We start from the raw sequence: 72,089 nt of genomic DNA, 5'->3' as shown, positions 1-72,089 counted from the left end.
TCACTCAAATGAGTGCAGTGACATCATATTCTGAATTCAGGCACTCTTACTGTGTACAAAGAGAGCATCTGGGAAAGAAAAAAAAATAAGCTTGTTTCCTGCCTTTCCTGTAAGTGGTCTAGACATTTTGTAGGCTTCTGAGCCCCCAAGCCTTTCTGTGTTGGAGGGAAGCCTTCTAGCTTAATTTTGTTTCTTAGAACTAGCCAGTTTTCTAGTTTCAGCACTCAAATCTGTTTCTTTGAACTCAGCACTTGTTCAGAACTCGGTGTAAGCACTAAATAAGCTGCAAATTACTACAGCACTCAACTTTCCTCACTTGTCTAGAGGAAAGCAATTTTTAGTACTTAATAAATAAGCACCTATTCAGGCATGTCTAAGGGTCAGCTTCTGGTGATTTCTTCTGTCTACCTGATGAATCTGAGCATCTTGGGGCAATGCAGCAATTGCCTCATGTACACAGACAACCCTCTCCTCCTACCACCCAACACAACAACCTGTGAGAGATGCACTTATATAGCCAAACTGGAAGCGAAGCTCTCTTCACCCAAGACTGGACTAGACAGTCAAGAGGAGAAGGTAAACACTTGCACTACACCACACTCATCACATAGTCCCTCAAAACCTATACCACCAAAACACACACATAGAAACACAAAACACACACCTACATCCACAGAGGCTCTCAATAAAAACCTGCCCAAGCATCAGGGACCTCCAAAGCAGAAACGCAAACAAACTCCACCCCCCAACACAACCCAAATGACACATAGCCCACAGACTCAGTGTGCCACTCAACCACAGCCCATAAAGCTTAACAACGTACCCAACAGTCTAGTCATAGGTGACTCTATAGGCAGGCACACTGATGTTCCACTCACCAGGCTAAACAAGTAGAAAGTTACTGTCAGCTGCCTGTCAGGTGCCAGGATCCACCACATAATGCATGCACTCAGGTCAGTCCACAACAAGTACAAATATGACACTGTCATTGTCCATGTTGGTGTGAATGACCTGAGATGTACCTCCCTGGACTACATGAAAAGAGACATGGAGGAGATCTCCGATCGTGTAGCCCAGACAGGTATGACCCTAGCCCTGAGTAGCATCCTACCATCACCTAAAATGATACCACAGTACAAGGACAAAATGATTGACTTCAACAATTGGCTAAGCTTCTCGTGTCATTCTAAGGGGATCCAGTATTTGTCTGCCTGGGAAGACATGATTGACAGACCATGATGCTTTGCCAGAGATGGTCTGCACCTGTCGCCATTGGGATTCCGGATACTGGCTAAGGCTCTTGCTCCCCTATAGTGCCTTTTTTAGGCAAGGTTCAAATGACAAATTCACCACCGTAACAGGTACAAGCAAGCAAAATCTGAGGGTAATGCTACTCAATGCTAGAAGTCTAAACCTCAAAATGCACTCACTCAAGGCACTCCTTAAAATGGAGAACATCACCATCTGTGCAATGACAGAGACCTGGTTCAAAGCTACAGAGAGCACCCCTGCATTACCAGGCTATAATTCATACCACACCTTTTGGCCACCTAACCCAGAACGAAGCACTACAGGTGGAGGCGTGTCCATATTCATTAAGGATATCCACACCTCCAGGCTAGTTGCACAGCATAATGCATCCGAGATTATCCAAGTGCAACTAACTCTGGGCAAGACCGCAATACAAATTGTAGCTTGCTACAGACCCCCCACCATGCCCTAGGATTCCCACTCCTCATTTCTTGATACACTGGAAAGTATTACACTAATATTGGGTGATTTCAACTACCCCACCATTAACTGGGAAAACTACTCATGTACCAACTCTTTTGCTCAACGTTTTCTAGAATTCTTAAATTTCAATGCCTTGGATCAACTTATTCACACCTCCACCAGGGGCAGCAATATCCTAGACCTGATCATTACCAACATGGGCAACCGGTGTTCCACACCAGAGGTCAATTCCTCGCTGGTCAGATCTGACCCCAAGCTAATCACACTAGACATCCACATCCCACCCCCACCCCTAATCAGGGAAACCCCCGTAAAAAAACTTCTCTAAAGCCAACTTTACACTTCTTAGGACAGAAGTGGCAAACTTCATGACACCCATGCAGATGGGCAATAGAAGTATGACTGCTGAATCCTACACAAATGCACTTTATAAGCACTTACACGAGTGCATGGATCATACTATCCCTAACAGAACCAAGATGCTATCCTCCTAAAAAAAAGAAATAAACTGTTGCAAAAAAGAGGAAAATCCCATGACTGGAGGAACTCCCTGGTCAACCTCAGTAAGAAGCTGAGATCCCTCATAAAATCCTCCAAAACTAGTTACGAAAACAAAATTGCCACTGACTCTAATAACAACCACAAAGCATTCTATAGCTATGTCAAGAATCTCAATGGCAGCACTCAGATCTGCTCTGAGTTACAGCACAATGGCACTAAATATACAGAACCAACTGATATTGCCAACATCCTGGCAGATAGGTACAGTGCTAACTTTACCTCCCTCTCACCCCGTAGAGGGCCCATCTCTATACCGGAAGAATGCAAAGTTCCTGTAATCACAGCTGCACAGATAAAAAACACACTCTCCAAACCCAAGAACACAGCATCCATGGGACCTGACAATATCCCAGGTTGTGTTCTACAAGAACAACATAATGAACTGGCACCCTACCTAAGTACCATGTTCAATCATAGCCTCTCCTCAGGCTTTGTGCCCACTAAATGGCACACTGCGATGGTTATCCCACTCCACAAATGGAGAGCCATGACGGACCCCGTGAACTAACCCCCCATTAGCCTGATGAGCCTGGTCTGCAAGGCCATGGAATGTATCATCATAGAACTCATAAACAAAGACATTGGTAATCTCCAAACTCTGGACCCTACCCAGTTCGGATTTGTAAAAGGCAGATCATGTCTCCTAAACCTGACTGACATCTTTGAAGCAGTCACAAAAGCCATAGATGAGAGTAAGGTGGTACACACAGCTTGTCTAGATCTTGCCAAGGCTTTCAACACCATCCCCCACTCTGGAATTATAGATAAGCTCACTAAACTAGTTAGAAATCCCTATGTCACAAGATGGGTTGCCAACTGGCTCATGGACAGAACCCACACTTTGAAAGTAGCAGACTCTAAATCCGACTTCAAACCAGTGACAAGTGGAGTACCACAAGGTTCAGTCCTTGGTCCTCTCCTGTTTGGTATCTACTTCTCTGAATTACAGGCTAACACAGAAGGTCTTTGGCTAACAAAGTTTGCAAATGACTGCAAACTAGGAGCCATAATCGAAACTCCTAACAATGTGGACATACTACAAAAGGGCCTCTCTGAGACATATGCCTGGTGTCAAAGCCATGGCCTTAAGCTCAATGCCAAAAAAGTGTATTGTCATCCCCTTTGGTAAAAACTCTGTACCCATGAACTACCACATAGCTGGTAGTCTACTTAACACTGAAAATGTGATAAGAGACCTTGGGACACAGGTAGAAAGTAGTCTCTCCTTTGATAATCACATCACCACAGTGGTCAGGAAATCCTTCTACGTGGCTCAGCTCATCACAAAAGGCTTCTCATCCAGAAAGAAAGAGGTCATTGTTTCCCTCTACTCATCACTCATTAGACCCATTATAGAGTACAACGCCCCTTTTGGTATGTACCTTACAAGACATTTACAACAACTGGAAATGCCACAGAAATACCTCACAAAGAGGATTACTGGCCTCAAACAGATGCCCTATGCAGACCGTCTCAAAAAACTCAAGCTTTACTCCATCGCATATTGCCTACTCAGAGGCGATCTCTGCCTAACATGCAAAGCTATGTCAAACCCAGAGCTGTTGGACATGCTCCACGTAAAGAAATCCCAATCCCTCTGAGCTACACGCTCTAGGGACCTACACCTTGTCACCACAATAAACAGAACATGCTGGAGGGATATATTCCTGTCCCAGAGACTTCCCATACTCTGGAACAGCCTACCTATCTATGTCAAACAGAGCTCCTCATTAGCACTCTTCAAGAAAAATCTTAATGATTGGATGGGAAATAGGAAATTTACCCCAGGGATCACTTCTGTGGCTCTGCTCGACAGGGGCACAGGAAAATCATTTTCTTGGGTGGTGAAAGCCAGGGTACATTTTTGGCTAGGCTTATATAGGCCCTAGGGCCAATAACCTAGTACCTACCTATGAAACTATGAACCTAAAAAAAGAAAAAAATAATTTTAACAGTGCTTTCCTATGTAAAAATTAAATACCTGTCTTAGTATTCAAACTGTGAATGCCTGCATATAAAAGCAGGACTCTAACCACCACACTATACTGGCATTGGGGGTTTAGTTGTATATTTTTATTTATCTCCTCTGGGGTGTTTAAGCAATGCTGGGCAGAGGGTCATAACATACACACCAACTCAGCTACACTTAAATATACCTTAGTAAGGGAAACAAATATTTTTAATTATTCATGGCCTTGTACAGCTTTGTTACTCTAGGAGGTTAACAGGTATGTGATGCAGGCATCTCGGCATTCTGCAGACACCTGTACAGCTGAGGGCTTTGGCCATACGAGACTTACGGATGGCAGACATTTGTGTTTCAGTCTTCATACCCTTTAGGAGGTCTGTGCTAATATATACCTTTTAATCTATCAGCTTTCTGGGTTTAACAGTGCAATATTTCAAGTGCATCCCTATTTGAGTGCCTTTGTCCCCCCATTATTTATGGCTTTGTACAGCTTTCTTGCTGTATGAGAAGTATATGAGTCAGGCATCTGGGCATTCTACAGTTAATGGCTATGACTGTGTGCCACTTTCATATGGCAGACATTTGTGTTTTAGTCTTCATACCCTTCAGGAAGTCCATCCTTCTGCATACCTTTTATTCTATCAGCTTTCTGGGTTTCTAAGTGCAATATTTAGGGAATGTCCCTATTTGTGTGCCTTTGTCCCCCCATTATTTATGACTTTGTGCAGCTTTATTGTTCTAGAGGGTTGAGAAGTATGTGAGGCAGGCATCTGGGCATTATGCAGACATCTATACAGTTAACAGCTATGACCATATGGCAATTTCATATGGCAGACATTTGTGTTTCAGTCTTCATATCCTTCAGGAAGTATGTGCTACTTCATAACTTTTATTCTATCAGCTTTCTGGTTTGTTAGTGCAATATTTTGGGAATTCCCCTATTTGTGTGCCTTTGCCCCATCCATTATTTATGGCTTTGTATAGCTTTATTGCTCTAGGGGGTTGGGAAGGCATCTGGGCATTCTGCAAAAACTTGTTCAGTTGATGGCTATGGCCGTACGGCACTTTTACAATGTGGGGTGTGTGTGTGACAGAACCTGTTGCACACTCCCTGCATTTTTTCATGCTCCCCTAGCTATTTCATTGTCCATGGACACTGAAATGCTGATTTTATTTCATTTCAGTATCCACAGATACTGAAATACTTTTAAAAAGTTCTGTACGGCACTTTCTGAGTACAGGGGGCATGTTAGATGTGTGCGCACTGCTTAGACATGCCCCCTGCACTATGTGCTCTTTATTTCTGTTTAGCCTTAGCAGTAGAGCGCCTTCATGAATATGTAAGGCATGCTGCTGCTGCTAATGCTAATGCTAAATGGACATGGTTCACTCTGTGCAGGAATAGCACTATTCCTGCACAGAGTTTATTGAATCGCAAACGTTTGCTGACATATATATTGTAATATATGCTCTGTTGTAAAGTTAATTAATTTGTAAAATATTTTCTTATAATTATTACTATTAGTAGTATTGTATGAATTACTTATGTTATTTTTTGGAATATACATTATTTAAGTCAACACTTAAGCACTTCTGACTATTCATTTACTTACCTGATGCAGTTGATTGATTAGTTTTAACTAATGAGATTATTAAAGATATGGGGCTGGATTTACGAAGGCTTGCACAGAGTCTAAGTGTAGTGTAAGACGGCAGACAGCCAATATGTCTGACGAGCGATCCAGCAACAGCGGGCAGGAGCGTGCATGAGAGCTTATAAAGCTACTCTTGCATGGACAGTGTTATGTTATGCAAATTACCTCATTTGCTGCTGAAAGCTATGCAAATGAGGCAAATATGTGATCCAGGAAAGACTAACCTGTCCGTGGAAGAGTAGTGTTATTTGCAGAAATGTACTCCATTGGTAACGGAGTACCGTTCTGCAAATAGCAAAACGGAGCTAAGACAGCTCCAAATAAAGGATGCATCCAGTTAAGGAAGCATGCCAATGGCCAAATATAAGGCCATTGGCATTTTTCTAGGTTGAAAATTAATAAAAATTAATTTTTATGTTTTTTCCCCGATCTCCGATGTTTAAGCATAGTGCAGTGCCGTGCAAACGTGTGGTGCTTTAAAAAACAGAAAATAATTTAAAAATAGCCAAAAATAGGCATGTTTAATAAAAAGATTATTCTGTCATGCAGGTGAATGGTAGGCTGAAGACAACATGGCTACTGAGTAGTGGTTGCTAAGGGGGGAAGCTCAGTTTGAGAGATGTAACCAAGCATTATTAGGCAATCCTATGCAAATGAGGATAAGGATAGTGAATCCCAATTTTCCCTGGTATGTGAGCCATGTCCCTAGAGTATAAGTGTAGGAGTAGGGGAGTAGTAGAGTAGAAGATAGGTGACATCATGAGGGGGTATGTCTGAAAGACTGTAAGCTTATTGGAGCAGAGTGGCTTGTGTTTGCCATGAGTTGCTCAGGATTGCAAGAGGCATGTCTACAGTTGTCCTAGCTGAAACCCAGAAACCAAAGGTGTACGCCGTGGATATATCTGAAATTTCTTGCAAATGTGCTTACACCGTGTGCACGCATGTGCACACCTGTAAGCCTGTGTAAGCCTGTGTGCATGCGTGTGCGCTCATGTGTGTGTATTTGCGCTTGTTTGCACAGCGCTGCCACTTGTGGAAACAGAAAGGGAAAAGGAAGGAAAATAAGTAGTAGGGAGTTAACCAAAGAGAACTAGCAGAGCTGCCAGGTGAAATATATCAGAATCAGCCAATTACACAGGCAGTAGACTAGCCCAGCCCAGCCCAGCCCAGCACTTTAACATCTGCAAACACCATTCCCCCATGTTTTTTTCTCAAGAACTCTGCAACGCTGCAGTATACAAAGAGTGAAAACTTAAAAAGCTTAAGTCAGAAAAAATGTTATGGGCTGCTATTGCTATCATAAGCCAACATGTGCAAGACGCTGAGGGTGGTGATATTGTGAATGCTGCTGAGAAAACCACAGTGAGGAGATGGAGAAGAGTGTACAGACCCAGGGTAACCTACCAGGGGCTACATGAGCTGGAGATAGTGGAGCACTTTAGAGTGGACAGAGACCTCCTGCAGCAAATTGTTGAGCTATGCCGGCCACGCCTCACACACAGAACCAACAGAGGGGAACCCATCCCAGTGGATATCAAGGTATGTGTTGGCCTATGAATACTAGCTACAGGTACCTTCTAGAGACCAACTGGTGATATGATGGGAGTTTCACAGGCATCAGCATCCAGGGTACTGCACCAGTTCCTGGATGCCATGTCAGCACATGTCAGTGAGCATGTATACTTCCTCAATTCCAGTGAGGCATTGGCCAGCAATATGCTTCTTTTCCACCAAATAGTGGAATACCCTGAGGTAGTGGGTGCAATAGACTGCACGCACATACACATCAAAGCACCACCCGGTGAGCGGGGTAGGGTTTACATAAACCACAAGGGCTTCCCCTCCATCAACTGCCAGGTTGTGTGGGATGCCCAAGGCATAATAATGAATGTGTGTGCTGGCTGCCCTGGAAGCTATCATGATTCCCACATCTGGCATCTGACGCAGGCTGTACCAGAGATTTGCCAATGGGGACATCCCTGACGGTCACCTAGTGGGGGATGCTGGTTATGCACTGGAGCTGTGGCTGATGACACCCATCAGAAATGCACACACACCTGAACAAGAACTCCATAATAAGGCACAAGCACAAACAAGAAACATAATCGAGTGTGTGTTTGGGATGCTGAAGTCACGGTTCCGGTGCCTGGACACATCTGGTGGAGCCTTGCAGTACTCACCAACTACATGTACCCAAATTGTCATGGTATGTGCCATGCTACACAATACGATCCTGCAAAAACAGCTGCAGCAGGAACAGCATGGGGCAGGGCCAAACAGCCCCCCACCATTGCCAAGGCCTGCACAGACACAGCATGACTCAGAGGAGGAACAACCTGAGCCTGCCCCAGTAGGCAGAAGGAGGCGTGCCCAGTATGCCTTGGCCTTGGCAAAGAGGAAACGCATAGCACATACACTAACTAAGTAGGAACCCTGGAAATGACACCTCTCTCTGACTCACACATACAATAAAAGGGATGCCTAACTTGACACTACCTGTTTTCAAACATGTATAGGAAGTGTACTATGTGCATCCGACATAGGCGGTCCTGCAGCACCACCTGAGGCATGATTGCCCTATTTTAAGCCATATAAAGCAGTGCTAAGCAGATTTTACCACTGTTTAGCATATTTAAGCACAATTGCGTGGAGCTGCACACTGTGCAAACTAGCGCAACATTGGGCAACGTTGGGCAATGTTGGGCAACGTTGGGCAATATTGGGCAAAGTCAGGCAAAGTCGAGCAAAGTCAGGTAAACACACTCACACCTGCTTTACTGTTCCTTAAGCAGTCAGGTATGCCCAGCAGGAAAATAAAAAGCAGTGACAGGGCTCAAACTCAGGATACTGTGCACTATAGTCACAGTACTGAACCACTAAGCCATGACAGCATTTCACTGGCACAGACACAGCAGGACAATTGTAGACTAATGCAAACACAAACAAATGCTGTATCATGCCCTCTGAACTTCCCCCCCAGGCCTATGCAGACAGATAACAGCAGGCCAGGCAGTGTGATGTGGGTTGGGTAGGCTTTGAAGTCACAAACTAATATACGTGGAATTGGAAGCTAAGATCTGTAGTACAGTAGTATGCCTCAAGCCAGTATGATAGGCAACAGTACAGACTGAAATGGAGTACCTGACATAGCAGTGCAGGCCTAGCAAATGTGTATAAGTGTCAGGTGAACCTATGTACACCCACAGTAACAATCAGGTGTGCCCCCGGGTAGAAATGTACAAATAATAGCTGTCCCCCCTGTATGTAGAAATGTTGATAAGTCTATACAAAGTGGCTCATGGAAGCTCTGCAGGCACAGCGTGCTTCTTGTCGATGTACAACACAAAGGTGAGCCCTGAAGTAAAAACCAACTTGATTTTTCACACACATATAGTATAGATGTCCATACTGGGCATGCTCACTCACTTAAATTTAGCAAATTTCAGTCAGCAACATACTGAAAGGTCATACTGGGCGTACTCACACACTTCAACAAATTTAGAAAATTTCAGTCAGCAACATACTGAAAGGTCATACCGGGCATACTCACACACTTAAATAAACAAAGCAAATGTCAGTCAACAACATACTGAAAGGTCATACTGGGCGTGCTCACACACTTAAGCCATGTCTGAGTACAGCAGAGGGCCACACATATCTGGCAGTTGCAGTTCTTACCCCAGAAACTTGTCACTATTCACCAATCCTGCCTTGCGCACACAGTTAAATGAAAACAGACCCATATAATATATTGGACTCCTGTCATAATCAAACTATGTACTACAAGTACTTAAGTTGTTCAAAGAAAGTGAAAATTCAAAGAAAATCAATAAATCTTCGATCAGTATCATCAATAAACAATGAGCACTCCTAACATTATCCAGTCCATGTTCTGGCAAAAATATTGTCAAAGAGTCCATAGAGAACCATGAAGCTTTCTATCACTATGTCATAAATATCAATGCAAACTCATATATGTTCTGAGTCAGTGCAAACTGTAAATGAATATATGTACATGACTGACATTGCCAACATCTTCTCAGACAGGTTCATACATATTTACCCCCTTTCACTGACAAAAGGGCCCATTATCATACCTGGAGATTGTGAAAACCCAGAAACCACATATACAATGGTTAAACAGCACTTTCCAAACCTAAAAACACGGCGTCTATGGGATGACATGGTTTCCCTAGCCATGTCATATGTGAACTCCAAAACAAACGGACCCTGCACCTGAACAGTCTGTTGAGACTCACCCTCTGTACAGGATATGAAACTGTTGAATGCGTTACAGCAACATTTGGCATACTCCACAAGTGTTGGAGCACAACAGACCATGGGAACTATTGTCTTATAAACCTATTAAGCCTGATCTGCAAGGCCATGGAATCTGTCATGATGGAACTCATAAACAGAGCTATTGGGAACCTACAAACACCCAACCCTACCAATTTTGGTTTGGTCAGGGGCAGATCATGGTTCCCAAACCTGCTAGACTGTTTTCAAGGCAGTCACCCAGGACATACATCAATGAAATCAGCTACACACATCCCACATAGACCTTAAAAATCCCTTTTCCAACATCACAGACACATGTTGTATCCACAAAATCAACAACCTGTGCATAAATATGTATGTCATCTGATGGATTGCCAACTGGGGCACAGATAGATCCCACAAGGTAAGAATTGTGGTCTCCTGTTCAAGCTGGTAACAACTGCTGTCCCCCATGGCTCAGTCCTGGGACCCCTCCTGTCTGGTGTATACTTTTCAGAAATACAGTCAAGCACATGAGGGCTATGTTTAGCAAAGTTTGTGGATGACTGCAAAAAAGTTGTCATAATCGATGTTTGGGACAACAGAGACATCCTTAAAAAGGGTCTCAGTCAGACAGATGTGGTGTCAAAATTATGGCTTCGAGCTACAGTCATACAAATACCACATAGGTGCCAACACCCTAAATATGGAGGGGATAATAAGGGATCTATGGACACATGTGGATAGTCATCTCTACTTCCAGAAACACATTCACAAAGTGGTCAGAAAATCATGCTATGTGTTCCCACAAACTGCCAAGGTCTTTGCATGTAGGTCAAAGGAGGTTCCCTCTACTCATCAGTCATCAGACCCATCAGAGAATACCACAACACACTTGCGATGAATCTGACTAGGCACCTTCAGCAGCTGGAAAGACCACTGAAGTACCTCAACAAGAGGATTACTGGCCTCAAACAGTTGCCCCATGCAACAAGACTGAATTTAACTCAATCTGTACTCTGTTGCATGCTGTCTACTCAGGAGATCTCTGCCCAACAGATAGGTCCATGTCCAATGCGGAACTGATGTACATGCGCTATCTGAAGTAAACCCAAGCTCACTGTACCACATGCTCTAGGGATATCATCATCACAACATTAAATAGAACATGTTGGAGGGATACATTACTAATTCACAAACTTCCCTTGCTTTGGAACCGGCTCCCAACCGACAATAAGCCGAGTCCCTCACTGACACTCTTCCAGAGGAGCCTTGATCAGTGTATGTGAAACTGAACTGTCACACCATGGATCTCTTCATCAGCTCTACTACACAGAGACCTAGGGAACTAACTCCATGGGTGGTGATAGCTGCACACTCTGGCCATACTAATATATGCCTTCAGGCAGATAGCCTATTACCTACCTATGTACCTATATATATATATATATATATATATATATATATATATATATATATATATATATATATATATATATATCTATAGATAGATATATATATATATATATATATATATATATATATATATATATATATATAAAAGCCAAAGATGGATGATCAGAGATGTGTGTAAGAGGGTGACCATGACAGGGAGCTATCCAGGACTCTCCCACCCAGCACACATCCCAATGGCACAAAAGACATGAGGTGCACATCTCTCCCACTGTACATAACAGCCACCAGTATCTGCAAACATTACAATGTATGTGGTCCATGTGCCTGCTGTACAACATGACTGTAGAATGAAGTACACATCTACTATCTGTGAACATGTACCTGTCACATAGGTTCATAGGTATTTAGTAGACTATCTCCACAAAGGCATATATCAGCCTACACAAGTTGTGCAGCTTTCACCACACCACTGGGTCATCTCCCAAGGCCTAGTTCTAATACTTAGTACCCTAAGCTCCTTTCTAGTGGGGCTGCTGATGTGATGCCTGGCATGAATTGTCTGTTTCTCATCCACTCATCAAGGTTCCAATTGAAGAGTGTCAGTGAGGGGTTCTGTCTCATGTACATTGGAACTCTGTTCCACAGTAAGGTAAGTGTCTGGGATGGTACTCTATCCCACTAGCATGTTGTATTCATCGTTCTGATGATGTTCATATCCCTGGAATGTGTAGGACGACTCAATGTTGTTATCTGTAGATGGAGCATGTTCAACAGTTATGTGTTGGACATGGCTCTGTATGTTAGACAGAGTGTGCCTCTGAGTAGGCGGCACACAACGAAGAACAGATTTAGTTTTACCAGTTGTGTTGCATAACACAACTGTTTGAGGCCAGTAAACCTCTTGGTGAGGTACCTATGTGGTCTCTACAGCTGCTGGATATGCTAAGTCGAGTACATCCAAAATGGTGCATTGTACTCAATGATGAGTCTGATGACGTAAGAGTAGAGTGCCAACACTGCCTCCTTGGATCCTGATGCAAATCCTTTGTTGATTAGGTGGGCCAAATAGGATCTCCCAATCACTTTGGCAACATGGTTGTCAAAGGAAAGATGACTATCTACTTGTGTCCCCAGATCAGTTATCAACTTGTCATTTTTAAGGGGGTAACACCTATGTGGTAGTTTGTGGGTATTTTGTTTTCAACAAAGAGGATCACTATGCATTCCTCCACAGTGAGCTTGAGGCCATGATTCTGATACCACCCATCTGTCTCATAGAGTCTCTTCTGGAGAATATGTCTGTCTTCCGGGGAATCTGTTATGGCAAACACTTTACAGTTACCAGCAAACTTAGTCAACCACAACCCTCCTGTGTTAGCATGTACATTTGAGAAGTTTATACCAAACAGGGGGGATCCCAGGACTGAACCCTGGGGGACACCAGTCATTACTGGTGTAGAGTCTGACATGTAGCCAGCAACTCTTAATGTATGGGATCTATCTGTGAGCCAGTTTGCAATCCATCTTGTGATGTATGGATACATGGCCAGGTTGGTGAGTTCATCTATGATACCTGACTGGGGAATGGTGTCAAAGGCCTTAGCGAGGTATAGGTAGGCTGTGCTGAGCTCATTTCAATCATCTGTAGCCTGGGTAACTGTCAATGAAATCCTCCCAGTTCAGGAGGTGTGGTCTGCATTTCACGAAGCCAAACTGCGTGTGCTCAACTGTGCGAAGGTTCCCAATCTCTGTATTGTTGACTTCCATTATGATTGGCTCCATTGCCTTGCAGAACACACTTGTCAGGCTCATAGAGAATTAATTCCAAGGGGCTTTTGTGGCCCTACCCCTGTGGAGTGTGAAGAACATTGCTGTGCAACATTCTGTGGGTACATATCCTGTAGAGAGCATGTAGAGAGAGGTGTAGGTATCCTTGATGAATATGGATACATCCTCACCATATGTGCTATGATCCAGGTTCTGATGCTGGAAGGTATGGAATGAGTAGTATCCTGGTAGTGCTGGTGTGCTGTCTGGGGCCTTGAACTAGGTTTCTGTTACTACACAGATATCAATATTCTCCATAATGAGAAGTGTCTCAAGTGTGTGCATCTGGAGGCTGAGACTTCTGGCAATGATTAGCATTTAGCTCACTTTGTGGTTATTTGTGTTGGTTATGGGGTTTGGTTTGTCCTGCGTGACCGGTGTTCCACACCTGAAGTCAGCGCCTCATTGGTCCCATCTGACCATAAGCTAATTACCCTACATATTCACATTCTGGACCCACACCCCCATTAAGGAAACCATGTTAAAAAATGTCTCCAAAGCCAACTTCATGCTTCTTAAGACAGAAGTGCTGAACTGCAGGACACCCATGCAGATGGACAATACAGTTACGACTACTGAATCCTTCCCAATTGCACTTTATAAGCAGTTACATGACTGCATGCATCATGCTATCCCAAACAGAACCAAGACGCTATCTTCCAAGAAAAGGAAGCCAATCTGGTGTTCCCCTGCCATAAACAAACTGCACAACAGAAGGAAGAAACTGTTGCAAAGGAGGGTAAAATCCCATGAGTGGAGGAGCTCCATGGTCAACATCAGTAAGAAGCTGTGATCCCGAATAAAATCCTACAAAGCTAGTTATGAAAACAAAATCGACACAGATTCTAAAGACGATCACAAAGCATTCTATAGCTATGTCAAGAATCTCAATGGCAATACTCAGTTCTGCTCTGAGTTACAGCTCAATGGAACTAAATATACAGACCCAACTGATATTGCCAACATCCTGGCAGATAGGATCAGTGCTAACTTTACCCCCCTCTCACCCATGAAAGTGCACATCTCTATAATGGAAGACTGCGAAGTTGCTGTCATCACTGCTGCACAGGTAAAAAACACTCTCCAAAGCCAGGAACACAGCATTCATGGGACCAGATAACTTCCCAGGCTGTGTTCTACACAAACTACAGAATGAACAGGCACCACACCGATGTACCATGTTCAGTCATAGCCTCACCTCAGGCTTTGTGCCTGCTGAATGGCGCACATCGATGGTTATCCCACTACACAAGGGTGGAGACACCACGGACCTCAGGAACTAGTGTCCCATTAGCCTGATGAGCCTGCTCTGCATGGCCATGGAATGTATCATCATACAACTTATAAAAAAAGACATTTGTAATCTTCAAACTCTGGACCACAACCAGGTTGGCTTTGTAAAATGCAGATCATGTCTCCTAAACCTGATAGATGTCATTGAAGCAGTCACCAGAACCGTAGACAAGAACCGTAGACAAGGGTAAGGTGGTTCACACAGCCTGTGTAGATCTTGCCACGGCTTTCAACACCATCCCCCACTCTGGAATTATAGATAAACCCACTAAACTAGGTATAAATTGCTATGTCACAAGATGGGTTGCCAACTGGATCACTGACAGAACACACACTGTGAAAGTAGCAGACTCCAGGTATGACTTTGGACCAGTTGTGAGTGCAGTACCACAGGGTTCAGTCCTGTGTCCTGTCCTGTTTTGTATCTACTTCCCTGAAGTAAACTTTAACATGAAAGGTCTGTGGCTAATGAAATTTCCAGATGACTGCAAACTAGGAGCCATAACTATAACTACTAAAGATGTGGACATCCTACAAAAGGGCCTCACTGAGACAGATGCCTGGAGTCAAAGCCATGACCTCAAGCTCAATGCCAAAAAGTGCATTGTCATCCCCTTTGGTAAAAACTCTGTAGCCATGAACTACAACATAGGCGGTAGTATACTTAACACTGAAAGTGTGATAAGAGACCTTGGGTCACAGGTGGACAATGGACACACCTGTGATAATCACATCCCCACAGCAGTCAGGAAATCCTTCTACATGGCACACCTCATCACAAAAGGTGTCTCACGCAGAATAGAAGAGGACATTGTTCCCCTCTACTCATCACTCACTAGATCCATAATAGAGTACAATGCACCTTTTGCTATGTACCTCACAAGACATCTACAACAAATGGAAAGCTTACAGAAATACCTCACAAAGAACATTAGTGGCCTGAAATACATGCCATACACAGACCGTCTCAAAATGCTCCAGCTGTACTCTCTCGCATATCGCCTACTCAGAGGTGATCTCTGCCTAACATACAAAGCTATGTCAAGCACAGAGCTGTTGGACATGCTCCACGTATAACACTCACAATCCCTCTGATCTTTGGCCCCAAAACCAAGAGTGAAATACAAAAGGAAGGGGTGTATCTATTTACCTTATGGATACCCACACCTTCAGGTTAGTGGCACAGCATGAGGCCTGGGAGACCATGCAAGTGCAACTAACATCGGGCAAAGCTGCCTATCAGATTGTAGCCTGCTACAGATCACCTACCTTGTCTCAGGAACCTCACTCAGTATTCCTGAAAACAGTGGAAAATATAAAGGTCCTACCAAACACCATTATATGAGGAGATTACAACTACCAAGACATTGAGTGAGAGAATTACTTGTGTACAACGTCCTTTGCCCAATGTTTCCTAGAGTTTTAAAACAAACGCCCTGGAACAGCTGGTCACCATGCCCACTATAGGTGACGACATACTGGACCTGATCATCACCAACATGGGGTACCAGTGTTCCACAACAGAGATAAACCCCTCGCTGGTAATATCAGATCATAAAGTAATCACACTGGACATCCACATCCCGCCCCCCCCCCCAAGTCAAGGAGACCACTGTGAAGACATTTTCAAAAGCAAACTGCACACTTCCCAAGACCAAAGTGGAAAGTTCCAAAGCCCCCTTGCTATAGGATAATGGTATACAATCTGCCAAATCATTTACAAGTGCATTCTATGAGCATCTACAGGGATGCATGGATCGAGACATCCCAAATAAAACCAAGACGCACTCCTCCAAAAATAAGAAACCAATCTGGTGGTCATTGCCCATAAATAAGCTATACAACAGAAGGAAGAAACGAACACATGATTACGAAAACTTCACAAAAGGAAAGGCATCACTGATCATTATTAGGAAGAAACAATGATCACTCATAAAATAATCCAAGGCCAGTTTCTAAAGACAAATTGCCAAGGAATGTAAGAATAACAACCACAAAGCCTCCGTTAGCTATACCAAACATTTAGGTGGCAACTCTCAAATATGCTGTCAGCTACTGCAAAATGGCAAAAAAATACACTGAACCAACTGACATTGCCCACATCCTGGTGGACAAGTTCAGTGCAAACCCCCCCATCACCCCCAAAAGGGCCTGTGTCCATCCCAGAAGAATGCAGAGCCCCAGTCTTCATGGACATGCAGGTAAAAATAGCCCTCTCCAAAGCTAAGAACACAGCATTAATGGAACTGGATGGGGTCCCAGGCTGCATCTTACACCAGCCCCAAAAGGAACTACACCCTCACCTACATTCACTGTCCAGACTCAGCCTTACCACAGGCTTTGTACCCAATGAATGGCATACAGCAACAGTCATCCAGCACCACAAAGGGGTGCCACAACAGAACCTGGAAACTATTGCCCTATAGGCCTACTCAGCCTGGTCTGCAAAACTATGGAGCAAATTATCATGGAACCCATAAACAGAGACATTGGGAACGTCCAGACACTGGACTCTACCCAACTTGGCTTTGTAAAAGGCAGATCCTGCCTCCTAAACCTGGTTGACTTCTTTGAAACAGTTACCAAGGACATATATGGAGGTGAAAGTAGTCGACACAGCCCACCTGGACCTCACTAAGGCCTTTTGACACCATTCCCCACTCTGGCATCAATGACAAGATTACCAGCTTGAACATTAACAGCTATGTCACAGGATGGGTGGCCAACTGTATCACAGATCAAACATACATGTTCAGAGTTGAGGGTGCCATGTCCAACTCTAAACCAGTCACAAATGGCATCCCACAGGTCTTGGTCCTGGGACCCCACCTGTTCAGTAGATACTGCTCAGAGGTACAGGCAAGCACGGGAGGAGTATGGCTGAACAAGTTTGCAGATGACTGCTAACTGTGGTCCATAATCGACTGTACGGCTGACACAGACATCCTCCAGAAGGGTCTTACAGAGACAGATACCTGGTGTCAAAACAATGCACTCAAGCAGAATGCCAAATAATGCATATCATCCCCTTTGGTTAAAACAAAGTGCACACAAATTACCACATAGGTGGCAATCCAGTATGTACAGAGAATGTAATTATGGCCCTGGGGACCCAGGTAGATAGTAAACTCTCCTTTGATGATCACATTGCCAAAGTGTTTAGAAATTCCTTCTATGTAGCCCACCTAATGTCACCTAATGTAACCCACTTTGTCTAGTCTGATGATGTCACCATCCTACAAATATACCTGTGGAAAAGAGAATGCCCAGTAATGTGTATGGCGTGTCATGTTAATGCTTACTTCTTTAGTATCATAAAGTAGTTATGTAGGGGTTTGAATCCTGCACATGAGAATGTGTGTGTATCTCCTTGGAGAAGAGCAACCTTTTTGGTGACTGCTAAAACACTTTAAAAGTGGTATACTTATCTTTGTCAAGTCTGATGATGTCACCATCCTACAAATATACCTGTGGAAAAAAAAGTGCTCCTAGTGATGTGTATAGTGTGTTGTGTTAATGTGCATGCCTCTTGTATCATAAATTAGTTAGGTAGGGGTTTGAATCCTGCACTTGCCAACTGTAGGAGAGTGTGTGCCTCCTTGGAGAGGAGCAACCTTTTCGAAGACTACTGAAACACCTTAAAAGTGGTATACTCATCTTTGTCAAGTCTGATGGTGTCACCATCCTACAAATATACCTGTGGAAAAGAGAACTAGCAGTAATGTGTATAGCACGTCATGTTAATGTGTACTGCTCTGGTATCATAAAGTAGTTAGGTAGGGGCTTGAATCTTGCACTTGGTGACTGTCTGCTCTATGTGTGTGATACTGTTGGTTAATGTGTTGTGGGTTTTGCTTTTACTACTGTATGACATATCACAATGACAACAGTATGTGCATTGCACATGTCAGGTAACTGTATGGCAAATACATATACGTACATGTGACCTCAATTATTTCATAGGTGGGAACCCTGCTTTCTCCATGAACACATCTGTTATCTTTGCCAGAGTGTGCTGCCACTTTCCAGACCTTAGGTCACATCTCTATGCTTGTGACAAGCCCAGCCACTGCAGTGATCCCTGGCCTAGGTAGTCCGTGTCACACACACTCATTACGGTTTCTATTGAATAGTGTGAGTGAGGGTTTATGCCTGAGGTATATTTCAGACCTGTTCAAGTGCATCAAAGTCTGTCAATGATGGCTATTCATTATAGGTGTACAACAACCTTTGTGGATATGCATGCAGAACCCTTATTGCTTATGTGATCCACCGAGGGATTTCAAAATACCTTTGGAAATGTGATTACCAAAGGAGAGATGATGTAACACTTGGCTGTATGTACACATTGGTACCTGTTCAACATGTTGGGGGCTACTACCTATGTGATACTGTGGGGATATTATGTTTTGTAAAAGTGGATGACTATGCTTTAGTTGGCTTATAGCTTTACAGCATGGGTTTGACAACAGGTATCTGTCTGTATGATACCCTTGTGGAGGATGTGTGTGTCATCTGGAGAATGCATTATAGCCCACAGTATGCATTTCCAGACGTGGACTGACAAATAACTACTGTGTTTGCTTGTACCTAAGAGAGCTATATGCCAAACAGGAGTGGTCGCAGTAATGGGTGCAGGTGAATACCACTGGTTACTGGCATAGTATAGTACCTGAACGATCCAAATGTTACTGTGTGTCTTACATCTGTGTGTCAGTTGTCAAGACATCATCTAACGATTGTTTATGGTCAGGCTGTTGAGGTTATATATACTACCAGAATGCAAACCAATGACAGATAGTAACAGTATCACCCACAGCACAGTGTCAAACCATGTCATACACACATGTGTACTCAAGTTCCAAAATATGTGTAGTACAATGCATACTGGCCACCAATAGAAACTATGGAGAATTAACACTGTGTAATACAGGGCATGTCACCCTACCCATGTGTCCACTTTGCACGTATATGCAGACAGTGTACCTCCACCATGTTCACAAATGTACACCTGCAAATTTGTGCTGCACACATCCCACACGTACTGCCCACTCTCTAACACATGCTGCCAATACTACACACATCAGCCAAGTGGCACGTGGGTGGACAATACACTATTGAAATTAACACTGGTGTAAACAATACTACATTGACAATCATAGCTTTAATGCATCATGCCTGCTCAGCTACACCTTCAAGGATATCATTACACTTTACTGCTGACAACATGCTAACATTGCTATACTGCTATAAAGTCACCCTGTGCATCAGTACTATGTTAGCCTGTTCCTGCATCAATGTTACAGATTACAGGAGGTGGCACAGGTTTCATCATATGCACAAGGTATGTTGTTGGTTTGTCAGAGGCCTACATTGAGCAATACAATCAACATGTATGTGTGTGTGTGTGTGTGTGTGTGTGTGTGTGTGTGTGTGTGTGTGTGTGTGTGTGTGTGTGTGTGTGTGTGTGTGTGTGAGGGCCAAGAGTACTGGTATGGGCCAATGTGGATGTAATGTGTGTGGGTATGTGTTAGCCCTAGGTGTCTGGTTTATGTGTGTGTGTCTGCATGCACACAGTTCCACCATGTGGCTGCCATATACAGGGATTTGTGGGACAGCCACAGACTGTACCTGCCAGGCTTTACAGATCACCATCTCTGGCCACGGATATGGTACCTGGGCCTGGCAGGGGTGCTACAGACAGTATCAAGTACTAAGCCAGACTGGGTACTATCCTCAGAGGTAGACATATGTACACTGGATCCAGGTCCCTGCTGGGACTGGCCAGAGCCACATCCATGTGATCTTCTAGGACGGTCTATGGACAGCCCACACCCAACATTGCTGGGATTGGTACTGGCACTATGGGAGTGGCTGTGACTTGATGGACATCCACGGCCACTGCCAGCTGCTGATGTTGCTAGCATATGCCCACATCGATGTCTCAACCATCTCGCACTGTCCTGACACATGGACATGACATTGTGGAGGACATCTAATGTCTCACCCCAATGTCTATCAGTGACCTCAGTGTAATTACGGATGGCACCTACTAGGTCACGGATACTGTCAATTACATTGGTGTTATGTGCCCTCTGTGCCCTTAGTCCCTGTCTGGTGTACTGTTCCATACATGGTTGTGCCTCCATGACAGCCTGGAACATGCGTGAGGTTGTAAGACCTGTGGCATGTCTGCCAGGGGCATGATGTCCAGCAGTGCTCTGATGAGAACCCCTGGGCATCTGCCTATGTGGTACGGTTCCAGACATCTGGCTATGGCTGCTGTGTCCGGATGCATGTACCATAGATACTACACTGTCCTGGCCATTGCCGACTGTACACTGTCTCTCAGCTAAGGGCATTGGTGATGATGGATGTATTGGCAGTATGACTGTGTGCATGGATGGGGTGGACACTTGTGTACTGTCAATTGGTGGCCCAACAACAGACCCTGGCAAACATGCCTGTGCCTCAACACACTTATCCTCATTATCACTATTTTTGTCAGTGACATCAGGCTCCCTGCTGCAGTGAAACAGCCCAACCTAAGCACCTGTGAGAGGAAGACACAAAACACACTTTACAACCTGTACATGATGTCAGAACACATGCACACATGTACACATGAACACAAGCGCACATGCACACATGAACACATGCACACATGCACAAATGCACACGTACACATGCACACATGCACACATGAACACATGAACACATGCACACATGCACACTTGCACAGAAATACACTCCTCACTAAAGCAGACACACACACACACACACACACACACACACACACACACACACACACACACACACACACACACCACCAGCAATACAGAACATACTCAATAGCAGTTGATGGTGGGGTACAGTATCACAAGCCAAACAGTCATATCACACATGCCAGCATGCAGGACGTGTGTTGCTCAACAGCATGCAGTGCGAGTGTAGACAGTCCTTGCTACTAACAGTATACATGGCTTTGATGCATGTGTGCTGTTGTTTGGTGATTGGGCTCATCCTGGACCGCAATGTATATTTGGACACAACATTGCTGTGCAAGTATTAAAAGCTCTTTACTGTCCTGTGCACCATCACTCACAGGTATACATACCATGGCTGGATGTGTATCTGTGTGTCACATAGATATCCATTTCTGATTAGAGCATCTGTGTCTTTAGCAGATAATTGTGGACACAGGTTTAGCCCATGCATGCTAAGTATACACACATGATCAGTGGTGCATGTATACCTGCTGGAATACCATTGGTCCACATAGCCAATGTACAGTAGTTATGGTGAGTGTAGAACATATTGTGGACATGACAGTGCCAGCCATGACATGGCGTGCTACAACACAACTGCAACATTTAACATCACACATTCCCAATGTGTGTCATGTGACCTAGACACTCAATAGCATTACAAAACATATATGTGTCAGTTTGCGAAAATGGTGATTGCTATGCATATTGTGTATAGGTGCATATGTTTTGCACACACACAACATTGAGGTATAGAGCAATGGAAGCTATGTGTAGTACTGTGGTTACTATAACTGGATGGGGTGTAGTACCATAAGCCATCATCATGTAGCATCATGTGGTCACTCAAGGCTACTAATGTGTGCTAGACCAGCACCTATCATGCTGTACCTGGACTGCAGTACCATAGCTATAGCCACCATTTCACAGCCAGTTGTTACATGGGTTTGTAAGGTGCCCAATAAGTAGCATTGCCAAACATGAATGTGTTGTGTGTGGAAGAGTGTCTCACCGCCCCATTATAGGCCTCTACCCCTCAGGTATATTATGTGTGCTGTGTGGATGACATTTGGGATACTGGAATGTGACTTTACAGATGGTGTGTGAATACATCATGTGTAGCATATTAACATGTTCTGTGTATGACATAGTTGTGTATGTTGTCTGCATGTGTATCGAATCTGCCTATCCAATGGCCACTACAATGTAGCCACATTTGTTTGGATGCTCTGTGTATTGCATGTGTTTGAGGCAGCTAATCACATTACTGAGATGTGCATAGTCTCACAACAAACATGCACAGCATGCAATATGCGTAGGTGTGTTACATGTGTACATGGCCTACACCTTACCTATGATATGCACATTTTATTTGCAACAATAAATGTAGAACACACTCACCAGCATGGGTCTGCTGCCTTGCTGTCACACCAGAGGGATCTACAAGGATATGAGACAGTTTGTCAGTGGCAAGAACTGTGGCATTGCTACTGTGGGTTTGCAATCTTTCAGTCGTACAACTGTTTACATTCACAGGCCTACAGATTATGTTCCAAATGATCAGTACTGCACAACACCAGGCTCCACATTTTCTAACTACACAGTACACATCTCACATATGCATGATCTACCAGTAGAGGTAGCAGTAGTCTACAGATATGCCATGTTACCTGCACGCTCTGTGTGAACTTGCTGGGTGGCTCTAACTTCCATGATGATACATGTCTGCTGCTGTTGGTGTTGGCCAGGAGCCACCAGGCTCAGGAGCAGCTCCTCCACTCTGGTAAGGGGGGGATGGATGGTAACCCCACCACCTGTAGCAAGCTGTTGTCTACAGACATCAGATGCACACTGCCGGACATGTCTAAGTAAATCACTGCAGTGATGGCATACCTGCTCATATATACGGTTATGCATGCCTATGTCATTTACCCTACGGACAGCATCTTGCCATAGTGCAGTCTGCTCATGCTGGTCCTGGCTGGTTCTAGAGAATAGCACTCTGTAGTGCTGGATCAGACTGCTTGTAATGATGTCATCCTCAGCACTACTATAGCTTGGGTTGCGACAGTGGGCCATGATCCCTGGAAGACAATGAAACAATATGTCTGAGCAAGTCATATGGCACACTTAACATTATACAGTAGAGATATCACGGAACTGCCATATATAGCAACCTATTAGCTGTCAGAGGATACACACTTTCAATACCACATATCAGTACTCACCCCACAACTGCCTGACAGTGCCTGGCACACTCTGTATATTACACCATGTCCTGCACAGCAACAAAGTGAAATCACTATGTAAGACTATACAACAGTACATGGCACACTGTATGCGACACAATGCACCACCTAGCCACAGAAGGTATAAATCAAGCTAATGCATAACGTAATATGTCCTCCATTGCAATGAGTGTATAGTCCAGTTACAGTATTACCATTATACCACACTACTTGTTGATGGCAAACCCCTGCCTAATATATGTGCACATTTGTGAATATGGGTGGCATACTGCTGTACTAGACTATACATGTTGCTAAATACGCACTTATATCCTGTAACACACATATGACAAAGGGCATGTTACAGGCATACCCACACACACATCAGACATACTTACAAGACACAAAGGTATGGTAACCCAGATGAGCTTTATGTGTGTACCATACAGTATTGTGTGTCAGTACTTACGAAACCTTAAGCCTGAGGTATATAATCTGTGAGGACTACAGGGAACACACAGAACAGTGGTTCCAAGCAATGTGGACATACACTGTACTATGCTGTTTAGGCCTACAGCTTCAGGTAGTACTACTTTTCATACAGGAATTGGATTCACCAGCAGTACCAATCAATAGACATACATGTACTGCTTTAGCCTCCAATGACATACCCCAGTAAACACCAAGGGACTACGTCAGACCGTATGCCATACTGCTTTTCCTGCCTAGCAATAGCATACACATCTTTTGCTGGGATCAAAGCTAGGACACAAAATACCATGTCAGAAACAGTTTCCCACTAGGCTATCCCACATATACACAACTTTGACACATTCACCAACACATTGACCATCACACTCAGTCAACCTCACATAGCATGTATTGCAACAAGTACATGTGGGTGTGTATAGGTTCATAGGTAGGTACTAGGCTATTGGCCCTAGGGCCTATATTAGCTTAGCCAAATATTACCCTGGCCTTTGCCACCCAAGGAAATTAATTTCCTGTGCCCCTGTCAAGCAGAGCCACAGAGGTGATCCCCGGGGTGTATTACCTATCTCCCATCCAATCATCAAGATTATCCATGAAGAGTGCTACTGAGGAGCTTTGCTTGCTATGGATAGGTAGTTTGTTCCAGAGTATGGAAAGTCTCTGAGATAGGAATATATCCCTCCAACATGTTCTGTTTATAGTGGTGACAAGGTTTAGGTCCCTAGAGCATGTAGCTCGGAAGGATTGGAATTTCTTTACGTAGAGCATGTCCAGCAGCTCTGGGTTTGACATAGCTTTGTATGTTAGGCAGAGATCACCTCTGGGTAGGTGATATGCGACAGAGTAAAGCTGGCATTTTGTGAGACGGTCTGCATAGGGCATCTGTTTGAGACTGGTAATCCTCTTTGTGAGGTATGTCTGTGGCCTTTCCAGTTGTTGTAGATGTCTTATGAGGTACATACCAAAATGGGCGTTGTACTCTATAATGGGTCTTATGAGTGATGAGTAGAGGGGAACAATGACCTCTTTTTCCCTGGATGAGAAGCCTTTTCTGATGAGGTGTGCCACATAGAAGGGTTTCTTGACTAGTGTGGCACAGTGATCATCAAAGGGGAGACTACTGTCCACCTGTGTCCCAAGGTCTCTTATCACACTTTTGGTGTTAAGTAGACTACCCCCTATGTGGTAGTTCATGGATACCGAGTTTTTACCAAAAGGGATGACAATGCAATTATCAGCATTGAGCCTGAGGCATGGCTTTGACACCAGGCATCTGTCTCACTATATATGACTCTCTCTCTCTCTCTATATATATATATATATATATATATATATATATATATATATAGATATAGATATACATATACACATCCATTGGTGTACATATACATATACATATACATATAGGCACATATACAGTCCACCTTTCATGGTGGGAATATCAATTATGCAAAGGATGTGAGGTATACAGTAATGTAATGATATCGCACAGTCTTGTGAGAAATGTATTGAAGGTGTTTTCAGCACATGTAGCTTTAGCAGGCCTCACTGGCTGCAACATTGCAAACTTAACAAATCACACCCACAGTGTTTAACCACCACATGTCATATACCAGCACTGTATGCTGTCTTGTTTGCCACACACTACAACCTACATACAAATATGCACATGGCAACCTTCACCAACATATATATGTCCACCCTTCACATACAGTTGAAGTATGTCCCTTGCTCTATGCACATGTACAGATGTTAATATATCTGACACACACACACACACACACACACACATATATATATATATATATATATATATATATATATATATATATCTCAGTATGTGTGTACCATACACACACACGGTCCACACTGTTGACCTCACAGCTGACCTGTTGGGCCTTGCTGCAACATGAACAGGTGTCACATGTGAACACACAGTAATATTAGAGGGTGTGTATATAGCTACAAATGCTAGATTAGCATACTAGCCTGGTACAGCAGTTGCCAGTGCTAAGCTACATGTTAATATGACTATCATGCATGCGTTACTCTGTCACATCCATGTTTATATAGTTGTTTGCGCTACTCCCCCAAACAGCCATTGTCCACACTACTGTACAGAACACAGATAACGTAGATCAGATGTTTGACATTTAATGCTGAGCTACATATGTCACAGTTATGCCCCCCTGCACACAGCTACACATGGATTTGTCCATGGCAGTAGTTATGCTGGACATCTGTGCATAGATACGTATGCTGCCACATATGGATGTTTCAAAGTATGTAGAGTACTCTTCAAAAACATCTACTACATGCCAGTAAATACATATCTGTTACATACCTTTTCTTTGTATGTGTTGGTATTATTAATTTCCGTGTTCCTTTTGCTTTTGAGTTTGCTTTTGCTATTAATGTCTCTCTCTCTCTGTCTCTCTCTCTCTGTCTCTCTCTCTCTTTAAATGTTGTACTCAGACCTGAATGTTGCCACTTCCAGTACACACTTGTCAGTGTAGAATTGTACTCACCCCTGCAAATGCTAACACAAGATACATGGAAGTATGTCGTTTCTTTTCTACTTATACAATTAACTGCCATACAAAAGTAGTTATTGAGATGTATTCTTTTGGCACATGAACTGTTTGTGAACTGCTATACTGTGAATATTAATGTACTCACTTCTGAACAGTTTGTGCTTTTTTAGTGTTGATGTTAGCACAGGCTGCTCATGAAAACTGGACAATTCCAGTACTTGATATGCCTACCTACATCCTTGGTAGACCCTGAACACACAGGTATATTGTATATTTGGGTAGGGATGCAGATGTACAGAGAGCATTATGTATTATTGTGTGAATGTTATCTTGCTGGACTTAAAGGGTTGCTGTGTACCTGTTAGTTTATCAAGGCAAGTAGTCTGTCTGCATAGCTCCCGACTGTGGACCTATCCGGATGATAGCCAGATGTTAGCCTGTTATTCTTTGTCTGTGCAATGCACAAGTCTTTTCAGCACTGGTACAATGACATTGTTACAGTCAGTTGCTATCAGTACATGGCTACATCATTTGGTATTTCAGTGTTGTACTCCTACATAAGGGTATGCTTGTGGAACTCCTTCCAAAGCTATTTGCGCAGTGTGTAACAGCAGAAAAGCTGATATGCCTGTGTGTTTCTGCCTCTGCCAGGCCTCTGAAACACTCAGGTACATATTTGAACAGAGTCAGGGAAAGGTAGGTAAAAGTGAAGTACACCTTCAAAATAATAGAGACAGTAAGTGGAGACTTCGAGAGAACCACTGCATATGGATTACTACACCTTTTCTGAAGTACAAGCGGTGTCTAACTCAAAAATATGTCTTATGCTGCCCGACTGAAAGAACTCCAGCTCTATTCAGTCTCATACCGCTTGCTCAGAGGTGACCTGTGCCTGACATATAAGGCCATGTCAAACCCAGATTTGATGAATTTGCTTCACCTCAAAAAATCTAGATCCCTCAGAACCACAAGGGCGGGAGACTTAAACCTTGATACGGTTATAAATAGAACTTGCTGGAGGGACAGATTCATCACCCAGAGACTCCCTATGCTGTGGAACAAAATCCCAGTACATGTGAGGCAGAGCACCTCGCTGGCCTTGTTCAAGAGGAATCTTGACCAATGGATGGGAGATCGCAGATATACCCTAGGGATTACTTCAGTGTCACTGCTTGACAGAGGCACAGCAAAATGATAGGCATAGTTTTTATTCAAACTAAAGGGGTGGCGAAAGCCACATAACTATGGGCTAGGCTTATAAATGCCCTTGGGCAGATAGCCTAGTATGAACCTATGAACCTATGAACCTATTATTGTCATTATTCATTAAGTGTAATACCCCACCTTTCTGCCTAACGTCAGTACTTTTCAGAGGGATTCAGAGGGACACAGCTAACATATGTTTCAAAATCAGGGACATCCCTGAAAAGTAGTCATGGTTGGGATGTATGTCCTCTGCCCTAATCAGATATGCCACTGTTTGTCCTGCTATGATACTGTGTGTGGGTTGTAAAGTGCTGCTGTAACATGATTTCCTGCTAGAATGGCTGGTTCTCTTATCACAGTCATGTAATGCAATTCCACAACAACTGCTGGTAAAGTTCCACAGAACAAGTTTTGTGTTATGGCATTCCTATTTTTCCTTTATATCCACTCATTCTGATGCATGATATATTTATTTCAGCACCAGCTTGTTGTATGTCTACTGTGGCTTAGTGGTACTTCATGCAGTCTAGTGTGTCCGAGGTCTGGGGTTCGAGACTAGCAAAGGTGTTTCATTTTGCTACTGAGCAGAACAAGGGCCCTGACATACAGAGTGACTAAGGCACTTTTAAACAGTTGTGAGCGGGTTTGCATGGGTTTGCGTGATGCTTAGCTAAGTGCAAACAAGCGCACACTTGCGCAAACCCACTAACTACTGCTTAATAGTGCTTACTCCTGCTAACCCCTGCACTCATTTCTTTGAAAGAAAAGAAAATGGGGAGATAGGAAAGTGGTGAAAAAGGGGCACAAAGAGGGAAAGACAGCAGGGAAAACAGCTCGGGATGTGCAGGACAGGTGTAGGGAAGGTCTATAGCTGCCCATTTCTTTAACAGCAACAGCTGTGTATATGCAGTACATCTGGAGGGAAATATGAAACCTTCCACCCCTGAGAGAGGGGTGAGGACAACAAAGTATGTTGTACTGCCAATTAAATATCAGTTAATGTGTCAGTGGACATGTGTGCAAAATGGGCAGCTATGTATGGGGTGTAATTATTTTTTGGGAGCAGATTGCCCTTTTTTTTCAGGTGAGAGTGGAATGTGGGGTAGGGGAAGTAGGTATATTTGGAGAGGTAGGTTGGAGAGGTAAACAGACAAGACAGACAATATGCATACAGGGACAGAATATGACATGTGGTGGGTGAGCACCATTGACGGGGAAGGATGTTTGGAAATCGCAAGCCCATGAGCCCACAGATGGCAACAGTGGAACTGAGATCCCCACCCATGGGCAGTCACCACTGCACCTTTACAGCCCAGAGGGTGGCTGGGCTGGGGGCTGCATAGGAGGGGCAGGCTCACCCATGAGTCGCGCCACTCGTGCCTCAAGCTGGCGTAGATGATCAGCAACAGAATGCTCAATCTCCCTACGCACCACAGCCTGGACCATTCGGAGGGTGATAGGTGGCCCTCCACCACCCACCCTTGCATGGGGGGTGAGCCCTATCCTCTGCAGCACTTCCAACCAAAGATGGCACAGGGCCAACAGAGGAGGAGGCCCCAGGCTGGGCATCAGACATGCTGTTGCCAGGTGCCATCACCATCTGTGGTGGGACAGGTGGGTCCGCTGGGACCGACCTTCCCATACGTTCTATGTTTAGGAGGATTTAATGAAAATATGGGTTAGTAACAGTCAACAGCATTCCCAATTAGTTATAACAGCATGCAGAAGTATTCCCATTAACCCAACACACCAGAGTTCCAACAATTGAACAGCAAGCATGACACATGCATATATAGAACAACAGTGGACATTACAACAGTATGCAGGTTTAATTGATGGCAACAGGCCACCAATATTGTGGTATTTGAACAGGGCACATACATCAAAATAAATGCAGATATTTATAAACCAATAGGACATATGTCCCAACAAATGTTTTGAGATTAGACATACCCATTGAGGTGTGGTATTGCATTTTTATGCACATACAGTAGGCTGGAAAATGATAGCTCCATTAACAACTTATATATCCTTCTAGTTTACACTACATTCCTATTACCTGCAGTTATATGTCCCCTACATGTATTATTACACTACCCAATTGTCCTTAAATTGGGGAATGGGTTTTGCTAGATCTTTACATACATGGGCTGCATCTGACATACAAACTGTCTGGGATGCAGATGTTACTGCTACATATTTTGTGAGTTGCTCAGACACACTACTGCTGAGATGCTACACTGACAGCTCTACTTTCCTATACTTATCTAGATATGTTTAGGTGAAATTATCAGTTATATGTTAACAGCTCCCTACATTTCTGCCAGCACAATGACATTTCTGGGGAACACAATACCAAGCTACTCATGTGCCAGATTAACCTGTACATGCTGAGCATGAACCAACAGTTGAGGACTGTAAATATGCTTAAAAGCTACTGGCACTCCCTTCATCCACTTTATATGGGCCTACCCAACTGTGTGTTAGCGCTTAATACAACAGTACTATTTCTATAATTCAAGAGTACAGCAACATATCAAAGAAAATGACACAGACACACTCCAGGAATTATACATTTATTAAAGACTTATAACACTTTTCTAGAGGCTCTTTCATTTATTTTATATAACAATACATGCAGAATAATTATTAGAGCATTATTATACCTTTATTTATTATGTTGAAACACTTTTTTCAGGCTCTCCCATTTATTTTACATAACAGTACAAGCTGGATAATTACTAACCTGCCTGGTGGTGCAGCCTTAGCAGCCTATCTGCATAGGCTTGCTGATTCGCAGCACGGACACCTGCAGCTGTGAAGTCAATGAAGTGATATTAAGACATACCTATCCATAGTATAGACTAGAATAGCAATTCTTACATACTTAATTCCATGGCTACTTACTCAGTAGTGGGGCAATTTCCATCACACGGGCCTCCTGAATCCACTGGTCCAGTTTACCCACCTTGCATCTCTTCAGGTCTGCATGGTGGTGTCTGACCTGCTCACCAGTTCGAGGGACACCTGTGGCACTGATGAGTTCATGAGCTAGACATTCCCAGGCTTCTGCTTTGTATTGGGTGCCCTGGTACTGGCCCCGCAGGAGTCTATCCTCATGATTATGGACAAGGAGCCAAACCATTACTTTTGACTCCTCAATGCCCCAACGTTGTGCTTGAAAATGAGAGCCCTCTCCAGCACCGGCCATTACTGCCTGCAGATGGGAGCTACAACCAGTTATGGCAAGTATTCCCACCTATGGAGCTTAAATATGCATCATTTCCCACACTTATATGTGATTGGCCAGTTTTGAAAAAGCTCAGCTGAAGGCACACCTACTTAGCAATGGGTAAACTTCCATTGATATGTATGTGTGTTTTGAAAGTGCATACTTATGAAAAGCTGTCATGGCTTAGTGGTTCAGTACTGTAATTATGGTGCACAGTATCCTGGGTTTGAAGCCTGTCATTGCTTTGTATTTTACTATAATTCAAGAGACAGCTAGGAGGTGTGGCTGTGTTTAGCCGACTTTGCTCTACTTTGCCCAACGTTGCTCTACGGTGCTCTATGTTGCCCGATGTTGTGCTAGTCAACGCGTTGTGCAGCTAAGCGCAAACATGTTCTGTTTATGCTAGTTTGCATGATGCGCAGCTCCATGCAAAGCTATTGCGCTAGTTAAAGCAGTGCTAAGCTATGAGCAATTATACTTAAATATGCTTAATATTGGTAAACTTTGCTTAGCAATGCTTCACATTGCTTAAGATACGTTACTTATGCATTCATCAGTATGCATAACCATTTCACCTTCTTTTACACACACACACACACACACACACACATATATATATATATATAGATATATATAGATATATATGTATATATATATATATATATATATATAGAGAGAGAGAGAGAGATATAATTCGTTCACTACTACATAGGCCATTTCAATGCTTTTTACTAAAATTTAAATGATAAATGTCAGGAATTATTTTTATATACATATTTACAACAGAAAAGGTTGTGGAGGGACTCAAACTGGGAATGTCTCCTCTTTGTGCGAAGGCTCTACCACTACACTATTGCTATTTTGCTTTATTCGCATATAAGTTTCTTATTATCCTCTTCGATGTCTAAACTGCTAACTGTAGCTAAGCAATGGGCAAACCCACACAAACATGTGCAAATACGGGCAGCTATATCAGGAATAATAAAAAAATAAATAAAAGTTTTACATTTTATAATTGTACAGGGGTTTAGAATGTGGGGGAGTGTAATGTTGGGTATGTACACATTTGAGCAGACTCGCTCATGTCAGTTGACATTTCCCAATTGAGAGACTTGCAGGGGCATGGATTTTTGGACTGCTCGACAGTCTGACACACCCCCTGTAATTGTGCACGCTCCATGTTAGCCTTAGAGTTGAGGCAGCGTGCCCTCATTAATATGCATGGCATGCTGCTGTCTTACTCTTAGACTGGCATTTCCGTGTAAGACTAATTTAGTCTTACACGGAGGATTCGTGAATCCTGGGGATGGCATAATTGAACAGGGCTTCAAACCTAGAAGGCTTAATCTGAGGCACTAGCTTGTTTTATTGTGGTAAATAAAGATGTATTTTTAAGCCTTGTTTGAATGGCCAATGGTCTTTAGTTCATTAATTAAGGAAATGACATTTCCAAGGATTTCAAACTGGGCAGTGCAAACAGATCTGTAAATAAACCTATAATTACCACTAGTTATTGCTATGGTAATTAGATATACATTTACAAGCACTGAATACAAATATTTCTACTCTCATTTTTTTCTTTGAAATAAAGGCATTTGTATGAAGTACTTATGAATCATTTTCTTGTCCCTCTCTTTTTTTTTCTCATTTGACAGATCCAAGTGAACATGGGGCACCTATTCTATAGTCACCCAAGTTGTGGGAATGATCAACACCTCCCCCTGCTTATCTGTGGACTGCTTCACAGGGTGCAGTTACCACTCCCTGCTTGTCTGCAGACTGCTTCACAGGGTGCAGTCGCCACCCCTGCTTGTCTTGGGACTGCTTCATAGGGTACAGTCGCCATTCCCTGCTAGTCTGAGGACTGCTTCACAGGGTGCAGGTACCACCCCCTGCTTGTCAGGGGACTGCTTCACAGGTTGCAATTGCCACTCCCTATTTGTCTGGGAACTGCTTCACAGGATACAGTTGCCACCCCCCCTGCTTGTCTGAGGACTGCTTTACAAGATGCAGTTGTCCCCCCCTGCTTGTCTGTGGACTGCCTCACAGGGTTCAGTTGCCACTCCCTGCTTGTCTGGGGACTGCTTCACAGGGTGCTGCCACCACCCCCTGCTTGTTGGGGGACTGCTTCACAGGGTGCAATTGCCACTCCCTGCTTGCATGGGGGCTGCTTCACAAGGTGCAGTAATCACTCTCTGTTGTCTGAGGACTGCTTCACAGGGTGCAGTTAAAAATTCCTTGCCACTTCTCTCCCCCTTTTCCAACTGCTTATCTTCCCTCTTTCCTAACTTATAAAAGCTAAAATGGGATATCCATTCAAGGACACCTTCAAAGTGAATATATAGCCTTAAAAGTTTTATAAGCTGCTTGCTAGTGGAGCAGAGCCTTTATCAATACAAGCTCTTGTTGGTAAGTTCTCAAGAAACTAACACATCTTAACTCTCACTGCTGATTGCCACAAATATACAAATGCATTTGTGAACTTATAGATAAGTACAGCAGGTGCACAGAGTTGAGTCAGTTTCACACATACTAACATTCTTCTTAACACAGTTTACACAAATTCAAATAGGTGTCCCTTTATAGATTTGAGAACTTCCAAAATGAGCATCTATTGTCCACACTTTAAATATTTGCATACTGGTTTAGTGCTACTATTCACACATTTGCCTTATACTGTACATGTGTACATCACAGGAATATGAATACCTGCCATAATGACCTCCATAATGTACGTAAGCTGTTTCTTTCAGGCAGATATATTGCTCCAAACGCGTCCTATCAATAGCTAGCCTGCGGTACATACATCATTCTCTTACACTGAAATAGCAGGAGCTCTGCCACAAGGCACACTCTGCAAAAGTTTTTGTTGAGAATATTGACATTGTGCAATTGCCTGTGGTCACTACATCTATTATGACCCTGAAATAGAAGATGCTCTGCCACAAGGCACACATCTATGAAAGTTTTCACTGAGAATATTGTCATTGTACAATGTAAGTAAGTTTAATGTGAAGAGACTTGCTGTGATTTAACTTAAACTAATCAAATATTTGCATGCCCTGTGCTGGAAAGTGGTTGTGGCATTCCCCCAAAAGAAGTAGACCTTGAACTCAGAGGACCACCTACTATGTTGGCCACTGTCCTTTCTCATGAATAATAGATTACATTGCATGTGCAGTTACTTCATCTTCATAGTCTCTTGGCATCTGCATTCAGTACATAAAAGAAAATCTGTTCTGCTTTGTGCCTCCTTATTAATTGCTCTGCTCCAGTTATAAACTGATTGTTCTCCATAATAATTAGCCTGAAGGTGGGAAGCCCACTACACTCCCCTATCCAACCCTGAATTCCAGCATACCCCACTTTATTGCACCAATATACGTTCGATGTTTACCTATTACTTGTGACACCCACTTTCCATACCTTCCCAAACAACTTTATTACTATCATAAAACACTGCTGTCTCTATTCTCCTCTTTCCATACTTTCATCAAATATTAAACATTTCCAACTGCTGTTCTCCTCACACAGTTCTTTGCACTTTATCTTTTGCTCATACCCCTCTCCAACTTTACCTCTAGGTCATTCCTGAGAAAAACATCCTCTTTCTTTCATCCCTATAATTTTCTGTCATATACTACAATCAAATAAGTATTAATTTCTCATCTCTTCCTCTTTAACATCTTTCACCCTTCCCCTTATCTCTCTATTCTGCTTAAACCCATTGTGATGATGTGAGGTATTGCCAGCTATGTCAAGAGAAGTAGGGCAGTGGATGTATAACATTCCAAAAAAACTAACTGGAATTTTGTAAAGAATTTTATGTCATTTGTATATCAAACTAATTTGTACAGATGCTTGTGTTGAAAAATGTTTTTGTAAAGCTGCTTGTGTTAAAAATGTACCAAATGTGTACCCTGCTTTACAGAAAAATAATTGTACATGCATTATTGTAACTGTTTAAATGTATATGGTTTAACAGTGGGTAATGGAATTGAAGCAGTTAAAATTTAAAAATAGTAAGAAATTAAATTATTGGCCCTAGGCCATAAGATTTTATCTCATGGTTTTGAATGAAGCCAGAAATGCAGTGCCTGTAAGAAGCATGGTTTATTAACTCATGTAGGAAGAGGGGAAGTGTTTTATGGTTTTATTACTTCAAGGAGCTGCAGTAGATCTTAGCAAGGCTGTGTGTGTGTGTGTGTGTGTGTGTGTGTGTGTGTGTGTGTGTGTGTGTGTGTGTGTGTGTGTGTGTGTGTGTGTGTGTGTGTGTGTGTGTCTCTGTGTGCGCATTATTGACACACAGGTTCTAAATCCTGGCAGTTTCTAGCAATTAAGGGTTGCATGGGAACCAGAAATCAGATGACCACATGTATGTGATGTCATTCTGGAATCCATCACTAAATGTTTAATACTAGGTGAGATTAAAGTCTCATGGTACTCTGTTTTGGAAACTTGACATAGAAGGATTACTCATCTACTTCATCTTGCCTTGCACTAGTAAGTGACCAAGGGATAATAAATCTTTAGATCATTCAGGAAAATATAGTAAGATTAATTAAGTGTTGCTTTTCTGTAACTGTGTGAACCAGTCTACCTGTGTTATTTTTAATATTTCCTGTGATTGAAACTCTGTTTTTTATTGTAAATATATATTTAGTATTTTCATGCTCTTTTTATTAAATAAATTTAAACTTTTCTTTGTGGCTGGTCCTTTAGAAAGTATCCATATCTGTTTGGTGACTGTGGCCACTTCTAAAAGCGTTACTGCATTAGTCAAACTACCATTCATACTAATATTAATTTCACTCAGTATAATTGGGTACTCTTGTAGGAGGCTTGGGAGTATCTGGTGACAGTAACTACATTATAGTCTGGGCAGAAGGGGGCATACCTACTAAACCTGTGCCAGCCTTTTCCAGCTGTGTGTGTGTGTGTGTGTGTGTGTGTGTGTGTGTGTGTGTGTGTGTGTGTGTGTGTGTGTGTGTCAGCTACTTGGAACAGGGACACAAAGCACTAGTTTCACAGAGAGAGAGAGAGTGGTGGAGGACTTGGCTTGGACACTTGGTTGAGGACTTAATTCTATAGCTTTGCCAGTGGGGGGCCTTTCTGGGGACCTGGATATATAGAAAGAGACAGAAACCCAGACCCTGGGCTGAGTGTGTTCCCAGTGTGTTGTTAAGGGAAATTGTGCTTAATATAGAGAGCTGCATCTGGAACTACTGAGTGTATCAATCTTTGTACAGTGTCAGTGGTGCAGATTTAGGCTTCTTGATTACTAGCCCAGAGAGGGAACATCATGCCCCTCCACTCTCAAACTGTCTACATCCATACAGAACTAAATAAGTAACTTTTTCTTACTCCCTTTCCTTATCATACCTATTCTATACAGTTAACAGACTTCTCACCATATAAACTCATCCTCATTCATATCCATGTTTCCTATTGCTACCTATCAATCCCACCTGTCAATTTCATATCTACCTATTGAGCCTACCTATCATCTTAGTTTACTTTACTCATCCCATTAATCTCTACTACCTGTAACTCATCCCCGTCCTCTTTCAACCACATACTATCACCTATCCATACATACTCCCAAATCCCAAACATGCCATTACTTTATCATCTATCACTAGCATTTTCCACTATACTCACCCTCTCAACCAGGTGTCACAAGTCTTACTCTTTCATAATTACTTACCAACATCTACCACACAGTACTTAAACTGGAATACTGCAACACATTTCTCTGATATCTCCCCCAGCCAACATGACATCTATTATATTAGCACCCTGAAATACAAGTAAGCAACATATCCATAATTGTGTATAAACTAATGCCCAACTATGAGTGCTTTTCAATAGTCACATTGCTAACTCAAAAATGATACTTGAAAAGGAACACATGCCAATCTTGGACCCACTCATATAACCTCAGACCCCAGTGACTCAGCCCCAAAACATCTCAAAGCAACAACAGACTACCCCTTGGACCACCTGGAACTTAAAATACTACCTGGTAGCCTAACAAACCTCTATAACAAAATCACAAAAGTTCATGCTAGTTTAGCCCACTGCTTCATCGATCTCTTCATAGCCACAGAAACCTGGTTAAAGTCTATTACCAAACATACAAACATGCTCTCACCAAGTTATAATATACTCAGAATAGACAGCACCAACAAAAAAGCAGAGTTTTTTTTCTACAGAAATGTTTTAGATCTCTGCACTTACCATGATGTTATAAGCACTTTAAACAATGCTGAACTTTTCATCTTACTCCTTAAAATTGAATACTCACAAATCTCTGACCATCATAGGTCTATACATATCATCTAGAAACAACATTTCCATCCTAGAAGATATCCTGTCTTGGATATCGATCAATATAAGACTGGAAACCATCTTGCTAAAAGATGTTAACATAGACTGGCAAAAGATAGCTCCAGAAATAACCCACAAATCCAATTCAGCTATATAGCTTCTCTGAATTAATCGTACTCCCACTAGAATTAACAAAACCATGTCTGAAGAATCCATCCTAGACTAGATTCTATCATCTGCTCCAAACAATGTTGCCACAAGTGGCACCTTACCCAGTAGCCAAAGTGACCACCAGCTTTGCTAGATAATCAGACACCCCAAACAGCTTCACATGGTATATTACTATAACACAGTCAGAAACCTCAAAAACTTCAATAATGAAACTTTAATTTCCATCCAGGTCCAGATCAACTGGGGTCCACTTAAAACTCTTCCCACTTGATGAAGCAGTAGGCACATTTAATACAGTATTTCTAAGCATACTGGCAGAGCAAGCACCATTAAGAAACAAAAGAGTAAAAACAAACCAACCCCTTGGTTAACTAAAAATAAAAATCTCACGCAACTTAGAGATAAAGCCTTGAAGTCATGGCTACAAACCAAAAGTCTCAACATCCCTGCAGCAATATAGGCAGTTTAGTAACCATGGTGAAAAATGAAAAAAACAGGATGTGATGAAAGGAGATGCTGTCAGCACAGCTAGCTGGAATTTTATAAATAATTATATGTTACTGGTGAATATCGAAATGATTTTTATAAGATGCTTTTGTTACAAATGTATTAGAACTGCATGTCATGTGTATATCAAACTGCTCTGTACAGATGTTTGTGTTGAAAAGGTATTTTGTAAAGTGCTTGTGCTTAAAATGTATCCACAGTTTGCCTAACTGGAAGAGAACAGAAATGTACATGCACTATGGTAACTGTTTAAATGTATATGTCAACAGAGGAAACTGGATGGTTAACTTCAGTCCTGTAAACTTTAGAAAACTAGCTAAAATTAAATTACTTTATAGGCTATGCAATAAAAGATGATATCTCTCAGATTTTTAATGCAGCTAGAGACATAGAGTCTGTACTAGGTAGCTTTCTGCATTATCCTTGGAGTGAACTAATTGTTACTTTTGAAGCATGAAGGAATGCAATTGTATTATTTCCTCCAGCATCTGCCAAAAATCTGAGGAAAAGCCCCTGTCTGTATATTTTTACAGGTAGATGTGAAATGCTGAGAGCTTCTAGCAATGGGGGGTTTGGCCTAGGAACTTGAAACCAGATGACCAGAAATGATGTAATTCTGCAAGCTATCCCAGCAGTAATATTTTAGATATTAATTTGAGAAGTCTCTTAGTGAGACAGAGCATTCTGCATTCTATCTTGGACCTGACAACAATAAGAACCATTCATCACATCTGCCTTGCTCTAAGTTTCTAGGAAACAATATAATTCTCTTAGACACAGTCTGGAATATAGTGAAGCTTAGTTTAGATTTTGTTTTTCTTTATTTATGTGAGCATGTACTGCAATGTTATTTTAAATATTTCCTGTTGTATTGTGACCAAAAGGCTACCAGTTGGACATTTTACTGAAAAATGAACATGGACACCTATAGATCTATTTAAAGGATTACCTTATCTGTGCCTGAGTTTTCTTTTAAACTTTGGTGGATGTAAAAGCAGAACTGTAAAACTTTGCTTTTGCTTAAGAGACTTTTCCTTCTATAGATCTAAGCCAGTTTTCATTTCTTTATACTTTGTCATAAATAACATTTCTATCTACATTGAATGCATTACATATGTAGTACATATATGTATATAGGTATCTATTTAAAGTCATCTAACACTACTTTTATGCATGATGTTGACCCAGAGTGATTAACAGTATGCATGCCAATATATAATTCCTGGAATATGCAAAACCTAAAAAAAAAAAAAATATAGAAACATTTTTTTTGCAGGGGGTTCAAGCATCCCTGCACCCCCACACCCCCTGCTATTTATATATTCTAACTGTGAGATCACATAGTCCCTATGGAAAAGGGCACATTCCCCTACCTATTGATTATCAATCTTGTAAGCCTGACGACCATCTGTTTAGTCAACCAAATTGAGTTGATTAACCAGATGTTGAACAAAGTAACATTCAACAAAGTTACTGGGACATAGATTGATAGATGGATATACTTGCATACAGATAGATAAATAGATGGATAGAAAGAAAGATGATAAAGATGTAAATATATTTACCTAGATAGATATAGATGTGTGTGTGTATGTGTGTGTGTGTGTGTGTGTGTGTGTGTGTGTGTGTGTGTGTGTGTGTGTGTGTGTGTGTCTGTGTGTGCATATAATATTCTTGTGCTTTTAGGACAAGATGCATGTCTACAAGCTCTAACTTAATTATTTAAAAAAATGATGCATTCCTTTACTGCTTACATATACATCAATACACACTGCAGCTTAAATGCTGTGATGTACTTCTCCCAGCCTTGCATTGTATGTGAGACAGTTCTTAATAAAAGTCCTAATAAATGATACAGGCACATCAATCTACTTTATCTCGCAGTGACATTACCATAGGTTTAGGATGAAAATGTTTCTACTGACCTTAAGGGATGCGCCCTTGCCCATTCATTAAAATCTATGGCTGCATCCTGCCATTAGCAGTAATTTCAACTTTCATTGACATATGAAAAAATATGATTTTATGAAGGATTTTATTAAGAATGGGCCAATTATATTTTTTATGATGGAAAAATGTATTGTGGTGTTACAGACACCACATTATTCTGCAAAAGGTAAGTGACCAAAGACAGACAGTTTAACATACAACATACCAAACAAAATTAAATTCCTTGCAATTAATTTACAAATATTCTGTTCTGTCATGGGATTTATTTCATCTTTTGCACTCATGTTTTCTGTTGCAGTGTTTCTCAAAACTGCTACTTTTTTCTTTCTTCAAGAGGAAAGTAAAGAATGCTTTGCACTAGCTTGTTGGAACATATGTGAGAAAGAGGAATATTTGAGGCTCTTCTTTGGTCACAGTATTAGCTCCTGGCAAAGAAACTGAGTACTTAAATTTAAAACCCAAAAGAAGAGTGTACCACTGATGTGACAAGATTATTGAGGCTTTCAGTGGTAACATAGCCCCAGTCTATCATTTTGCATCTTTGATATTATTCACAAAATTATTTCATAATATTGCATAATGTAAGCATTTTGTTTGTAATTACTTTACTTTCTGGAAAATGTTAAACTTGATTTGTAAAATACCATTTTTATGTTTACCCACTGAAAGTTTCATAAGGGTCTGAATGATTCCTAACTGTTTGAAGTAAATATTTTAAACAAATGCTAAAGATGTGTTCTTGCTTTCTTATTTTGAACAATGTAGTTTAACCCAAAGAAACGAGTTTTCATATCTAGTTATCTGTTGCTTATTAAACATACTTATATTAAACTATCTACTACTAAATTGAGAAAGAGAGAGGTTACTCAAAGTAGTGAGAAATTATATAAACTACATATAAAATGTACTATGCAGGCAGGAATAAATAACTGAATAGACATTGTATTATTAAACAAACATTAAATTCAAACGTAAACTAAAAAATAAGTGCAATGAAAAATGTGTCAGACTGATGATCTAAATTAAATAATTCTTTCTTCTGCTGGGGGATTGCAACCTATAAAAATATTTTTCTGTCTGGGCAATAAATAGACTGACACTTTCAGGTACCACTGGGCTTGCAAGTTTGCCTCTTACACACAGTAGCAAAACTTATTGGTTTGCCTGTCATTCCACATAAAGTTATTTTTCTTCTGCTAGAACGGTTTGCAGCCTACAAAAAAATATTTTTCTCTGTACACACAATAAATAGAAGGACACCTTTGCATGCCACTAGGTAAGATGTTAAAAAAAAAAAACATCTGTATTGATGAGTTTGCAAACACTTCATGTGATAATGTACTGCTGGCTTGTTAAAACCATTATGTATTGATAGGTATGGCTTTCTTACCCATGCTCAGCATCTCCTCCTTTGAACAATTAAGCATTTAAATGTTCTACTACTGTTCCCTTTAGTGATCAATGACCCATACTGTCAATTCAAGCTGTGATCTAGAAAACATTATCCTATCTCCCATCAGGCATGCATCCAAATTTTTTCCTTCCCACATGGAACTCTGACAAAAGCATACTGAAGTCATTTATATCAAACTGGTCTTTTATTTTTCTCTATAATTACATTAACACTTACCTAGCAGATGTTTGTTGCAATTGTTTCTGATATTCAGAATCATGTTTGGCTGAGGTTTAGCCAGTTTCATTTGTCCTTGCTCCAGTTGAGCTTACTCTGCTCCCCTAACCTACCCTCAGTTTCCACCTACCCCACCTCCTCTACATTTATCTTATCCATCTCTACCCACTTAATTATACTAAGCCAATCAACTTCAGTCCTGTGCAGCAGTCTTCATTTCAGTTGTTTAACAATCACACTATCCAATCAGCTTCTCTAATTAACACTAACCTTTCTCCTCCCTACTACACCCTCCATAATCTCATTATGCAAATCTCTACTGGAGTGCATTCTAGAACTTCCTGTGTTAGGATTGTCATTCCCAAAATGATCATGTTTGCATTACCTTAATTTCTCTTCCTGTCACCTTACATCCTATCTCACCTATCCAACCAGTTTTATTTCTTCCACAAGCAACCACAATCCAGAACAAAACTGCTATCCCTATCATCATATCATATCACATACCTCTATCACTACACAAACACCAACCTTTTTAAAATTAGATACCTGAATGACAAACCCATTTACCAAAAACTTAGTATAATAAATAAGCATACAATCAAAAGAATATACTTCAATTATCACTTCCTAAAACCACTGGACCTTAATTGTGACATCAATCCTAATCTAGGCCCCAAGAAAGAAAACCACAAAACTTAATTAGCTCACTGTAACTATTCAATTTGTCTCCCTTCACCTTCCTTAATAGGCTATTTTAGTGTAATTTCTGATTCTCTCCCTCCCATAGCCAAAGGTCCATCAAAAACATAAATCCCATTACTTTTAACATAAATACTTAAGCATATGCAGTAAACTCAATGAACTGTATGCCTGGATCTCTCTCCACACCTCAGCCATCTGAGCAATAACTGAAACTTGGATTAAACCTCACATTAAAGATACAGAACTCCTTCCACATCAATATAATATAATCAGTACTGATTGAACCAAAAAAAAAAATCAGGAAGGCTATGTCTGCTTTATCCCAGCATCTACTCTAGTGCTCGGTATTTTGAACCTATCCCAGACTTACAAAATGCAGGAATCCTTATCACCTTCCTAATTTTGAATAAGAGAAAAATTAAATACATTGCTATATTTTGTATACCAATAGGTAATATTACCATGCTGGAAGATACTCTCCTGTGGATATCTAATACCATTTCAAATTAAATAATCCATCTAGGTAACATCAATATAGACTGGCATAGCTTAATAATCTCCAGTATAAACTTACGTGGACTCACCCAGGTCATTCAGAGCCCTACTATATACAAAAAACATATGATAAAGGCACCATTCCAGACTGGATATTGTTTTCTGACCCTGATAAATTCTTGACTGCTGGTACATTTTCAGATGCTGTTTGTGACCATTTCTCATACATATAACCATAAAGCCATCAACTGGACTATACTAAAAACCCTGCCATTAAATTATGCCACCATACATTTCAAAATCATATTCCTAAACAATCTAAATAGGAATGTTTTGATAGAAATAGAAAAGTACTGATTAATACATGTTTTATACAACTTTTTAATAGAAGAGCCATTCCCTGCCGTTACAATACATCAGTGTGTGTCATTGTGTGACCCTTGTTCCAGGCTGCTGTGACCTTTCCATTGTATTTTTTTCCTAACAAGTAGCTGAGCTACTATTTTGTTCCATTTTCCATCTTTGTTTTTCTTCTCTGTTATTTACTTCCCATGCCCAGTATTGAGGAACATTGTGTGTTGGATAAGTTTGTTTGGAGTCAAGAGCCCCTTCTTTTGCTAGCTGATCTACTATTTTATTAGCCTGACTGTGCACCTCATTTTTGGTGTGAGCTTTGACCTTATCTATACTCACTGTAGAAGGATTGTCATCTTTTATCAAACTCCAAATTTCTGTCAACACTTCCTAATGACTGATTAGTTTACCATCAGCTGTAATCAAACCTCTCCTTGCCCAAATGGGAAGAGATGATGTTAAGACTCGGACTACATGTTCACTGTCTGTATAAATGTTTACAGGTCTGGGCAATAACAAGGCTTGTTTAACTACTTATAGTTCAGCTCCTTGTGCTGAGCGTCCCCCTGGGAGACTACCCTTCTCGTGTTCTTTGGTCTCTGCATTGTATATTGCCAATCCTGTCACAAAACACTCTCTTTCAGAGCTCCAGAATCTGGATCCATCTGTATACAATTCTGACACGCCTTCAATAGTTTGGGTGCCCACCCTTAAGTGCTCCTCTTCATTTTCTAAGTCAGGGCACTCATGATATTCCCCTTGGTAATTAAACAGTTCTGGTAAAAACTCAATCCAAGGGATTTCTATTCTGATTCCTCCTTCCTGACCTGCAAGAATTACAGTGATTCTATCAAGTCATGCATTATTCATGCTCTTTGGATTTCCTTCTAACATGTATTTCACTGGAGTATGCTTGGTCTGTAGCACAATTGGAGAGCCCTGAATCATATGGCATGTTACTTCAGTACACCATTCTGCTATGATGGCTTGCTTTTCACATTCTGTCATTCCTTTCTTAACTAGACTCATAGATCAGGAATAATAACCCAAAACCTGATACCATGATCCTCTTTTTTGCAACACTATGGCCATCATAGTTAGACCATTCTGTCCAAACTGTGTGATGAACTCTATCTCTTTCTGGGACACTCAAAGCGGGTGCAGAAATGATTTCTTCCTTGACATTAGATTAAGCCACAACTCATCATTCCAATTGAGAGGCTCATCTCCCTTTTTGTTTCCTTTAAGCATATCAGTCGAGTTTTATTTTTCCTGTGTAATGTGGTATCCATTCCCTTGAAAATCCAAAGATTCCATGATTTGTCTTAACCATGTGACAGTAACTGGAATTAACTGTCTGATCAGTTGCTTTTTGTCTTTACTAAGGCTTCTTTGTCCTGCTAATACTGTGACACCCAAGAAGGTAACAGAATATTTCATAAACTGACTCTTTTTATGGTTCAGTTTTAATCCTGCTTGTCTTATTGCTTGGAAAGCTTCTGCTAGTGCATTTAAGTGTTGCCTTCCAGTTTATATTCCTACAAGTATGTCATCTACTCATTGAATAATAGAAGGTCTACATTCTAGTGGTTTTAGTATTTTCTGCATTGCATAATGAAAAACTCTTGGAGCATTATGAAAGCCCTGAGGCATTCTTGTCCAAGCATATTGTTGACCTTGTCAATAAAAGCAAATTTCCATCAGGAGTCTTTATCCAGAGTAACAATCCAGAAACCATTACTCACATCTAATATGGAGAAATGCTTCTTTTTTCCTGAACCTGAGCAATAAGATCAGGCATACTTCCGACTTTTGGCAAAGAATGAGGTATAACCTTATTAAGTTCTCTATAATCAGCAGTAAGATGATAACTTCCATCTGGCTTCTGTACAGGCCAGTATGGACTGTTAGCTGGTGGATTCACTTTCTCACTACCCCTTGAGCTTCTAAAGCTTTCACAGTATTCAGTATTGTCTGTTCTGCCTCTTTCTTTACTGGATATTGTTTTATAGGTTTCTTGGGACTGCCTCTTACTTTAAGAATAAAGTCAGAGACTTATCCACAATCATTCTTATGTTTAGCAAAAATATCCTGATAGCAAATGATTAGCTGAGCCAGCTCCTGCTTTGGTGTTTTTAATAATTCAACTAAATCATACTATCCTGGACCTTTGACACTGTATTTGCACAATGTTTCAGAGATGAATAATACTTCATTCAATTGTCCCTTAATCAATTCTCTGTTACTAAAATCTATAATGTAACCTCTTTGTTTCAAGATGTCATTTCCAATGAAGTTTTGTAGATGAGGACCTGATACCCATGCATGCTGGAAGGTGTCTTCCCCTATCTTTGTTTCTACAGGGAGACCTACTTGAGATTGAGAGATTTTTCCTCCCAACCCTTGCAAGTTTATAGTTCTTGTACCTGAGAATGTTATTATAGTAATGCTAACTGCAACTCCTATACCTATTAAATACGTATCTAAGTGGTCTCTTACCCAAATTTGAGCATGTGGCCTTGGTGTTCATTTCTTTAATTACATTATGTAAAGCTTTTAGTTCATCTGCTGTCACTTTTACCTGTCTGTCTGATTCTACTACACCTTTCTGTCAGTGGGAACATTTTTTTGACAAAGCTTCTATTGTCCTGTGTTCTAATGTACACAAAAAACTGTTGTAAGAGAGCTGGAATGACTGTTTTCTTAACAAAATCTCTTTTATTCTTTGGTTCATAGGTAGGTACTAGGCTATCTGCCCGAAGGCATTTATAAGACTAGCCAGAATGTGTTGGCTTTCGCCACCACCTTAGATTAGTTCCCTGTGACTCTGTCCAGCAGAGCCACTGAAGTGATCCCTGGGGTAAACTTTCTGTTTCCCATGAACTCATCAAGGTTTCTCTTGAAGAGTGTTAGTGAGGAGCTCTACCTAATGTAGATTGGGATCTTGTTCCAAAGCATGGGAAGTCTCTGGGACAGGAATCTATCCCTCCAGTATGTCCTATTTATTGTTGTGGTGAGGTTTAGAACCCTAGAGCAGGTGGCTCAAGGGGATAAAGTTTTCCTTAGGTGGAGTATGTCCATCAATTCTGGGTTGGACATGGCCTTGTATGTCAGGCAGAAATCAACTCTAAGTAGGTGGTATGCAGCTGAGTACAGCTGGAGTTTCTTCAGTTGAGCTGCATAGGGCATCTATTTGAGGCCAGTGATCCTCTTGGTGAGGTACTTATGTGGTCTTTCCAGCTGTTGCAGGTGTCTTGTAAGGTACATCCCAAATGAGGCATTGTATTCTATGATGGGTCTGATGAGTGATGAATAGAGGGGCACAATGACCTCTTTTGATCTGGATGTGAACCCTTTTATGATAAGGTGGGCCACGTAGAAGGATTATCTAACCACTTTAGCAATGTGAAAATTAAAGGAGAGATTACTATCTACTTTGGTCCACAGATCCCTTATTACGTCTTCCGTATTTAGGGGACCACCACCTATGTGGTAGTTTGTGGGTACTTTGTTTTTTCCAAAGAGGATAACTATGCACTTTTTGGCATTTAACTTGAGGCCATGATTTTGAAACCAGGTATCCATCTCAGTGAGACCCTTTTGGAGGATGTCTGTGTCAGCCAGAGAGTCAATTATAGCCCCTAGTTTGAAGTCGCCTGCAAACTTGGTCAGCCATAGTCCTCCTGTGCTTGCCTGTACCTCTGAGAAGTATATGCCGAACAGGAGGGGTCCTAGGACTGAGCCCTGGGGAATGCTGCTTGCAACCGGTTTAGAGTCAAACCTAGCTCCCGCAACTCTTACCATGTGGGTTCTGTCTGTGAGCCAGTTGGCAACCCATCTTGTGATGTAGGGGGGTTTTATGTTCAGGCTGGTGAGCTTGTCTATAATACCAGAATGGGAAATGGTGTCAAAGGCCTTTGTGAGGTCTAGGTAGGCTGTGTGTACCACCTTTCCCTCATCTATAGCCTAGGTAACTGTCTCAAAGAAGTCCACCAGGTTCAGGAGGCATGATCTGCCCTTAACAAAGATGAACTGGGTAGGGTCCCGTGTTTGGAGGTTCCCAATGTCTCTGCTAATGAGTTCCATGATGATGCACTCCATAGCCTTCCAGACCAAGCTAGTCAAGCTTATAGGGAAATAGTTCCCAGGGTCTGTTGTGGCTCCACCTTTGTGGAGTGGAATAACCATTGCTGTGTGTCATTCTATGGGTATGTAACCCGTGGGGAGGCTGAGTTTGAACAGTGTGTTTAGGTGAGGGGTTAGTTCATCTTTGAGCTTGTGTAGGACGCAGCCTAGGGCACCATCCAGTCCCATTGATGCTGTGTTTTTGGCTTTGGAGAGAGTTGTTTTAACCTGAGTGTCTGTGATTTCAGGGGCTCTACATTCTTCTAGTATGGTTATGGGCCCTTTTTGGGGTGAGAGGGGGGTGAAGTTTGTGCTGAACCTGTCGCCAGGATGTTGACAATATCAGTCGGTTTAGTGTAATTTGGCCATTCTACACTAACTACAAGCAGATCAGAGTATTGCCACTTAGATTCTTGACATAGCTAAAGAATGCCTTATGGTTATCCTTGGAGTCCTTGATAATTTTTTTCGAAGCCCGCCTTGGATGATTTTATGAGGGATCGTAGTTTCTTGCTGATACTGATCAAGGATGTCTTCCCTTCTTGGGATTTTATTCTTTCCTGTTCTTTTCTCTTTTAGTTTCCTCCTTCTATTGTATAGTTTGTTTATGGCAGTAGTCCACCAGACTGGTTTCCTTTTCTTGGAGGAGTGAGTCTTGGTTTTGCTTGGGATAGCACAATCCATGCATTCTTGTAGGTGCCCATAGAATGCATTAGTAAAGGATTTTGCAGCTTGGACAGCGTTATGCTTTAGCATGGGGGCTTTAAAACTTTCCACCTCAGTCTTAAGTAACGTGAAGTTTGCTTTTGAAAAGTTTTTCATGGTAGTTTCCTTGTCCGGAGGTGGGGGCAGAATGTGGATATCCAAAGTGATTTGTTTATGGTCAGATCTAACCAGCAAGGGGTTGACCTCTGGTGTGGAGCACCGGTCACCCATGTTGGTGATGACCAGGTCCAATATGTTGTTACCTCTGGTGGGAGTGTTGACCAGTTGATCCAGGGCATTTGAGTTTATAAATTCTAGGAAATGTTGGGCAAGGGAGTTAGTACTTGAGTAGTTCTCCCAGTTACTGACTGGGTAATTGAAATCACCCAATATTAGGGTGTTTGGTAGGACCTTTATATTTCCCAGTGTTTTCAGAAATGCAAAATGGAGGTCTTGGGACATGGTGGGTGATATGTAGCAAGCTACAATTTGAATTGCAGTTTTGCCCATTGTTAGTTGCATGTGGATGATCTCTGAAGCATCGTGCTGTGCCATTAACCTGGAGGTATGGGTATCCTTGATTAATATGGATACTCCCCAACCTTTTGTATTTCAGTCCAGGTTCTGTGGCTGAAATGTATGGTATGAGTTGTAGCCTGGTAGTGCTGGGGTGCTCTCTGGAGCCTTAAACCAGGTTTCTGTTACTGCACATATATCAACTTTCTCCATACTGAGGAGTGCTTTGAGTGCATGAATTTTGAGGTCTAGACTTCTGGCATTGAGTAGCATTACCCTCAGTTTTTTTGTTACTTGTGCTATTTATGGCAGTGGGTTTGTCTTTTGAGCCTTGCCTAAAAAAGGCACTATGGGGGTGGCAAGAGCCTTGGCCAGTATTCGAAAACCTAAGGGTGAAAGGTGCAAGCCGTCTCTAGCGAAGCAGCATGGCTTGTCAAGCATGTCATCCAAGGTGGACAAACATTGGATCCACACATTCTGAAATGGTTTTCCCTACTCTGAAAATTCATAAATCAAAGGAGGCAGTTTATGAATAGGACTTCTCTTTTTCCCTTAAATTTTTTTGCTTTTGACTGACCCATTCATAAATAATATCTAATACAAATTGTGCATCCCCTGTCTGTGAATTATTACCACTTGCACTTTCTGCTTGGTTTATAACTTCTTCAAATCTGGGAAAATTAGGAGATAAAATTAACCTTGCCTTAGCCTTATCTGGAGTATTCTTTTTAGAATCGGACATCTCTATGCTTTTAAAGAATTAAACAAAACTGTCAGATTTTTTTTGAGACCTTTTCTCAATAACACTTTTAGATTTCTCTTGAGACTTTTTTTCTTGAAATTGTTTTGTAAATTTTAATAAATATCTTCTTCTAGATCTGGTTACAGGTACTTTTTTGGTATGGTATCTTGGTTTAAGTCTCTAATACTGTTACTTTTAAAATTCAGTTTCTCAGGTCTCATTGCTGGTTCTAACAACTGTGATGCCTTGCCATCCACATTTAAAATTCTTGTTCCTGTGCAAATTCCTTTAAGTGCATGCCTCATAAGTTACAGATTACACAGTTAACTATAGGACAACAAAGCTTTAGTGCATTCTACATTAATAGTGCATTATACATTAATAAACAAAAGACAAAGGCAAGACCTCACCCTGTTGCGGCAGTGTGGAACTCCCTGCTTGGGAATTCTCTGGCCAGCCTTTACTCCCACCTCCCTTTCCTGCAGATGGGTCTCATGGAGGAAACTGATCCAGAGTCAGGATTTGTTTGTGCTCCCCTTCACCCGATGACCTCTATCAGTCAACCTTTCCCTTTTACTTCAACTTTTCAACTTCTGTAGTTTTTGCTTTGCTTCCTCCCGGGTTTTGGCACCAAAATTGTAAAAGTATGTATGAGCACTGCACCTATGAGGAAAAATACAGGCAGTTAGAAGAACAAGAAAAATAAATGATCAGCAAGCAAGGCTTCTCCAGTTGGGTCAAGACAGTTTATTTCATCGTGTAGCTGACTGACTGACTTGGCTGACTGACTGACTGACTGACTGACAAAGTTTACTAGTGAGTATAACACTTTTTATACAATCTTGAAAGATGCAGTCCTGCCTCTTTAGACATACACTGTGCCCTAGTTTAGTCATGTAACTATTTTCAAAAATGCTGTTACAACAGACTATTTTTGTAGAGTTGCTATACAACAGGTTTTCCTTTTTTGTTGCAAGTACAGAGTAAGCATTTCTTGCTTCAGCCTGCTTTGTCATCATATGATCGTACTTCTTAATTGTCTGTCATAATAAATATACAGAACCAACTAATATTGCGAACATCCTAGCAGATAGGTTCAGTGCTAACTTTACCCCCCTCTCACCCTGTAGAGGGCCCATCTCTATACCAGAAGAATGCAAAGTTCCTATAATCATGGCTGCACAGGTAAAAAACACACTCTCCAAAGCCAAGAACACAGCATCCATGGGACCTGACAATATCCCAGGCTGTGTTCTACACGAACTACAGAATGAACTGGCACCCTACCTAAGTACCATGTTCAATCATAGCCTCACCTCAGGCTTTGTACCCACTGAATGGCACACCGCGACAGTTATCCCATTCCACAAAGGGGGAGCCACGACGGACCCCGGGAACCACCGCCCCATTAGCCTGATGAGCCTGGTCTGCAAGGCCATGGAATGTATAATCATGGATCTCATAAACAAAGACATTGGTAATCTCCAAACTCTGGACCCTACTCAATTTGGATTTGTAAAAGGCACATCATGTCTCCTAAACCTGATTGATTTCTTTGAAGCAGTCACCAAAGCCATAGATGTGGGTAAAATGGTTCACACAGCTTATCTAGATCTCGCCAAGGCTTTCGACACCATCCCCCACTCTGGAATTATAGATAAGCTCACTAAACTAGGTATAAATCCCTATGTCACAAGATGGGTTGCTAACTGGCTCATGGACAGAACCCACACTGTGAAAGTAGCGGATTCCAAATCCGACATCAGACCAGTGACAAGTGGAGTACCACAGGGTTCAGTCCTGGGTCCTCTCCTGTTTGGTATCTACTTCTCTGAAGTGCAGGCCAACACAGAAGGTCTTTGGCTAACAAAGTTTGAAGATGACTGCAAACTAGGAGCCATAATTGAAACTCCTAACAATGTGGACAAACTACAAAAGGGCCTCACTGAGACAGATACCTAGTGTCAAAGCCATGGCCTGAAGCTCAATGCCAAAAAGTGTATTGTCATCCCCTTTGGTAAAAACTCTGTACCCATGAACTACCACATAGCTGGTAGTCTACTTAATGCCGAAAATGTGATAAGAGACCTTGGGACACAGGTGGACAGTAGTCTCTCCTTTGATAATCACATCGCCACAGTGGTCAGGAAATCCTTCTACGTGGCTCATCTCATCACAAAAGGATTCTCATCCAGAAAAAAAGAGGTCATTGTTCCCCTCTACTCATCACTCATTAGACCCATTATAGAGTACAACTCCCCTTTTGGTATGTACCTCACAAGACATCTACAACAACTGGAAAGACCACAGAAATACCTCACAAAAAGGATTACTGGCCTCAAACAGATGCCCTATGCAGACCGTCTCAAAAAACTACAGCTTTACTCCATCACATATCGCCTACTCAGGGGCGATCTCTGCCTAACATACAAATCTATGTCAAACCCAGAGCTGTTGGACATGCTCCACTTAAAGAAATCCCAATCCCTCCAAGCTACGCACTCTAGGGACCTTAACCTTGTCACCACAATAAACAGAACATGCTGGAGGGATAGATTCCTGTCCCAGAGACTTCCCATACTCTAGAACAGACTACCTATCTATGTCAAACAGAGCTCCTCATTAGCACTCTTCAAGAAAAATCTTGATAATTGGATGGGAAATGGGAAATTCACCCCAGGGATCACTTCTGTAGCTCTGCTCGACAGGGGCACAGGAAAATAATTTTCTTGGGTGGCGAAAGCCAGGGTACATTTTTTGGCTAGGCTTGTATGGGCCCTAGGGCCGATAGCCTAGTACTTTCCTATGAACCTATGAATCATAAATTTCTAATGAGAAAGACTATTATTGTTACAGCTGCAGTTTACATTACTACTGTTGAATAATTCAGAATTAATGAAAATTTGCAACTTACAAAGTAATACAAAAGCTTAATAAAAACTTCATATAAAATCTGCAGCATGTATATGCAAGGCACAACATCTGCTCCTGTCATTCATTCTATAGATAATGTATGAAACTGAATAATATACATTTCCTGATTCTTTGATGTTTGTAGCATATAAGTACATTTTACAAAGCATGTATTTTACATTCTGTTTATTCTTTACACATATAGTTTAGGAATGTTTTGATAGAAATAGAAAAGTACTGATTAATGCATGTTTTATACAACTTTTTAATAGAAGAGCCATTCCCTTTTGTTAATCAGTGTGTGTCAATGTGTGGCCCTTGTTTCAGGCTGCTGTGACCTTTCCATTGTATTTTTTTCCTAACAAGTAGCTGAGCTAACAATTCTAAAAAACACTGCAAAGTCTCATAGCTGGTTTGCATCTGTTGTCCGACATTTGATTATTAGTGGAATTATTTTCAACATAAATATTTGCTTTTATTAATAATTATGCCTTGATAAAGAGAGGAGTTATTCATAATGACTATCTTATATTGGCTGATTCCCTTTTAGCCAGGCATTGTATTTCCATGCAGCTTTGCATTATTTTATGTCACTGGCATTCACATAAAAGATTGTTCACACATGCTTCTCAGGGAAGATTTCTGTAAGCTGGTATCTCAACATTGCTTGAGGTCCCAATGCTATAACAATCTCCTTCAAAACAAACTCATTACTTCCATTCAGCATAGATTTTTACCCACACACAGCAAAACACCCATACTTCTATCCTTGACAGACCCATTAAATAAAGCATGAGACTCAGACATTCTTGTAGTCTCTTTATTTTGGCATTTCTCAAACATTCAACACAGTCTTTCCCTCTCCACTTCTACCATGACAATCTGCCCTTGAACTGCCCCCCCCACCATCAATTGGTCCAGGTGCTACCTATCTGATAGCAATCAGTAAAATGGCATGGATCTCTTGTCTCTCTGTATCTACACAATCTTACAGGTATCTCACAAAGTTCCTTTCTCAGCTCCCTACTTTTCAGTAATTTCATCACTAGCCTGTATACTGCCTCTTATAAAGCCTCACTAATCTAACATGATGATGCCTCTATGGTCATATACACATCTAATAACATGTCACATATCCAACAAATAATTCAAGAAGAAATCTCTTGCATTGAGACTTGACTTACCAGTGACAACCTTCTATTAAACCCTAATAAAATCTACTACTATTGACCCCAAAATAATAAACAGTCAAGATAATATCCTATTGATAATCTTTTCCATAAATAACACAGACATTGAAATCTGTCCCCATATAAAATTGCTCGGTATGATAATAGATGAAAATGCAAATTTGATCTTCACATTTACAATAATATCAGAAAAATACACCAAAAACTAGGAATGCTTTACAGGCAAGGAAGGGAAAATAACTTTCTAAATACTTGAAATGCATTTACTGGTACTCTTTTCCTCTTCCCTCTCTGCTTTATGCAGCTTTAGTTCTCACTAATTGAAAAACCTATCTATTGTAGTTGAATCTAGCTCAAAACTACTGGGAGTCACAATCGATGATCAACTAAAATTTGACCTCCGCATAAACAACTGTATAAGGAATACTCACTTTAAATTAGGCCTACGTTATAGAAATAAAAACTTTCTCACCCAGGAAGCTAGAATAACCCTCACTCATTCCTACCTTCTTCCCTACCTAACTAATTGTTCACAAATCTTTACTAACTTAAACTCCTCTCTCCTCACTAGACTTGAGACCACATACCATAAAGTAGCTAGATTTGCAACTCAACTTTCCTATAGATATCACCACTGTCTCTCTCTAAGATATTTAAACTGGCATGAGTTACCTCACCTACTCCTTCTCTCACAGCTCCAAACCATACATGCAATTCTCTACCAACCATCTTCCTGTCCAGCCTTACACAGTATCATCTCTCAATATTCTCCCACAAGAAGCCTCTAAAGCTCCTCCCAAAACCTCTTAAAAATCTATAAGCCAAAATCTAAAGCAGGGTGTAGCCTATACAGCTATTATACCTCTATCAAATGGAACAAACTTCCCTTCGAAATTTGAACACTCACACATCCCAACCAGTTTAAACTAACTCTAAAATAATATTTTAACAGGAAATGGATCTGCCAATGCTCAAATCCACCCCAAAAACAGTCTATCTCTCTTCACTAATCAGTAGCCTTTTCCCCTCTCTGTAACTTTTATTCCTTCCTGATTGTTTAATTGCAAAATTTAACATTCAACTCCTATGTTGCTCTTCTATTCTAACTGCTACTTTCAAAAAGTGCTCTGACATTTATCTACCTGTTTTCTCCATTACATAATTCTATGTATTATACTAGTATTATGACAAAATGTAATCTGTATATTCTCAAAAATCCTCCTGTAGCCTGCTAACTGATTTGCCTTATTCCATCTGTATAATACCTGTTAATAATGACAAACTGTTATATCTATTTACTGGTGCTTTTCTCCCCGGGTCTCTGCTGAAAAAGGGCTTTGGCTCAGTCAGACATTCCCGGTCAACAAATGTAAAATAAATAATAAATAAATAAAATAAATAACCTATCTAAAGGCAAAAATTGAATATGTTATCATAAAAGTGCAAAATTCGCAACAAATGCTTTCTACCTCATACACCACTGCATACCACTTTAAACTTTTTAGTCGCTTGAACATCCTAATCATCTAACCTACGTGCAACTACTGAGAATACATAAAATTGTACAAAAGCCATCAGCCTGTCCAGCACTAAAATCCCTTCTCCATAACAAATCTCTCTGGTCTGAAGACAAACAATTCCTTTCATTACATAAACCTAACAAAAGTGCAGGGAAAAGCCTCTACTCCTGCCTTATAGCCAAAATTTGGAACTCCTTGGGCAGGATTCACAAAGCCTCCATGTAAGAGTTATAACTCATACACAGAGGCTGCAGTTAAACGGAGTGATGTCAGCATGCTCTGCATATTCATGAGAGCATGCTGAATCACACTTAAGGCCAACACGGTCCATGTAAGACAGTAGGGGGCGTGTCCGTAGGCCGAGCCCTGTAAGCGGACACGCCCCCAGAAGAGGAAAAGTACCCAAAGTAAACACCCACGACAGAGTCCACGGAAATGTGAATAAACAGAACACAACACATGCCCCCACAGACTATGAACAGAAAACATATAAATAAGCACGTTTTATATATATTTTTAAATTGTAAAAATGTTTAACCATGAGTGCGCTCGTTTGAGCGGGCATGCCCGTAGCGCAGCTACAGTTAGCAGTCAGTGGGAAAGCATATAAGAACTAAATATGCAAAATAAGCCAGAAAGCAATAGCATAGCGGTAGAGATGTTGGCTAACGAAGCCGGCGCCCCTAAAAGCGCTGCACAAAAAAGCACGACCATAACATGCGCCTGCTGCCGCCATATGCGCAGAGCTAAGAGCGCGGACAGACATGAATATCAAAATGGCAAAAAAGGCAAAAAAGCCATTCATATAATGCGTGTCATAACTATCGCAACTTTTTTACACCTTTTGAAAATAATATTGGACACTGGTGATTTATAGAGACACAAAAGCTCTCATTGCATTGCTTTATGTAATTTCTCTCATGCAATGAGGTTTGTAGGAATTGTTTCTGCTTGGCTAACCTAGCCAGCTGCTTATTTCTCTTCTTTGTTAATATATTATGGGTGTACAAGACTGGCAGGGTGGTGCCTTCTCCTTCCAGCCTTAAAACACAACATATACAATGTTGAACAATCCTCCTCCCTTACATAATTTAATACTCTTGGGATGGGACATGTAAACAGCGAAAAAAAAACAAAGAAAATGTCATATACTGTCCGGCGTCTTTACGTTTTTTATAGTTTTAAGACAAAAAAGAAAAGAAATCTAAAAAACGAAACAAAAGGGTCAGGGTTCAGGGAGGGACTAGATTCTGACTTGAGAGGCGGCGTGTGGCTCTGGTTGTGACTTCTTTGGTCGTGTTCTCGAGAATTGCATCCAAACAGATCGCTTAACACACAGGAAGCGGAACACCATGAACCAACCATGCAACAGAACGGGATACTGCAGCGCGGTGGCGGTGGCGTTTGGAAGTCAAGCAGCGTGCAAGAAACAGGATAGATAAAAGAGATAAATCAATCCAACAAAGCACTTTCGGGATATCAAGTGAAGCATGCAGTAGTAAAGCAATTAGTAAGTTAATGTAAAAAAATGTAAAGGAGAAGCATGTAAAGGTAGAACTTTTGCTGAAGGCAGCTCCTCCGACAGAAAAGTTACAACATTCTCAAAGAGCAGATTACTTTATTCTCAAAGAACCAAACGGGTTGGTTTGGTTTGGGGAGACAGGCGATGACAATATGTTGTAATTTATCATTAACTTGGGCTCAATTTCTGTCATTTTCAAAATTACAAATTTATTCAAAGTTCCTTGTTCAGCTTTTCAGCCCGCCCAGCTACAGTTTAACAACGTATTTTCTTTTTTGGTTTATAGTTAATGTCTCAAAGCGCTTTTTAGGACTCGTTTAGGTTTTTTCAAAGTATTGGAAAATGAGCCTGGTTTACAACCAATATGTCTGATGTCTGACTTTGCTATACATCAAGCAGTGTGTCTGACTTTGCTAATGGATGTATGGTTGGAGGTTGTTCGGCCAGTGATATGCGCGCCTGGTTGGATGTCTTTAGTCTTGGCGGATGTAGGCCGAATACTGAATGCATATCTGCATCTTGGATTTAGGTTTATAGAGGAATTCTGATTTTACAGTGAAATTTGATTTGCTTTTGGCCATCTGTATACCTGTGGCTGATGTTGCTCCGGCATATGATTTTCCATATCGAAACGAGACCCTGATCACTGGAAGACAGCATAATTTTAGAACTTATTTAACTTTGTAGGAAGACCTACTTTATTTTTTGGGACTGTATCCTTTGTTTGTTGTTGGACTTTGGAATGTTTGGGATCGGTCGCACGTCATAAATTCCATTCATATTAACTTATCACGTTTATGTTATTTGATATGGTGGAACTACAGATAATGGAACAGGATCACACAGAGCATAAAATTGGTGGATGTCAGTATAATGGAACAGGAGAATAAGGATAAAATAATACATTGCTTAAATAACATCTCAAAGCTACGGGCTTTCATAAAGTCTAAATATATACGGTAAGCTTAATATTTATCTTATGCTTTATCCAAATAATGGATATATTGTATATTTAGATGGGATATGCCATATATTTAATATATAATTACATATATGGCTTCTGCTTTTAATTTTGTTTTTTCTTAATTTCAGTTATGTCTCTGCTTTTAACATATGTATTTCTTTCTGGTGTGTTTGATGAATAAAGCTTAGCAATATATTAAATAATAAGTTTCATAATGTGGTTTTGATAATATTGTTTTATATATATAATAGTCAATACTCATATTGCTGTTATTGTTTGCTGTAAATGTTGATATGTTTATGATGAATAAAGAACGAGCAGGCATTCATGGTTCGAGCCCCCACAACACCAATTTTTTTTTTAGCAAAATAATCATGAAACAAGTCCCTGACAAATTTGTACACATAAAACCACAATTTATGTAAAATGTAATGAAATAGCCCATTTATATTGAAGAAATGTGAGGTAACAAAAGAATAAAAAATGCCAGATGTGCTCATAGCTGAGCTACAGTTTAACAGAGTGAGTGCATCTGCCCGTAGATGAGCAGTGGTTTAACTGGTGCAAAATGAGTGCCCATAGCTGAGCAGTGGTCTAACATGCTAAATCTATGTGCCCCTAACTGAGCTGAGCGTAATATGCGTGCCGATAGCAAAATGAGGCTTAAAGCAGCGTACCCCTTTTGCGCGGAGCTGCGCACTGTGCAAACAAGCTAACCGACGGGCAACGTTGAGCAAGCCATATCAAAACTGCCTTTACACAGGTACACCCCTCAGCATGTCTAGACAGTCATGAAAAATAAAAAGCAGTGGCCAGGCTCGAACCCAGGATACTATACACCATAGTCAAGGTACAGAACCACTAAGCCATGACAGCAGTATCTTTCAATGCAATAATAGCTAATATATAGGAATGAATACAAACTAGAGCATGACAATGCAGGTTTACTGAAGTTGATACAATTCCAAAATGGCCAATCACAGATATGTGCGGGAAAAACGGACTATATAAGCCCCATAGGCGGGAATACACAACATAAACGATTGTAGAACTGACCTGCAGGCAGAATGACAGGAGAAGGAGAGGGTAGTTGCTTTCGAGCACAGAGGTGGGGTGTAGAGGAGTCCAGGTACATGGTCTGGCTCCTAGTCCATAATCATGAGGCCCAACACATACAGGGCCAGGTCCTCTGGGGAGCATACAGGGCCAAGGCGTGGGACCGGTTGGCTCATGATCTCACCAGTGCCACAGGGATTCCAAGGACTGGTGAGCAGGTCCGTCACCACCATGAGGACCTGAAGAGATACAAGCAGGACCAACTGAACCTTTGGATCCAGGAGGCCCGGCAAACACCCAACGCCCCACTACTGAGTAAGTAACATTTAATTATGTATGTAAGAAATTAAACTAGCTGATATTATGGAGATGTGTATTCCAATATTACTTAATTTATATTACAGCTGCAGGTGTCTGTTCTGCGAACCGCAGAGCCTATGGCGATAGGCTGGTGTGGTTGCTCTACCAGGCAGGTCAGTAATCCACTACCAGTAACTGTAAAGAAATATAAAAGTATGACAGTCAGCAAAAGAGTGCAGTGTAGTCAGTAAGGAATAAAATCTGCAAGTAACAGTGTGAAAGTGTCTGCAAGTATTACTTGATTACATAAGTGTGTTTCAGGCTGTAAGTTAAACTGAAAAATGAAACTGTCTGACATATATTCTGAAATAAAAATGCCCTATCTGTAAGAAAATAGTACACAACCTGCAACAGGCTGAAAAGTATAGCTGCAGAAGATGATGAAATCACGTGTGAAATATATCCCTGTGGAAATACTGAAACATGACAGAAGTGAGACTGCTGGAAAGGATTGTAATAACTACAGGTAAAACATGTCAATAAAGCCTAGAAGTAAGTAACATCCTGAATAGTAAAATGAAAGCAAGTGAGAGAGTGTGAGAAAGTGTCATGAATCCAGCAATACAGTAGTAATAACCCCTGAATAAAGTATACTGCAGTCAAGACAGAATGAAATGCATGTGAGATTAAAAACCAAACAGCAAAATCTGTTCAAAGTGTTGCTGCATCTAGAATGTGTATCCCAAAAAATCTGGATATGTTGCTCTCAGTCTGCAATATGCAGATAGGATGATTGTCTGATATACCAAACATCCACACTTGTCTACAGCTATATAAAGCAAATGTAGCAGGATGATGTAGCTGAACAAAGCTAGATATGAATGTGTATGAAGAACAATAAAATGTATATTAATGTTGCAGTAACAGTCCTATCACCAAGTTGAAATAGTTATCATATAGGAAACTGTAGTTAGAACAGTAGTGTGTATATAACTGTAGCTATTAGAAATGTACAGCATATGTATTGTTATTCAAAGGTGTTAATATTACTTTCTTTACCCCACCCTATAACCACATATAACCCATTCCACGTGAAAATGGTATGTGCAATCACAATTAACACCCCTGGACGTTTGTCCTGTTGGGTCATATATATTTGCATGTCCGTTGATGCAACTGCCCTGTTCATACATCCACACCTTATGGCCTGTTGCCATCAATTAACCCTGCATGTTGTTGGACTGTGTATTTCTGTTCAAATTATGCATGTGTTATGCACGCTGTTCAATGGTATGAATATCTTGGTGTTTGGTTAATGGGAATACTAATGCATGCTGTTACAACTAATTGTGAATGGTATTATATGTCACTAACCCAAACTGTCATGACATAATGCAAAACATAGGATGACAGGGAAGGCGGGTTCCAGTGGACCCACCTCTCCCACCTCAGCTGGCGAGTGCACCTGGCACTAGTGCCAAGTCCGGACCCTCCTCCGGTGGCCCTGTGCCACCTGCAGGTGGAAGCGCTGCAGGGGATGGGGCTCGCCCCCCCCCCCTCTGCAAGTGTGGCCGGAGGAGAACCACCACTCACCCTCCGTAGCATCCGGACTGTGGTGCGTAGGGAGATTAGGGACTCTGTTCTTGAGCCCATACGCCAGCTCGAGGCATGGGTGGTGCAACTAGCGGGCATGCCTGTTGCCCAGCCTACACAGCCCCCAGCACAGCCCCATCCTGGGCAGAGAAGGAACAGTGGCAACTGCCTTTGGGTGGGGGTATCAGTTCCACTGTTGCCATCTGTGGGCTCATGGGCTCTGGATTTCCAAACCTCCGTCCCCGTCAATTATGTAACCCCCTCACACGTGTCATACACCGCCCCTGTATGCATCTTGTTTGTCTTGTCTGTTTACCTACCCAACCTACCTCCCCAGCTGTACCGACTTCCTTTACCTGACGTACCACTCTCACCTGAAAAAAAAAAAAGGGCAATCTGTACCCACAAAAAAATTACGCCCCATACATAGCTGCCCATTCCGCACACATATCTGCTGGACATGGAACCTATCAATTACAATTGGCTGTACAACAAGTATTATTGTTGTCCTGACACCTCTCTCAGGGGTGGAAGGTTTCAAATGTCACACCAAATTACATACATATGCACAGCTGTTGCTGATGAAGAAATGGGCAGCTATGGGCCTTACCTACATCCCTCCTGCACATCCCAAGCTTGTTTCCCTGCTGTTTTACGCTCTTTGTGACCCCTTTTTCACCACTTTCCTGTCTCCCCGTTTTCTTTTCTTTCAAAGAAAATAGCGCGGGTGTGCGCCAGAGTAAGCACCGTTAAGCGGTTTAAAGCGGGTGTGCGCTTGTGTGCGCAGAGCTAACCACCAGTGCGCATGCGTGAGCTCCGCGCAAACCAGCGCTAACCCAGTTACAACTGCTTAAAAGTGCCTTAGTCACTTTGATTGACAGGTCCTGTACTCAGTTCAACAGCAAAATAAAATCCCACTGTCATTCCCGAACCCAAGACCTTGGAAACACTAGTCTGTACGGCCTACCACTAAGCCATGACTCTTATACAAAAGCATTGTGCTAAAATAAATATAACATGTAATAGTAGGGATGAATGTAAAGGGAATATAGGATGTGTAGTACACAAAGCATGTCATTTAAAATTACTGTCAAAACTACTGGATTTCCATAATAGTAGTGTGTGAACTGAAACAACCATGCTAGTTGGCAGCTTGTAGATAATAAGGTCAGTTAAAGTACATAGATATATGTATGCATATGTACATATATATATATATATATATATATATATATATATATATATATATATATATAAATATATATCTATATATAGTTGTAGGAGTCAATGTGCATACACACTTGCTACAGGGAACATGAGAGAGGAATGGAGAAATGTGAATATACAACACAGCCTGAATCATGAGAGAGATACTAACCTTTACACTCACAGAACACTGTCCACAGCATACCAGCATGGTCCCCACCCTCACAATCTGAAAGGGCAACGCCTATCCCACATACCGTTTTATAGCACTGACCTGAAATCACAGTGAGAACTGCAATCAATACACAACTGGCTGTATGCAATTAGCAAATGCTGGCTTACAATTGGTGCAGAGGCCATCACATGGACCTATGCAGATACCTACAAAAGCATCCAGTGCTAACACTCCCCACATGCAATACATTCATTGCATTGTCTGTAAGCAGACAGAGGGAGAGCGAGAAGTGAGAGAGAGAGAGAGAGAGAGCAAAAAAAAAAAAAAATTAGACACTGTGACTCTGTCACCCGAAGCTGTCAGCACTGACAGTAGCAGCAGCAAGCAGAAGCTGTAGTAACGCAACCAGCTGCGACAAGGACAGGTAATGCAAAGTAGCAGGTTAATAGTGTGCATACTGTGAACCCTCCAAATGTGTCATAGGTCTGTATCCATAGGTATGTCCATGTGATATGTTGTGTGTACATAGTTCCACCAAAAGGGGATGACCATACATTACATGTCAATCAGTCTTAGGCCATGATCCTGGCAGCAGTTGTCTGTGCATTGGCCCAGCAATGGCTGTAGTGACTGCTTTGAAAGGTCAGCCAGGTTCAAAAGTCAGGATCAGCCCATCCCAAAGGCATACTGGTTGGGAACAAGTGCCTGCAGGTACCCGATGTCACTGCATATGCATCCCATACTGCATAATTCCATAGCTTAGCAGACCAGGCCCATTATACATATGATGTGGTAATTCCCAGGGTCAGTCGAGGTGCCGCCTTAGTGGTGTGGGACCACTGTTGCTGTATGCCACTGTCCAGGTACACATCCTGTAGTACGGCCAAGATAAATTATCAGTGTTATATGCGGTTGTATGTCCTCTCGGAGTGCCGGTAGCACACATCCAGGGATACCACAAGGTCACAGTGATGCTGTGTGTTCTTCTCTGCTGAGGGCGGCCCTCACCTGGACATGTGCGATGATAGGGAGGTTACATCCAGCTGTGATAAATATTTCAACTGGTGGGGGAGAAGGAGGGGGGATATGTGCACCAAACATGTCTGCAAGATTGTTGCCAATATCCATGTGTTTGGTGAATGTTAAGTAGGTGTGTATTAACACAGAGCATATCTGAGGCATGTGGTCCATATGTGTAACATAACTGAAGAAGGCCTTGTGGTCATCCATAGTGTTTGTGTCAATTTCCCTCCCAGAGTAGGCTGTGGCTGTTGTTATGATGGACCGTAGCGTAATACCAGTGCTGACCACAGATGCCTTCCCTTAATGTGAATGTGCTCTGTCCTGCAGTAGCCTCCTGCTATTGTTATACAATCTGCCTCTGTCTGGGGTCCACCGGACAGGATGCCTAACCTTTGTGCATAGGATCTGGGTTAGAAATGTGTGCGCAAGTTCCATGCAATCTGTGGCATGTCCATGGTAAGCATTTGCAAAGGGGTCAGCAGTGTGGCTTGTGGCTTCCACTGGCCCAGTGTGCTGCATGGATACCATCTCAGTCCCAGCAAGTGAATAACTGTCTAATCACATACATATCAAAGTAGTCTACTGTGCTGGTGGTGGTGGTGGGATATGTATAACCAGGCCGAGTAACTTCTGTCCACATTACAGTAGTGGATGGTGTCCCACATACAGTACCTTGGGATGAACCCCCAGAATGAGGTTGTGCATTGCACCTGTCAGTGTGTGCTGACCGATGGGGCATGCTACTATGTTGTGTGGAATGTGCCAGGTATTGTTGCACAGGTGTTGGCTGAGCACTGATATCTGGCCATGTACCTGTGTATCCACCACGACACACACACATGCAACATATGGGAGTAGTAGTATATCACTACACATGAGTATCATGTATAGTATGTGTGCCATATATTGCTGACATGGTCTGCTGATATCCTGTTTGTGTTCTCTTCCAGGGAGATGGTGTGACAGCGTAACCCTGCCCCTCACCAACACACATACACATGCATGTCAATTGGTGGTATCAGTGGCTGACTCAGGCATACCTAATCCACACCCTGTGCATATGATGACACTGTGCCACCTCCTGCAATCTCCAACATCATTGCAGGAACAGGTAAACACGTTGCTGATGCACAGGGTGACTACATAGAAGTGTATTAGTAGTATCATGTTGGTAACAGTACAGTGTGCTGCTATGACTGTGTGTTTATCCCAGCATGCCTGCTGCAGTAACTGTATGAATGTCCTGAATTGTTATCTGCACCCATAGTACATACCAAAGTATAACAGCTGCACATAATTGCATGCCGGTGGTAAGGTTGCCAACAGATAGCCGCATACATGGGTAGCACAGGGGGAAAGCGAACGCAAGTAGTGATATGCAATGGTGGACATGTACAGTAATGATGTCAAGTTGCCCACAACGACTATGCCATGTGGATGTTGATGCATGTAGATATGTGTGCAGTACCAATGTAATCCAAATCACAAATAAGTATGACATAATATCAGTTCTACCATGGGCATCTGCACTGCGTATTCCTGGGTACATGTTGATAGTGCCTGCATATTTGCATTGTTACTTACTGTTATTGTTACCCCTTCTTTGTTGTATAATGCACTACTTCCAGCCCTGTTTACTGTAGCTTTGTTTGCATGCATGTTCGCTTGGGGTTCCCTGGAACACTGTTTACACCTGCAATGCAGAGTTACAGTGCTTCTGTAGACTTCTAGTGACATCTGCATAGCGTACGATACGTATGTCAACTTTACACATGACAGAACATCACTGTCTGTCCTGTACGCATGTACGTTGCCTGCCACACATTGCACACGTCTTACCTGGTATTTACCCACGTGTGCAGTCATATATGTCAGTGCTATGAAACAGTAGCGGTACACCCACATATACACACCTTCAGTATGTTGTTCCCCATTGGCCCTATGTGTTGATACTCACCACGGCAATCACACTACTAGGGTAGCATGTGCAAAGGTAACCTGTGAATCGCCTCTATGGTCCAGTTGTGGTTTATGTGAGTCATGTGTCAATGTCACAGCTGCCACATGTATGCAGTCAGCCATCACCCATGGCCAGGAACGTACAACACATGTGTGGGATGCCACCACACAGCCAATCTGGGGACTGGTTTCTCTGAACCCAGTAATGCCATACCTTGTCAGGTGGCATGTCGTATATACTACATCCTGGACAAACGTCAACCCCAATCCCTGCTGCTACTATTGATAATACCCCTGAAGATGTTTCTGATAGTTTTGACCAGTTCTTTACTGAGACATTTCAGGCCCTAGCTAGCCATCTACCTCCTAGCTCCCCTGGTCCTGAAAGTGGCACCCCTAGAAAACTACTTGCATTCAGCTGCCAACCCGTCACCACTTCACTTCTCCGTACCTTGATTGAAACAGTGAAACCCACTACACTTTCTGCCAATCAACTCCCTGCCGAGTACCTATCAAAAGCAGATGATGCTATTGCTTACCCCGTCTCAAAGGTAATCAAAGGAACCATGGTAGAATCAAACTTTCCCACCATCTGGAAAATGTCATATGTTATCCCACTTCACAAAGGAGGCAGCTCTACTGAATTCTCCAATTATAGGCCAATAGCTATACTCTCTCCACTTGCAAAGATTATGGAAACTTTCATCATAGACAATTCATGCACCACCTAATCCAAAATCGCATTATGGCAGACACTCAGCATGGCTTACGTCCTCATCACAGCACTACTTCAGGCCTCCTAGCCTTTACTAACACCATAAACCATACTTGCAACACTAATTATATATCTTCAGCCCTCTTTTTGGATCTTTCCAAGGCATACGATATGGTTGATCACCAACTTGTACTCCACACCCTGCAAACACTGTCTAGATACTGGAGCCTTCCAATGGTTTCAATCCTACCTGCATGGTCGACAGCAGGCTGGCCTCTGGCAGAACAAACTCTCTAACCTTCTACCTAACACCCTCAGAGTACCACAAGGCTCTATACTAGGGCCCTTGCTGTTCTCCATCTTAATTAACGACCTTTATACTGTCATCCCAAAAGTCAGCTGTATCCAATATGCTGAAGACTCTACTCTGATCTGCTCAGCCACATCTCCAGTAGAGTTATGGTCAGCTACCCAGACCACCTTTAATACAATAGAAAACTGGCTTTCTGAACATCGTCTGATCCTAAATCCCAAATAAACTAAACTGCTGTTATTTCACCAACACGTAGGTCTACCACTTTCACCGTTACCATAACATCAACTGATGGCACAATAATCTCCCCTGACCCATCTCCGAAACTAATAGGTGTCATCATAGACAATAATCTCAAATGTGACCTACATGTTAACCAGATTATCAAAGCCATCAATAGAAAACTAGGGTCACTTTACAGAATTAAAGTCTTCTTAGCCCCTCAAGCTAAAGGTGCCATAGCTTGCTCACACCTTGTTTCAACCCTTCTGTATGCATCCCCTCTACTCTCGAATATGAACAAGACTGTCCTTAACAAACACTCTATTTGCTACAACCACATTGCCAGGTTTGCCACTGGGCTGCCTTTTAGGACACATCATTGCATCAATCTAAATTAGCTTGGTTGGCTTGCAATACCCAGCCTAATACAGTATAACCAACTGATTATGGCCTATAAAATCCTCTATAAACCAGACAATACTCCTGCACTTCAAATATTATCACCCCCTATAACAATCCTAGACCACTTTGATCCTCTAACAAATTACTACTTCAGACTAGCAGGTTTAATAACACAGCCGGTGATTCTCTTTGCAAACCCTGTAAGTAGATCCTGGAACTCACTTCCAGCTGATATTACCCTACTGTCCACCTTAGGTCATTTTAACAGTAGACTCAAACAACATTTGTCACTTAACTGGCTATGTCAATGTATCAAGCCTGGCTAACTCGAATGTGTAAAATCTGTGAACCACTTTACTGTGTAATTTTAATTTAATCCTGACTTGTGCTCAGGACTAACATTAACCTGTGGAACATGTTTGACTTGCTTACTTATGTAATCTCTGTAAATAATCTGTTTGTAATATGTAATGCTAGTATTATGTAATGCTGTATCTGCTACCCTCGTAGCTTGTCTCCACATGCCTCCCCTGGAAATGGAGATGCATCCAGTTGGACTATTCCAGTCAACAAATGTAGGATAAATAAATAAATCAATAAAATATATTGCAGTGACTACAATACAAGTCAGACATTGACACGCACTGACAGCATGCTGAACACACTGGGGCATATGTGGGGACTCAGAATAGCAGCCTGCCTGGGCATCACACAACTCCGCAGCTGGCACACAGGCATATGTTCCATCAGAACAGAGCACATGCCACACATGACACACACATCCCCTGTGCCACACACTCACAGCCTGTAGGGCTACACAACACACCTGTTACAGATGTGTCAGGTACCTGTCTTGTGTGCTGCACTGGGGTCCCGCTCAACAGGCTGTATCTGGTGAAGGTCACAGTGATATGCCTCAGGGGCACTATGGTCCACCACAGCACACATGCATACAGGTCAGTCAGAGGCATAGACAGATATGACTCACTCATTGACCATGCCATTATGGCTGCCTGAGACATACCTCCCTGGACTACATGATAGGGAACATAGAAAGGATCTCTCAGCATGTGGCACAGGCCAGTATGAGCCTGCTGTTGGTTACCAACATACCCTCACCAGGTATTCTACCACTATATGTGGGAAGGGTGTTGTATGTCTACATTATGCTCAGTCTCCACTGTCATTCATAGGGTATCCACTGGCTGTCAACGTGTACTTACATGCTAGGGAAGCCACAATGATGTGCAAGGGTCATCTTGCACGTGACACCCATGGCCCGATGTATAATGGCAGATCTCCTTGGTACACACATACTGCCTTATGCTGCAGGACAGGGTTTACATAGTGACCTCCGTGGGTATCACACAGGTTAGGACACTAACAGTGCTGCTACATAACAACAGCAGTGTACACCGGAAGATGCATGCACCAGACACTGCCCTCAGCATGGTGAACTGCAATGTCTGTGCAGTACCAGATTCATGATTCATGGCTCACAGGTGTTACCCATCACTGACAGGTTATGCCCCATACAATGCCTGTCGTCCTCTACACATGTAACACACATGGATAGGGGGGTGGTATCCCAAGGTAACACAGATACACACACCTCCAGGTTGTTGGCACAGCACAAACTATCAGGGCCTACTCATGTGCAGCTAACAGTGTGTCGGACTGCCATCTGGTTCATAGCCTGGCACACACAACCCTCCGATACACAGGAAGACCACCTATCCTCCATAACAACACTGGCAATATGACAGTCTCAAGAACTGTGTTTATATGGCTGGACTGCATCCAGCCAAACATTGTGTGTGAGCATTACTGTAGCTACAACACACTAGTTGAAGGGTTCACAGCATGTGGTCACCGAATTTCAGTGGAATGACATGTTACCACTACCACAACAGGTGGGAACATGCAGCACCTGTACATCGACTACATGTACACTATATGGCCCAGACCAGATGTGTACCCCCTGCTGTAGGTCTTTCACCATAGACACCCACACTGTATAGAGACATACCACGTGCGGACCCTGCACAGTAAGACACAGTCATATTGGTATACATTGTAAATACCATTTATCCACTCGAAGCATGTGTCAGACATGGTAACTACTGCAGGTCACAGGTATTTATGTGTATGTGTCACACACATACATCATGAGTGCAATGCCATTGCTGGTTTAGGCAATGGCATGCATTGTTATGTACAAACACCCACACAAGGTCATAGTGTGTGACACAACCACACGTGACAGTTGTCGGTTACCAAAACATACCTATCTGTACTCTGACAATGGTAATAGACACAGTAGCAGAGCACACTATTGGCATTACTAGCCAACTAGCCCTGTTTGGCTGTGCTGATAGTGTGGTGACATCCCCTGTGTTTACTGGGGGAGTATGCAGCATCTGGTGTATTGTAGTATTTGCCAAAAGGATCTGTTTGCTCACACTTGCATTTACACACACCCTACTACCCCCCCACACACACACTTGCCATTTGCAGGATTCATTCCCCTACCTAACTAAGTCATGACACGTGAAAGAGACGCATTAGCAAAGCGCACTATTCGGTTTACTGGATAGTTCCTCTTCTCTGGCTATACTTATAGGGTGCTGACAACATCAGTATTATGAAAGGGTAATGTGCATCAGGTAGTGTGATCTCCTGATTGCCAAAACTAACATGTTTTTTCATACGGAAATGCACACACACAAACTCCCCACATCCAAACACACACACATGCCATTTACAGGTTTCAAACTCCTACCTCACTACATTACGATACTCGGGAGAAATGCATTAGCAGAGTGCGCTATTCACAATACTGGGAGGTTTCTCTTCTCCTGCTGTACTTATAGGGTGCTGACATCATCTGTGTTTAGAAAGGGGAGTGTGCATCATGTAGTGTGTTCTCCCAGTTGCCAAAAGGTACATTTCCCTCACACAAATTTGCACACACACAGTAGCCCCCATCATCCAAACACACACACTTGCAGGATTCAAACCACTACCTAACTATGTTATGACACTCGAGATGGACACATTAGCAGAACACGTTATTCGCATTACTGGGAGGCTTCTCTTCTCCTGCTGTACTTATAGGGTGCTGACATCATCTGTGTTTAGGAAGGGGAGTGTGCATCCTGTAGTGTGTTCTCCCAGTTGCCAAAAGGGACATTTCCCTCACACATATTTGCACACACACACACTAACCCCACTCATCCAAACACACGCACTTGCCATTTTCAGGATTCAAAGCACTACCTAACTATGTTATGACACTCGAGACGGATGCATTAGCAGAGCGCGCTATTCGCATTACTAGGAGGCTTCCCTTCTCCTGCTGTACTTATAGGGTGCTGACATCATCTGTGTTTAGGAAGGGGAGTGTGCACGGATGCATTAGCAGAGTGCGCTATTCGCATTACTAGGAGGCTTCCCTTCTCCTGCTGTACTTATAGGGTGCTGACATCATCTGTGTTTAGGAAGGGGAGTGTGCATCTTATAGTGTGTTCTCCCAGTTGCCAAAAGGGACATTTCTCTCTCACAGCCTTTCACACACACAAACCCCACTCACCCACACACACACTGAGCATTTGCAGGATTCGAATGCCTACCTAACTATATTATGACACTTGAGGGAGACGCATTAGCAGAGCGCACTATCCAAATTACTGGGCATCTGTTCTGCACCTGTAGTATTTCTAGGGTGCTGACATCTTTATTTCTACAGAGGTATGTAGATGTAGTACTACCTGTCAGGTGGGGGATAGCATATATATGCATTTGCAGCCACCTACGTCAGGGTCAGATATGCACATCGCACTGGCAGGTTATGTTCTATACCATGCTTTGGGACCACAGGACCTGTAACACACAACACAACCAGTCCAGAACACCACACCCACATCCAGGACACACACTTAGCTTCCCTGGGAACAGTGCCAGGATATGCAGGTATTCACATACACCATTCCAGTTGTTAACATCAGGTACAGGCATATTGTGTGTGAGAACTACTCAGGCCTCTACCACTTTACCCTACAGCTACTACAATTTGTGGGTCCATGTGCTATGGAAGAACCACACACCACAGCCACATGGGTGAATGCATATTGCACCTGTCCATCTGCAACGTGGGTACTCACTGTTCCACACCAGAGGTAGACCACCATTGTTGATATCTGACCATACCCACCTTTCCCTGGACATCCACATCTCATCTCCACCCCCAGGCAAGGTTGTCACTGCACACAAACTGTGTTTAGCATAAGCAGACTCTACACTTGTGTAGACTGGGGTGGATGACTTCAGAGGACCCATGCTGGAGGACTATACTGGCCACTCAGCATAATCCTTGACAATTGCATCCTATGAGCATGTGTACAGTTTGCATTGGTCATGCTATCCCACATATACCCATGACTGCTCCACAACAAGAACCTGTCAGCTGTACACCAGCCATATATGTGCCATTCAACAGACAGAGTGAACTAATACATTGCAGAGCTGTAGCCCACAGAGGGAGGACATCTGTGGACAGTTCCAGCATGGCACTTCATTCACACATACTCATTACAACACAGTGTTGACAGTGGAATCGTCCAGAGAATGCAGATAGGGCTCCCCTCAGTCTGTTATTGATGGACACCTACTGTCAGAGATCCTCAGCAACCCTCTCACAGCACACACCGACAACATGGCTGTGGCTTAGCACATTCAATCCCTGAGACCTCCACGGTGCCCCTGCTTGACAGAGGCACAGCTCACTAGCCTCACATGTTGCCTTCTGTGACCTACTTTACAGTGGCACGGTAGCCTACTATCCTGGGGATGCAGATGCCAAGCACACTATGGCTGAGCTGTCATTCCCTGGGGCAAGAAGCCTAGTATTGACCTCTACACCCATATGTTCACTTGTCGGATGCACAATATTTGTTGTGCTGTTCTACTGTTTGCAGGTCTTTATTGCCATAGCATTCCCTGTTCCTATGACCAACTTGTGTATCTGTGGCAGATGTTTGCATATGACGGCGATCCACTATATCACTTATGTCTCTGTGGTCATTTACTGTGTGCACTGGGCTGATTTCTGTGTTGTGGTTGGTTCCTGGACTGACACGTACAAATACCAGATATGTGTGGCCAACTGCTACATGGAGATATGGCCTAAGTGTGTGAGCATGCCCAGTTCAGCCTTTCCATGGCATGTTGTCTGACATATGCCTCATTTATCAAAGTGTGCGAGCATGCCCAGTGTGAGCTTTCCATATGTTGCACTCTGAAGTCCACCACATATTTGGGTGTGTGTGACCTTCGACATTATCGCACGTTTATGATTGTGTGTTGGGTGTCATGTTGTGTACTAACTGGCCAACTGATTCATGTCTGCCACAACAAGGATTATACTGTGCCTGCAGGAATTGCATGGGATACTTTGCAGACAGTTCTCAACATACTTTCATAATGACCTAACACTGTAGTACCGTATAGTGTACTGGTTCGGTACTTTCACTGTGGTGGACAGTATCCTGGGCTTTAGTCCTATCACTGCTTGACATCTTCATAGTGAGCACAACAGACTGTGTAGGGGCCAG

The sequence above is a fragment of the Protopterus annectens genome, chromosome 6.part0 (genome assembly GCF_019279795.1).
Source record: "Protopterus annectens isolate FY-2018-M chromosome 6.part0, PAN1.0, whole genome shotgun sequence".
Lineage (NCBI taxonomy): Eukaryota > Metazoa > Chordata > Ceratodontiformes > Protopteridae > Protopterus > Protopterus annectens.
The sequence above is the reverse complement of the archived record's forward strand: the minus strand, read 5'-3'. Positions refer to the sequence as shown.